The 72,089-nt window shown below is 38.4% G+C and overlaps 2 protein-coding genes across 5 annotated transcripts; one reads left to right on the top strand and one right to left on the bottom strand.

The window, feature by feature from the left end:
- Window positions 1–33,394: 33,394 nt before the first annotated feature.
- FBXO15 (F-box protein 15) lies at window positions 33,395–59,056 on the bottom strand. 4 transcript variants are annotated; one of them, XR_001519691.3, is made up of 11 exons: window positions 58,833–59,056; window positions 55,332–55,448; window positions 53,318–53,422; window positions 49,498–49,740; window positions 49,027–49,236; window positions 47,189–47,318; window positions 44,834–44,916; window positions 43,545–43,690; window positions 37,878–38,002; window positions 37,281–37,431; window positions 34,490–34,592 (listed from the first exon to the last, which is right to left on the bottom strand). XR_001519691.3 is itself a non-coding variant. In XM_015619351.3 (10 exons), the coding sequence occupies exons 1-10, from the start codon at window positions 58,850–58,852 to the stop codon at window positions 34,323–34,325; spliced, it is 1,449 nt and encodes a 482-aa protein (XP_015474837.1). In that variant the 5' UTR covers window positions 58,853–59,050; the 3' UTR covers window positions 33,395–34,322. The 4 variants fall into 4 exon arrangements, 3 of the variants coding, with proteins under 3 accessions (XP_015474837.1, XP_015474838.1, XP_033368083.1); XM_015619351.3 differs by lacking the exon at window positions 37,281–37,431 and having other exon boundaries at window positions 33,395–34,592; window positions 58,833–59,050; XM_015619352.3 differs by lacking the exon at window positions 37,281–37,431 and having other exon boundaries at window positions 33,395–34,592; window positions 55,332–55,445; window positions 58,833–59,050.
- A 1,157-nt stretch (window positions 59,057–60,213) lies between these two features.
- Window positions 60,214–66,196, top strand: TIMM21 (translocase of inner mitochondrial membrane 21). Its single transcript, XM_015619355.3, has 6 exons — window positions 60,214–60,728; window positions 61,956–62,018; window positions 62,118–62,215; window positions 63,484–63,557; window positions 65,335–65,440; window positions 65,531–66,196. The coding sequence occupies exons 1-6, from the start codon at window positions 60,440–60,442 to the stop codon at window positions 65,621–65,623; spliced, it is 723 nt and encodes a 240-aa protein (XP_015474841.1). The 5' UTR covers window positions 60,214–60,439; the 3' UTR covers window positions 65,624–66,196.
- The last annotated feature ends 5,893 nt before the right edge of the window (window positions 66,197–72,089 follow it).

Raw genomic sequence — 72,089 nt, 5'->3', positions numbered from 1 at the left:
AGCATTCTGCTGAAGCTCTGTGATGTACCAGGGAAGCTCCTGGAGGAGACAACCTGCCCTACAGAGCAGCACCACCCTATGGTAGCCACCTCCTGCGTCCTCAGCTGAACTTGGCCAATTTCTAGTTGCTTCAAGACTTCCACTATTTCCTTAAGTCATTTAAGTTATTTCCTTCCTTCAAAGCCAGATGTCTCCTCCAAAAATGACCAATATCTATCCTCTCATTAAACAGCCCTAGGAAGAAATGGGACAGATCCTGATCCAACAGAGAAGTCACCAAGTGGCATTTTGGTTATAGGAGGACAAATAAATAAATCAGGAGGGTTCCTTCCCTTTATACTCTTGTCTCTTTAAGAAACTGCCACTAACCAGTTTCTTCTCTGCACGGTAACACAGGCCCCACAATTTTTGGGTTTTTCAGTCCAGTAATAACCAATGGAAAGGGAAGGCCAAACAACTTGCAGGAGGTTCAGAACAGCACCACAAGTGAAGGGACATAAACAGGCCACAGGCACACAACAGGTGTACTTGTCATAGCCACTGAGAGTAATTATTACATAAAATTACTCAAGCAAAAAATTGACTTCTTATAAAGAGAAATTTTTCACTCCCCTTGGTGACAGTCAGTGCTGTATTAAGTTATAACAGCCCTCAAGAGATGGCAAATGTATAGATGCACTTTTAATCACTGCAAAATGCTGATGGTTCTTTCCCAAATCCTATTGGAAGGCATTTTTCATATATTGACTCTAACAGTCACTCTTTCAATTATCTTAGACACAAACTGTTATTATATATCAATGTTAATATAATTATGTTAGCTATGAAAAGGGGCTTATTTTAGAAACTGCTTCCTGCAAAATACTTCAAATTGAACTTGAATAAGCACTTCTCAGCAGAAAAGTGCTCTACTGGGACTCTAAACGCAACTCTGAATTCAATTCCTCTCATAATAAACCGATGTTCTTTGCTCCCTGACTTTGCTCAGCTCAATTGCAGACATTCCAGTTATTGTCACTCCTCCACCTTTCTCAAACCCTACCAAAGACCATTCAAAATATCAATATTGGGCAGAACTTGTTACAGAAAAACTGCCAGCATTTTGCAGTTGTCAATGCAATAGAAAATAAGCTGCAGCCTTACTTCAAAAGAGTTTATTTTCTAGGTAAATCCTTTGTTTGATAAGTCTTGTTGAAGAGTTTCTCCATGATTCAAAGTAGAGGCTCTCTCTGAGCTGCCCTCAGGATTCCCTGGGAAGCTGGAAAGCCAGGCTAGGTGCCAATAAATGTGCTCAGTGGGACTTAAGTGGTCCCACTTAATTGCTCCTTGAGTTTTTTTGCTCAAAAATGACAAAATCAAGCTTATGTGGCTCTGATAGGAAATCAAACCCTAGAAGTCCTCAAAGCCAGAAGCATATTAATCAAAATTATTTGTGATTAGTTGGAGAATTTGCTTTATGTGGCTTAAGATAATACACTATGAGAGAAGGGGGCCTTCTGCTGTGAGTGAGCAGAATAATAAAAGATATCTGAAGGGTTCTACCAGCATTCTGAGGGGCGAGATCCTTCCCCTTTGCTCAGCACTGACTGGAACCTCTCCAGCAAGACCTTATCTCTCCTGCACTCCACAGTAGCACTAGTTACTGACTGCCACAGAAGACTTTTACAAAGTCTGAAGTATTCATTATGACAGTAACATTTTGAAAAGTGTTAAAAAGTAGTCAGAATAAAGGAAGTCTCCCTTTATTTGCAAGTATTATTTAATTCTGTTCTTAAATATTGAGTTCCTGCTGCTCTCTCAACAGCAGAAAACAAGCAGGCAGTCTGCAAGAGCAAGAGTCAATTTGAATAAACATGGGTTGGTATCAAGCAAATCTATTTACTAACAACTGATTCTTTCTAGAAAGTGAAAATTTGGTACTTCCAGAAATCACATTAGATTTTTTTTCCTAGTAATAAATTCATATTTACACCTAACTCCACCAGCAAATGCTTATATAATAAGAAAATATGTCAATCAATTTTATTAGATATGGAAAGCATTTAATTTTATGCTGGATGCAAATGTAAAGATTTTGAAACAGTGAGTTTGAATATTTATTCAAAGAATAGTAGAAAGAAGCTGTGAATACATAATTAAATCAAAGCAACAGTATGCTATCCTACAAGTCTGGAAATTAACTTCTCTCCCACCAAACATCATCATTTGTTTAAAAAAATGAAAAAAAAACCAAAACACGGGAGTTAATGTATTTTTAAAAATAACAAACAAAGAAAACCAATAACATATTCTGTCTTTTTAATTTATACACTCAGCTCGGCTTTGTAGCTGTACAGTAGTGCATGAATATAAATAAACTTTTTCCATTTCACCCAGGTACTTGTAGAAAGGTTGTCAAAAGAAGTGAGAATGTCACACACATCTGAAGATACAGACTACAGATAAGAGAATCAGGAAAACCCAACCTTCTAGAGACTTGAATTCCTAAAACATTTTCCCAATTTCATAGCAGATAAAGCAAAAATGTGAGTTTATGTCAATCAGTTTTAGAACCACATAAGATAAGGACACTAATTCAAACTTGACGTGCTACAGTAAAAGAAAATTAATTCCATTAGAAGGCAATAAAAAAGTCAGTTATGAGCTAGAGATTCAACTCATCTGTGCTGAGACTGAGTCATATACTTGTGCAACCACTGTGTGCAGGTGTTGTTTTACTGCTGTGTTGCTATGCAAGAGTAATAAACACATCTGCTGGGAACCCTTAATTATAGATGACAAACTATAAATCACCAGCTTGTTGCAACATCAGAAGGCTCAAGATGTGATCCATCATGTCTACATCCCAATAAATAAATTAACCCTTCTGCTTTGTTTAGCAGACAAAATAAATTTATTATATTTATTTATGAGCACAATACTACTGCAAGAAACAATTAGGGCCATGCTTATCTTGAGTATTGCTTTCATTCCCTTTTCTATTGCCTGTACTTGTTTGCACTGATACTCTTTGATACCCCATCCTATGTAAGCCTAAAACAATGTAAGGTACAAGACAGTGGAGAAGCAAGACTGTATCTTAAGGCACATGGATATTTGTTCTCATTAAGAGCAGCCCTACTCATTAATTTCCATTAACTAAAAAAAAAAACCCAATATAATCCTGGCAAATAAATAAACTTGCCCTGAGAAAGCACTAAGTGCATATATATATGTGTGTGTGTAAGTATCTGTACATACTCACAAATGTATCTTGTCCAAATTACTACTACTGTAATTTAGGCAAGTGGTTTTTCAGATGGTCGCTCTTAGCCTGAAGCATATTTGGAAATTTATCTGCTTTAATGAACAATGACAATCTCTCCTCAATACCAATAAGAAGAAAATCAGTTTGACAGGTGGAGGAGAGAAATATTGACAGCTGAAATCAATTTAAATCCTGGAGTACTGGATAAGGACTTTTCACAATTATTATATTTTACTACTCCCTAAGTGCCCCCATGTTGTTTTACAATATAATGTTAATAAAAGTGAGGCATGCAGGCAGGAACTTTTTAATGGAAGGAGAAACTGGCTGTGCTAGGGGAACACTCTGTCAGGAGGAACAGCAGGTGAACACCTAAGTATTTTCTGTGTCATAGGTTATTGTAACCACAGCAGGACTAAATTACTCTTCAGAAACACAACTCCTTGACCATCATGACTGTGATCCCCAACATGAAGCTATGTACTATTTGATTATACAAACATAGACCTTTATAGTCCATCTGAGCAGAAAAAGCCCAAATTCTAAAGTAGACCTATGCAAATTAAATAGGCAACCAAAAAATGCTTTGTTTGTTCTTATAAGAAACACATTTTGTTGGGAAAATTTTTAATTGTAACAAATAGTGTTTAAGTCTCATGAGAGCCTTCAGCTTTGAGAGGCAGTGCTTAGTCCTTAGTATTAATATGTGCAAGTGGCTATCTTAGCCTTTAAGACTGTGGGCCTGAGAAATGCTGCCAAGAAGGTATATCTTGGCCAGACCACACCACTGGGATGTATCCAAAGAGAAAAACTTATTTTGGAAGCCTGAGACCAAAAAAGAGCAATTTGAGGAATGCTATGTTTCCCAAACAACCACCAGAGACCCTCAAAAAAACCCCTACTCTGATGTAAATAAGCTTTGAGTGGTGCTTCAAATAGGAAAAAAAAATAAAATTTGCAGAATGTTTGGCATGTATGAACAAGTTTGGGGAAAACACTCTGTTAGGTAGCTGCTCTTTGTGTGTTAGGGGCAAATACTCCCCTCACACACAGGGCTGAAAATAAAAGTGATGCTACTTTCTAATAGTGAAATTACAATGTTAGAGAGCATTGCTTCCAGTTCTCAGTGACTGTATGAAGAGTATGCTTTATTTCTCCTTTTTCAGAAGATTTTAATTGCCAGTTACATGTACCATCATTCCCAACAGCACAGAGTTGTGGGTTCATGATAAATCAAAAGTCCTGCAAATAGAAGTATAGATATAGTCTGGTATTCCAGCATTCTGACCAAAAAACTCCTGCTGCTTGACATGATAATACAGGTATTACATATCTGAACAAAGCTGCTACAGCATGAGACCACTGTGAAAAGCAAACAGCAATAACACAGCAGCTGCTTAAAAAAAAAAAAAAAAGGCAGCTTTATAGTCTATAAAATCATGTACATTCTCTCAAAAGACCTAAAACTGCTAGAGGTAGCAGAGGATTCTCACTGAAAATGATCAGTAAGATTATGCAACTTGGGAAATAATTCCTCCATAAGGCTTGAGGAAGGGGTTTTGGTTTCTCCTATATCTAACGAAGAAATAAGCTCCTGATTTAAGTGAGTTTATAATCACACACTAATTAAATTATAAGGTACAAATTAAGCTTTACTGCTTAGTAGATTAGATATTTCCAATACAAGACCCAGGTCACTGCTGGCTTAAATGCAAAGTCAATGAAAGAAGAAAAAACAAAAAAAAGGAAAAAAACCAACCAAACAAAAAAAAGAAACAAAAAAAAACCCCAAAATCAATTAAAACAGCAATATCACTTACCCTTCATCCCAGTCCCTCAGAGTCCACTGGCTAAGCCAAAGACTAAATACCCACAGTGCTACACCCAGCTGCACCTGGCCCATGTTCCCAGTTAAGGTTTGCCCCATGGTGTAACAGGCAGCAGCTGCCCCTCTCTGTTCATTACACACACCCTGCCGGTTTTGAGATGAGTGCTACAGAAGAGACAAACACCATTGTGCTGATCCTTGTGCTGAGGCCAAGGAGATTGGAATGGATACAGGGCCTAATGCAAGTGCAAAAGGCATCAACAGCTCATCCACTGTATTAAACTCATGTAAACATTCAATGTACTAAAAGCTGTTTTAACTTTCCTCAAATTCTTTGCACAATTGATCCACAATCATCTGAGTGCTCACTGAAGCTTAGCATTCTACTTTTTTCCATTGATTGTAAATGGCCTGTTTGGTTCTCTAATATCTGTTACAGTGAACATCATGCTCTGTAGAAAAGGCTGTTTGTTGGCAGAGTCTAGCTATCCTAGAAACTGTAATACAGTCACACAGGGTATGCTGTGTGGCTCTGTGTTTTTCTTTCAAGCCCTGGAGGAATATATAAATGAAGAGTTTAAACTGAGCCCATGCCAGGCATCTGTGAGACAGCAGGAGAGCTTGAAAACCAATATGAAACAAGAATGATGAACTTACTACAGTTAAATACCAAACTTGGAAATAATTGTAAAATCAGCTAGAAAACCTGATAAAGAAGCCATGAACGTAAAGGCCAAATAGACAACTTCTCCTGCAAACAGTGGTAAGGCCAGAGGCAGAGAGTGGTCACTGTGTAGAAATATATGTCTGCCACCATCACCAATGCTTGTGCTTCATTTACTAGTTTCAAACACTTTAGCAAATTCCTTTTTCCCTAGAAGGCAAGAAAAATAGTAGGTGCAATAGTAGGTAATAGTAAGCTAGTAATTCACCTCCTGATGAGGAGCATATCTAGGTAGATAAAAGCCAAAAAGTCCACTGAATTTGTATTTAATTGCAATTAATTTCCAAGGTAAAAAACAGGGCTGTGTAATTTCATTAGTGGTAATCAGGAGAAGAAACAAAGTAGATATCAGATCTGTCTGAACTAAAATATTTTTTTGAAACATTTAAACCATGTCCAAAAGAGAAAAATAGTGTTTTTTTTTAAAAAAAAAAACCCTCTGTAAACTACAGCAACAGTTTCAACATGAGTTTTAATAACCCTTCCAATGACATTTCTTCCTCCAAATCAATAAGCAAGTAAGCAGCTGTGTAGCCTTTGGTGTAAGGTTTTTACTTGTTTCAAACAAAAAAAGATTCAGTAACCATTAATTCTTCTCAAATAAGAGGTTTCAGGAAACATTTATTTGTAGATAAGCCTAAGCAAAGAGAGGACAAAACTCATTGCAATCAATGGTGTTCTTGGAACTATTTGAACTCAAACTAATTGAGTTAAAATTTGCATGTAACTTCAAATAAATTGACATAGCACCCTAGAACGACACTAATAACAAGGAAATAAAAAAAAAACAAACATGGTCTAAAAAATTGATTCAGGGGGTCTGGGGTAGTTAGAAAGTGCATTGTAACCTTGTATCTTCTGTACCAACTGCAGTGATCTGCAGGATAATGAATCCAAGTGAAAAATCATTCACGTTTTTCTTTTCAACTGCAAATGCAGTTGTCTTGAGCTCATGCAAAAACATTTTCAAAAAAACCCCAATAAAGTGGAATATATGTTAGTCATTCTTATTTCAAGCAGAACAACATGAAATTCTGAGTTTAAGATTAAAAACACAGTGCTTTAAACAATCTATCCATATTTCTCATGTTTCCTTCCTCCATCTCTCACAGCTTGTTTTTTAAGACTGAGATGATCCTACATTCAGAGAAGACAGAAAACTTATAAATAAATGTTAACCTGTAAGTGAGGCTATCTACAACTGCTTTCAAAAGATACTAAGTGTTTTTCTCTGCTTTTTGCAAGGAAGATTTCTATTTCATTGTTTATTCCTAATGATACAGAGGGCCTGCATCTGGCAGTATAAAGATGCCAGACTGAATCCACACCTTCCTGGAACCACTGAGCACAAAGGTTTAGGTTCCCAGCCAGCCCTTCAGTGAAGAACATGCATGTAACTCCACAAAATGAGTACTGCATTAAAACTTTAGCAAATAGCCTGTGTGCTTAGGCATGGTGGGCACATGCTGTAAAATCAGATCACCAGATTACTACTATCATTTAAAAGTAGTAAACTCTTTCTTTATATATGCATATAAACATCTTCACAGGGCAAAGACAAAAAAAAACCACTTCAGTAGTAATATATTTATGGGACTATTTTGGCAACTTTGGAAGATTTCAATTCCAAAGAAATTCAGGTTCCTGTTTACTTTCCTAAATTAAAGTATTTTTGCAATTCTTTTTGTCTTACAGAAGCAGAGTTAAATTCACTAACTGAACAAAGTATTAATTCTTCTTGAAACTGCAGACACTTGGTACACTTGTATTTTCAACCTTGCTCTACTTGCATATGGCACACAATTATCTACTACAATGAGAATGACAGAACACAAACACAATATTCTACTGTGTGCAAACACTGAATAATACATTGTTTTACTGTTCATCCACTGTAATGATGTTTTTGAGGATGTCTATACTTACCTCTTTTCATCCATTCAGTGGTGTATGTATTGGTATCAGAGAACTTACAGGGGGGGCTTTAAATATCAGAGGAAATTGAGTCAGTGACTTTCTCCTCAGAGAAGTCCTGAAATCAGAGTTGTTGGGAAGTATTGCTTGAGAGACTCAAAAGAAATCTGCAACAGAAGGCACAGTGATAGTAGATCCTCTACAGACAGCTCCCTGACAACAAAACGAGCTATTAAATAGATAGAAACCAAATTCAGCTTTAGAAGTCCTACAGTGAAAATGGTTAGCGGGAGGGAGAATATTCTGTCAGATAATCATTACAGGCTTCTCTAGCCTTCTGCTCTCCCTAAAGCTCACTCTTTTAGCCACTGTCAAGGGAGAAAAATAGGAGAAAAAAAGACTTCTCAAAGACAGCCTGCTGAAAAAGACTTGGGCTATAGTCAAACAATTCACTCCATGACCACGACCCTAATGTCTTTAAACACACATCATCTCATTTTCATTTTCTTATTACCAGAAATTATTACTTTTGGAATAAATGCTGTGCAGGAATACAAATTCTGCCTTTGGCTGATGCATTCTAAGGCATTAGACTTGTGCCTTAGACATCATGGCATAGCCTTATTAAAATGGTAACTTAGCTCAAAGAGTTCATTTAACTGGTATTATAGTAAAAGCTGAATAAACAACCAATGTTAGTACAGGGTACATCAGTACTGCATGATAAAACATTGTGATGCACAAACAAGACACTACTAATAAAATCAGGAAGTCTAGATATCAGATAAAGGGGTCTTGCCTTAAGCTGTTTAATAAAATACAAAACCCACACTACATTTTTTAGGTTAGCTTTAGTTTACATGAGCTGATGGGAAAAAAACCCAAACAAATTAAACAGGAAATTAATAAAATCAAGCAGCAGAAATGCATTTTATGAAGGTCTGAGAGAAATTAGGAGAAAGTAAGTATTTACAGGCTCAAAGTATTAAAGGCTCTAAAATAAAAATTTGTGGACTCTATGATCAGGCCAAACTGAGACTAAAATTCAGTCCAGTTTGTCTGGTGTGCAGGTAAGTCCTGCACATCCTATTGCATTTTATTGGTGACAACAGCTGAGAGTCTAAAACTTTAAAAGTGGCAATTCTGCAGTCCTTTACCACCTCAGAAGGCAGTTCTGCCATACTGTCAGAGAATCTTCTGAGCTATCTGTGTGCCTGCTTACATATCCCTTTCACTCCAATGGTTCTCCTGCATTTGAGCAGTGCTTGAGAACTCTAAACACAGTAGAAATGCTGCCACCACAGTGACTACTTTACAAGGGCTGCAGGAGGTAACAATTTAGGATACGCGAGGCCATCAATTGATTGTTTTACATTTAGCTCCAGTAGGCCATTGTAGCTACACGCTGAGTCACAGCAGTTACTTTCTAGGCAAGTACTTTCTTAAATGAACATTCATATACTTTCAAAAGTAGTAATCTCTTTTTTTAATAATCTTGTAAAAGAAAAAGTGGTTTCTTCTTTCAAAAACTACTTCCAACTGTGAGGATGTGTCATGAATTATAAATTCACTAGGGTAGCTATAGCACACAAACCAGCCCATATATATTCTTTCCTTTCTTGTTTGAAAATTCATTACGAGCTTCTCTGTAGGTGCCTTCCAACTTAGTACCTGCTCTCCTGACTCCCATAACTAAAACAAATTCACAAGACAGATATTTTGTGCCATAAAAATAACTTCACCTGCATGTAAGTGGAAGTAGAGCCTTCTCTTTGCAGCTCTGTAAGGGCTCATTGCAGTGGGCCAGGATTTCTCAAATTCCTTTTAATTTATCTAAAGTGTTCCATTCCAATGATAAAAAACTTAGTAGATCAATATAGAGCAAGTGTTCATCCAAAAAACCTCACACCCCATAAGCTATTATTTTGACAATTTTTTTAATCCTGCCTAGATAATTTTGGAAATTTCTCCCCAAAACAACAACCGACCTCTCATGAAAGCCTGTGAGAATTTTGCATGTTGTGACTTAAGAATGGATATAAATAGTACATTTCCATCACCTCTACATCTGCAGTATCCTGGCATGCCCAGCTTGTCACTCAGAATACCTTCACTTCTAATTAATTTTACTCTGACACAAAGCAAGCCAAGCCAACAGAAACTCAACTAGTCAAGTTCACAGAAGAAAAATACATGCATTTCTAAACAGCCACCATATTGCTGGGCGTGTAGGATATCTCTGAGTTTTAGAAATTTCAAATGAACTTTTATCACATGGGCTTCCACCTAATACAGAAAATAACAGAATACAGATGTTTCACAGAATTAAACCAGGGAATTTTGTCAGAGAGAGATTACAGAAGTCCTGTCATGTCCTAATGCTGAAAAATGTGGATCTTCTCCTTTTGTTAGCCATTCAGATGCTGGGAGGGGCTTCCTCTGGCAATTGGAGGTGCGATTAAAAGAGAGTGCACAAACAGGAGCAGGCAACCAGAGGAGTGGCACATCTTTGAGGGTGTGGCACAGCAGTTTGCACAGGCATGGTTGCAGTCATCCTCCTGCTACTGGGTATTTATTTTATGTTGGGGTTTTGCTTGTTTCTTTCTTTTTAGTTGGTTGTGGCATTTTTTCAGCAATGGTCTCCAAATGATCAAAAGCCATACCTAGTTAAAGTACCAACCCAAACAGAACCCCCAGTGAAGGATGCCTCTGTCCAGACCTCTTCCTCTAAGAGTGTTTGAGCCTGTCAGTAGCAGCATGGGATGATGCAAAAGATGCCTGCCTGCCTGCAGTCCAAACAGCTGAATGATCTCCTCTGTCTGGTGGCTGAGCTTAAGGAGGAAGTAGGAAGACTAAGAAATATTAGGGAAAGTGAAAGGGAAATAGACTGGTGTTCCACCCTTCCATCCCTGAGAGAAACCCATCAAGAGTCAGAGGACACCCATGCCTCCCACCATCAGGGAGAAGGAGGACCTAGAAGATGAAGGGGAGTGGAAATGGGTCCCTCCTCAGGGAGGTAATAAAAATTCCTCCTGATACCCATCACCTACCCATATGCCACTTCAGAATAGGTATAAAGCCCTGGATCCAGAGGGTCAGCCAAATGACATTGAAGAAAATAAGCTGCCTGGATAGCCTCCCACTTACACTTCATCTGTCAGACAGATTACTATCTCTAGCATTAAAAAGAAAAGGGTAAACAAGGGCCCCATATGTCAACTGGACCCATCCCACAGGGAGGGATATTACCAAGAGACTCCCTGGGCTGATTCAGCTTTCTGATTGTTACCCACTGCTGATACTCCAGGCTGGCAGTGATGAGATTGAAAAGAGGAGCATTGGAGCAATTAAAAGGGACTTCAGGGCTCTGGGTCAAGTGGTTCATGGTGCAGAAGCACAAGTGGTATTTTGCTCAGTCTCTTCAGTAGCAGGGAGAAATTATGAAAGAACAAGAAAACCCCCCATTATCATCAAGTGGTTTAAGGGCTAGTGCCATTGGCAGAATTTTGAGTTCTTTGATGATGGGGCAACTTTTATGGCACCTGGCCTGGTGGAGTCAGATGGGCTCCATCTATCAAGGGCAAAAGGATTCTAGTCCATGAATTGGTGGGACTCATTGAGAGGGCTTTAAACTAGGTTCAGAGCGGGAAGGATATGCAACTAGGCTCTCCAGAAACAAGCCTAAGGGTGCTAAGCCTGAGTTAGGGGTGAAATCAGTAACCCAGCTGAGGTGCACGTATACCCAATTCATGCAGCATGGGTAACAAACAAGAGAAACTGGAAGCCATGGTAAAACAGCAAAGCTATGATGTAGTCACCATCATGGAAGCATGGTGAGATGACTCACATAGCTGGAGCACTGCACTGGATGGCTACAAGCTCTTCAGAAGAGAAAGGAGAGAGAGGAGAGGTGGAGGGGTGACCCTGTATATTAAGGATGCTCCCAATGCCATGGAAATTGAAATTTATTATGATAAGGTTGAGTGCCTATGGGTAAGAATCAGGTGGAAGGCCAACAAGGCAACAACTCCCTGGTGGGAGTCTGTTGTAGACCACCCAACCAGGATGAAGAGGTGGATGACTTACTCTATAAGCAGCTGGAGGATGTTTCAAGATCACCTTGTTCCTGTAAGTGAATTTAACCTGCCAAATATTTGCTGGGAACTCAACACAGTGGAGAAGAGGTGGTCAGGAGGTTCTTAAGAGTGTCTGGAGGAGAGCTTCTCGTCACAGCTGGTGAGCAAGCCTACCACGGGAGGGACTATGCCAGACCTGCTGTTTGCAAAAAGAGATGGGCTGGTGATGGGACATGTGGTGGTTGGAGGCTATTTGGGGCACAGTGATCATGAAATTATACAGTTTTCAATATTTGGTGAAATGAGGAGAGGTAAAACTTACACACTGGACTTCCAATGGGCGGACTTCTGGCCTATTCAAGAGACTTATTCGGAGAGTACCTTGGGAAGCAGCCTTAAAAACAAAGGAATCCAGGAAGGATGGGCATGCTTCAAAACAAAAATCTTGAAGGCACAGGAACAGACTGTTCCTATGTGCCTAAAGATAAACCAACAAAGAAAACAACTGGCCTGGATGGGCAAGAAGCTTTTGAAGGAACTAAGGAAAAGAAAGAGGGTATATCACCTTTGGAAGGACGGTCAGGTATCTCAGGAAATGCTTAAGGCAGCTGCTAGGTTATGTAGGAAAAAAATAGAGATGCAAAAACCCCCAGTTAGAACTCAATCTGGTCGCTTCTGTGAAGGATAATATTTTTATAAATACATTCATGGCAAAAAGAAGGGCAATGACAACATCCATTCTCTATTAGATGCAGGGGGGAATTTAGTGACCAAAGATGCGGAATATGAACAGGTACTTCAAACCTTTACCTCCCTTTTCAACAGAAAGACAGGTTGTCCTCAGGACAACTGTCCTCCTGGGTTGGTAGGTGGTATCAGAGAGCAGAATGATCCCCCTGTTGTCCAGGGGGAGGCAGTCAGAGAACTGCTGAGACACTTGGATGTTCATAAATCAATGGGAGCAGATGGGCTACATCCCAGAGTGATGAGGGAATTGGGAGATAAGCTTGCAAAGCATGTCTCCATCATTTACCATCAATCCTGGCTCACCGGTGAGGTCCCAGGTGACTGGAAGCTGGCCAGTGTGATGCCCATCCCCAAGAAGAGCTGGAAGGAGTATCCAGGAAACTACACACTTGTCAGCCTGACCTCAGTGCCCAGCTCAGGGAACAGATCACCTTGAATGCCACCACATGGCACCTACAGGATGGCCAGGTGTCACGATCCAGTTATTCAAGTCCTTAGAAATGGCTCTTCCCCAATTAAGTTGCAAACAAGACCATGTGCCCGTAACAATTGTATAGATTTTATTTGATAGTAAATACGAGAGAGAGAGGTAGGAGAGAAAAAGTAAGAGAAAAGACATGGGGGAAGACAGAGTGACAAAGACTTAAATAATAAGAAAAATTTCACCACTCTGTGGATCCCAACAATGTTCCATTGATCCTCTCCAGCTGGTCGTCTTGATGGTGAAGGTCCCCCGAAAAGCATAGAATCCAATGGGTTAATATATGCTCAGGCCAGGTAGGAAAACTCAGGCACCTTCCAGGGGTGGGGAGGGGGTCTTTGCCATTCTCTCTTACAACAGACTCTGGGTTTGTCACACCACACGCAGTTCAGTGGTGCAAGGCTTCAGGAATGATTCCAGGAAGTGCTTTGGGAGGCCTTTGCTTTGGGAGGATCATGGTACTTCCTCAGCTGCCTCTCACGTGAATGTCTGCAGGTATTTCCTTCCCAGGGTTGGGGGTTTCACAGCTGGGCTAGTTTCTGCAAGGGAGGATGGGTCACTGCCTCTAACCAGAGGTTACACCCAAAACCCTGTTTTAGGGAGGAGTCTGTGTAAACCTGGCTTCTGTGGGCTGTGGTCTCCCCCACCCTAAACCCAGACAGGAGAGAGCTTCTACTGCATTTGGCTCTCTTGCAGATGCATTCCTTTCCCTTAGCCTTGTTCATTTCTCCCCAGGCCTGAGATGAATAGCAGGTTTCTCTTTATTTAATCTCAGCAGTTTGACTTACAGACCAAAGTTCTTCAAGGAGGTTTCTGTGGTTGTAGCTTCTTTATAGAGTTTTTTCTGTAATGAGCAAAATTTTATATCAATGTTTAAGGTATGAACTATTTCAGTCCCTGACACTAGGGGATTAGACCCAGCCAGCACGGGTTTAGGAGGGGCAGGTTGTGCTTGAATCAATCTGATCTCCTTTTATGACCAGGTGGATGTGAGAAAGGCTGTGGATGTTGTCCTTTTGGACTTCAGCAAAGCCTTTGATACTGTCTCCCACAGTAAACTCCTAGAGAAGCTGTCAGCCCATGGCTTGGACAGGAGCACTCTTTGCTGGGTTCAGAACTGGCTGGATGGCCAGGCCCAGAGAGTGGTGGTGAATGGTGCTGCATTCAACTGGCAGCCAGTCACCAGTGGTGTCCCTCAGGGGTCTGTGCTGTTCAATATCTTCATTGATGATATCATCAATCAATGACAGGATTGAGTCCACCATCAGTAAATTTGCAAATTCCAACAAGCTGGGAGTGTGTGTTGAACTGTTGGAAGGTAGTAGGGTTCTGCAAAGGGACCTGGACAGGCTGGATAGATGGGGAGAGTCCAATAAGATGACATTTAACAAGTCCAAGTGGCAAGTCCAGCATTTTGGCCACAAAAACCCCCTGCAATGTTATAGGCTGGGGACCGTGCCCATGTGAAAAGGGACCTGGGGCTGCTGGTGACAGCTGGCTGAACATGAGCCAGCAGTGTGCCCTGGTGGCCAAGAAGGCCACTGGCATCCTGGCCTGTATCAGGAATAGTGTGGCCAGCAGGAGCAGGGAGGTCATTCTTCCCCTGTGCTGGTCACTGGTGAGGCCACACCTGGAGTGCTGTGTCCAGTTCTGGGCCCTCAGTTTGGGAAGGACTTTGAGATGCTTGAGCACGTCCAGAGGAGACAACGAGGCTGGTGAGGGACTTGGGAACACGAGACCTGTGAGGAACAGCTGAGGGAGCTGGGGTTGTTTAGGCTGGAGAAAAGGAGACTCAGATGTGACCTTATCACTCTCTACAACTTCCTGAAAGGTGGGTGTACTCAGGTGGGGGGGTTGGTCTTTTCTTCCAGGCAACAGCTGACAGAATGAGAGGACAGTCTTACCCTGTGCCAGGGGAAATTTTGATTAGACATCAAGAAAAAATTCCTCACTGAAAGAGTGATTGGGCACTGGAATCATCTACCCAGAGATGTGGTGGAGTTACCATCCCTGGATATGTTTAGAACAAGACTGGACATGACACTCACTGCCATGGATTAGTTAATGAGGTGATAGGTCATAGGTTGGATTTGATGATCTCAAACCTCTTTTGCAACCTAGTTCATTCTGTGATCACCAAGAAAAGACAAAGCTTATCATTCTCCCATTATAAAGTATGACAAATTGCAATCAAAGTAACAAATAGTTAAATGGCAGCTATAGTATATTGCTTTGAGCAAAACTTTATGTAAAACAGGAAGTCTGTAAGAAAGCCTAGCTCTGCTAATGTTCTCATTTAAAAATCAAAGTTCTTTCTCAGAGTAAAGTTATTATTTTCTTGGGAATACTTGGTGTTTATTTCCCACCCCAACTTTGTTAATGAACTATGTCTAATAAGGCCAAAGTAAGAAACTGTAGCATCTATATTATCAGCTGTGACTGAACTCTGCTGTTTATAGAGCCTGATTCAGTAGGAATGTTGCAAATATTATGGCACTGCACAGCCTGGTTGCAATATTGCTTTTCTTAAAATTCCCAGGTAAGTCTTATTTGTGAGATCAGCTCTTCTGTAAATTGCAAAATCATCCTTCAAGTGAGATCAAATATGTTGTATTAGCAACCAAATAAAAAAGCAAGAATGTGGAAGCAGCAACTCTCCCCACAAGGGACACTTTGAAATGTGCTATAACCACAGATTAGAAGTAATAAACACCAAATTAGAAAGGGCAGCAATCTTCTTTTCTATTGCAGTGTTTTAATTGGGAAGGAGAGGAGGGAAGGAGGGGGTATTGGGAAACAGGAATGGTTTCAACATTTAAAGTTCTATAAAGCTCAGAAATACAAGTGATATAAGTGGGCTTATACCTAAAAAGTTTACTTGAAATTTCAGGAGGTATTTTTGTGTTGCCTTGGTGATCCACCAAGTCAATACCAGGCTAAAAAAGCACAATTTTTCTATTTGTGAGTGAGAATAGGAGTTTATTTTTCCCCAAGCGAGCCAGGGAATACAAGGACCAAGACCCTTGTTTCACTTACAGTGTACCTCCCACCCCTTTTCTACCCAACAGTAAAAATCACAAAATGGACAATTGTAATTGTAGCAAAAGGTCCTCAAAACTCTTGATCATTAAAATGCCGCTATGCCATAAGAAAAGAAGATTCAATATCATGCTTCAAATTTTAAAGTCTTCCAAGAGAGATTCAGGAACTATAGATAAACCTGACAACCGCAATACTTCAGAACAACATTAGGTGGGCATGACCCACCAAAGCAGAATCAGCAAAGCTTCTGTCAAGGGGAGTCACAGCCCCCAGATTTCTATATTTTAGGAAAGAACCAAGAAGCAGATGGACCAAGAAGATCCAGCTGGTAACAGTCTACTCACACTGCTGAAGGCCCTTCACAAAAGGATTTCTAAGGAGAACAACCAACCATGAGAAGAATTTCACACGGTTTAAGTAAAGGTGGCAATAATAAATACTAATAAAATGTTAAAAGACAAAATAGCAGCCATTTGTTTGCCTACTCTAATCCTTCAGTGGAGGGAAGGACCTTGCAGTCGCATATATTCATAATCAATCTAAGAAAAAAAAAGAAAAGGATAGCCTAGGACAACCATACACAACTGGGATATGCCTCATTTTTGTCAAATGTTGTCCAGCTATTTATAAACATTTGAATTCTTAATAAGAAAGAACATACAAAAATTTGAAGAAGAGAGAACATTGTGGAGGGAGGACGCACATAAAGAAAAAAACTTCCTCCAAACATTCAGTGGAAAAGTGACTGGAAAGGAAAGGTCTGAAATCAGAATAAAAGCAGTCCTCTGGTGAAATCCTCACTGAAAAAGACATCCTTGCAGTCCTGAAACAAAAAACAGAGAAGGAACCAAGAATGGAGGATGGGAGAGCCACCAAACAAGAGACATAAAACTTGCTTCCAAACTAAAAGGAACAAAACATAAAATAAAGCTTTCCTTTAACTTCACACTTGTTAACTGAAATTGCAGTAGTCCAAATACAAAACCCTATTTTCATCCAAGAAAGCAACCAAGACAGACAGATGAAACAACTTTCAGAAGTTATACCTGAAAGATATGAGACTGTGGGAAGCTACTGTCAGGAAAGAGATATACAGAAGGATAAAGAAAAAGAGGGAAATCAAGCATGGGGAAGAGCAACACAATACAAGAATCATCACAGCACTTTTCTTCATTCCATAGGTTCATGTCAAACACTTGCTGCCATTTGTCAAAAACTGGGTCTCCAGTGAACCTCAAGTCCAGCTTAGAGCGTTCAAATACTTCCAGAAGTGACTGTACAGATGAAAATACAACACAGACAAGCAGGTGTTTGAAGCGCTCATCCGATGAATCATGCAGATCATAGCTGTAATTTCAGTCTGAAGGACAATTTAGCACATGTAACATCAGTACTTTTGTGCAGTATATGAAATTAAGAATACAGTGGTCTAGCACTTCATTTCCCTGACATACTGAGACTACTGTATTATCAGCATAATCTATATTGCCCTAAGTAATGATATACCAGTGCCATCTTAAAACATTTATACACACATTAGTGTACTTTTAGTATAAACTAAGAATTATTGAAGGAAAAGGTCATGATGCCTAAATGATGAACCTGCTCAGAAATCAAAACTTCTAGAATTAGCACAGCTTTTTTTCAGACTAAAATCCTGGTTTGTACTGGAAGATTTTGAGTCGTAAACTACAACAATTTTATTGTTTATTAAGACAAACTTTAAGCAGACCTTCACTTCTTGCTCATATTTAGGAAGACCTTTTGTTTGTTAAACATCAAAACTTCTGTCAGTCTTGGCGGTGTGAGCAAGGAAATACTATCAGAAACTGAAAGAACTTTAAAAAAAAGTAATTCTTACTAAAACCACTAAAGATACTCCATTTGAATATAAATAAGATTATAGGATTATATAATAATCCTATAATAAGATTATAGATTATATGCAGGAAACACATATCAATATTGAGATCAAATTTCTAATTCTGCAGAAATATTCTGCTGAAACAATAAGATCTGACAGGAAAGGTCAACGAGTTAATGAAATAATAGGGCCTCAGGATGGAAATAATAAATAATACACAGTTTTATACATTATTATGCAGCTTCGTACAATAAGGCACTTTGTAGAAGAATTGATCATGACACTACACAAGAAAGTCATAAGCCATCAATCTGGCATCAAAAATGAGAGACTGTGATTTATTTGGAGAATATTCAGATGAGACACATAAGTGTTCTGGGAAATGTAGTATAAAATATCCCCCAGCTAAACTATTAATACTGAGGTGAAAGTCATGGAAGTCATTCTGAAAACGTAATTGCCATAAAGAGGAAGATTGGCACAACCACTTTTAATCATTGGAGCTACTTTTAATATATTTCATATATTTGCATTCTAAAAGGCTCAGCCTTTTAGACTAAAATATGTACCTCTTATCAATGAGTATTTCCACAAGTTCACTCTTTTTCCTCAACTACTATAACACAGGAATGCCAAACAAGAATACATCTCTCACTGGCATGTCAAAACACCACTCTCGTAAATAGGTTCTAAAAGCACAAGGTATTAAACACGACAAGAATCTACCTCAATACAAAGATTTTATTCCCTGCCCATGCTAAAATACTCATTTTGATTGGAGAGAACCCAAATAGAGAGTCACAAATACAAGCACTAAGAAAATACTGCACTCATGTCATGTATATTGTACTAGACATCAACATATTTTTTTTTCTCCAAGTCAGACTCCTTAGAATCTGTTTATCTTAACAAGGCAGATCTTAATAGCTGAACAGGTTTAATTAAATTGATCTGCTTACATCAAAGTATTTTTTCAGTCTGACCACCCATATTTTTAAAATATCAAGAAGTACCTACATGACAATGGCTTTTTATTTTTGGATGAGCAAAGGAGCAATTATATTAGCCATTTATCATAAAGCAGTACCTTGCAAAAACAAAAAGGCTGGGTTGAAAAATGTTAAATGAAACTGTAATATAAAATTCTGTCCTGACATTTCAGAAAACAGCACATTTTAAGAAGTGACAACCACAACCCCCAACTACTCCTTACAAAGCTATTTATTTGAAAGATTTAGGGTAACTCAAATATTTTCTATGAAGACACCATAACATCTTGAAGGCATCAGCATCAGAAGCACAGTGTCACAGGAAAAGTCAGTTTATAATAGAGCCTGGCCACTTGATAGAGTGACTGGATGTAAGCACTGCAGTTATGACAGCCTTGAATCAGTTGCCTTCTAGAACCATGCATAACTACTTTTTTAGAAGTTAACTTCAGATCAGATTTATAAAACAATTTCCAGTCACCTCCAGCTTCATCATTCCTCTTAAAGGGGTGGTTTCTTCCCATGGATCCCAGAAGAGAGGTGCACTTCAGGAAGTGTCAAAATAATTATCTGTACTCAATGTGTGAGGTAACAGCATATTCCCTATGTTTTTAGAGGTAAACATTACTAAACACAGCTACCTAGATCAATAAAGTCTTCCAGAAAGTGGAAATAGGATATTATTAGTGTAAAATGAGAAGGCAGTTCCTCTTCCCCTCTCTAGATTTTGCCAGGTAGGGAAAAGACTACAAAGTACACTCAGAAAGATGCACTATGCAGTCACATTCTAAAACATGATGACTGCATAAGAGACTGACATTATTAGATTATCTCATTTGGAGCAGCAATTTTTGGCTGACAGATTACTATTGTCATTGAGTCATCCCCCTAACTCTGATGCAGTTTTTTGTTCTCTATGAAGACACCTTTTCCTTGCTGGCCAAAGGCAGTCGGTTTCACGCTGCAGTTTTATCTTTATTCCCTGCAGTGCTTGACAATGGGGTTTTGCAAAAATATTGTTTAAAACATCTCACGTAGTGCAGATAATTATGAGTTTGCATGAGTCTGTTGTCCATATCTATCCATTTATTCAGACACATACCAAAACCAGTAGGGTGCACTAACAAGATCCAACTGAGTGTGTAAGAATGTTATTATACCTCCCCTAGAATAAACATCTACTGCTGTGAACAATTCAAAGTCTTTAAATGCCATCAGCATGCAAGAAAAGAGAAAATTACAAATCAATGTGTACCACTGATTTAAGTGTATTTTCCAGCTGCCAAAATAAATTATTCTTATGTGCACAACAGAGAACATCTGAAACAAATCATGCCATGCAAATGCCTGATTGAGTGAAGTATACAGCATGCAATGACTCCCTAATACTAGAACACTGAGTGTGTCATTTTTTGGATACAGTGCTGCCAAACAAGTATTGTAATTTAGCAATACTACTACTAATTTCTACAATAACATTTATAATCTATTCTTCAAAACATTTTCTCTAGCACCATAATGAATTATCATGCTTCCATCTTATCAGAAATTTGCTGCTGCAATGCATATCGTGGTTTTTATTTCAGAAAATAATTTATTTCTTACTGCCTGCTAGAATCATCTTTAAGCTATCACTGGCATTGCACACTGCTTAAGGTTAATCTACTTATTGCAAGTTACATCCATTATGCCATATTATGGGGCTTCAACATAAACTGGACTGTTCTTGTCCATCATGTATAAGAAATATTGTATAATTCTGTCATATTACAGATGTGCATCATTTAACCTCATCACATACATAATAGACTGTCCCTTGACTACCTTCAGATGCTGCACATCAATATCAGAATTGGTGAAGCCTGTAGATTTATATTTTTTTTTTTTTTAAATTCTGGAAGAGAACTTTCTAATAGCTCAGAATGCTTAAAAATTTTCAGCCTTGGGGTGGCTTTTTTTTTTTTAATCAAATTATTTAACATTTCACTATTTGCTGTACAGAATAGTTAGAAGAATACCCAAGCTAACATTTTGCTTCCAGTTCCAAAACTGTATCAATACAGTCTGTTACAAAGACATTTGCCCTGTGTTGCCATAGCTATACTTTTCCTTGAGTCTGCACACAGTTCTACAAATCAACACTAAGGAACCACTTTGCCAAAGGTTGCAATGCCAAAAGCTTAATACAAATTATGAGATTTTACAAACACTATAATAAAAATAATACTTGGGATTAGTCCCTGTCCTGGTTTAGGGCACCAGGACACTCCCCCAGCACTTTACCTTATTGAGGTTTTTAAGTGAAGCAGAATATTTTCTGAATCTATCCAGCTTCATGTGGTACAGAAAAACAAGCAGTTCTAAGGAAGAACTAGACAAAAGCATTGTTATGATATCAAAGACAAATATCTAAGTCATTTGCAGAGCAGGGACAATGAAGAGTTTTAAAATCCATACAAATAGTTGGTTCACTGATGAAGATCTGCTAGCAAAATAAACATTTCAAAACAATCTCTTGCTTCAAATTAGCTTAGCAATTGTTCCAACCACAGTAATGAAACAATAAGTGAAATGCAAGCCACTTTCTATGCAATCCTTAGAAGCAAAGTCCAACTCTGACCCCACTTGAACATTTTACAGTGGAACAACCCCAACTCTTCCATCCAAAGAAAGTTTCTTTATATATCCTGTAAAAATTAATGCAGCAGGATATAGAAACACTGGTATTGACTCAGGTATAATGAAAATAAGGAGCCTGGAACAGAATTTACTGAGGAAATAGGAACTGCTAGAGGATAGCTGGATTGCTGTTGAAAAAGCCGTTTAGGGCACGGTGCTAAATGACACCAAGGTCACAGTTTCAATCCCATTCAATCTCTGTACAGGCCATTCACTTAAGAGTTGGACTTGATGATCCTTGTGAATCCCTTCCAACTCAGAATATTCTGTGAACTCGGTGAAAACATTATTCAAGACAAAAATGCAGAATCCCTGGGGTCAAAAATGAATGTGAGCTAGAACTGCATACTCAGTAACTGACTCTTCAGTGAGTGACTCTAGGGCAGTGATAACCAAGCACAGATCACCAAATAATCCTGACCTACAAACTAAAGATTGTTCATCAGTGCAACCCTATGGGGAGAGCAGTTATATAACCACATGGGGAGAGCAGATACCCAGAAAGGACATTTGCCTGACTAACTCTGGGTTTACTGCTGCAGTTTCAGGATATATTAACTGGAAAAAGGAAAATGGCAAAGAACATGAAGGCTTCGCTTTGCTCAGCTAACCCAGCAAAATTGGAGCAGCAGTTCAGCTACTTTCAGAATCCCTCTCAGCATCCATTTCCAATCATTTAACTTCACTTCTCAGGGAAAAAAAGGGTTTTTCAGAGAGACCCCACAAAATTATCCTTCTCACAATAATCTGTGAACCATTACAAGGAGACGTATTTTATCATTCATTATATTACATGACTACAGGTGCTTTAAGACAAGATCAGCGCTTCCTATGTAATGCTACAAAGATAAAGAAATTTTCCAATGAAGACAAGGATACACCTTCTCAAAAAGTCAATGAGGAAAATGTGAACACAGAAGGTAAATTATGTATTGACCGAACTTCAGACATTTCAAATGTACACTCACATGTTTAACTGTGCTTATCACTTAAGCCCTGCTGGGATCAAACCCTTTTCCACAGATATGCTTCTGTCAATATTCTCACTGAAAAAAAAACCAAGAGCAGATGGTGAATTAATTCACAAAAATCTAAATGAGACGTATGCATAAGTACTCAAAGAAATTTTGTAGAAAACACCTTTCAAGTCACTGGTTAAAATTTAGTCAAAGAAATTCAACATAGATTTCTCTCATTATCAGATAAGATATGATACCTTATAAACTTCAAGGCAGCAGAATAAGATAGCCACATAACTGAAAAGCAGGCAACACAGGCATGAACTGCTTGCATGCTAAAACCTATTTCTCCCCACAGTTAATTAAAGAAATATGAAAGTAATGAAGCTGCAGGTTTCTGCTACTTGGGGTGGAATTTCTGGATAATGATGATGATGATGCTAACTTGCTTCATCATCCTTACTATCTCTAGAAGAAGCAAAGCTGAAAGGACATGACTGAGGAGCTACTTGCCTGTGTCTGAAGGTGACATTCCCAGGGTGAAGTTGCTGATGCACCCTGCGCCATTCTTGACACACTTAAGAGTTTCTCTGCCTAAAGGAAGCACTTTCCACAGCCTTACGTTCACTTAAAATGCAAACTAGGAAAAGCACCACCTATAATATCAACAGGAGTTTTCTAAATCCAATGAATAAAATTAACCAATTTCAGGGTCAATTACAAAATTCCCTTTCAGCCAATTCATTAAACTCACTTATGTGCTCTCATTAAATTCCCCTTTATGCTAACATTCTTTAGTGATGGGAACACACACACACACTGAGGGCCAGAGAAGTCTCTTGATTGTTACCACACATGACCACAATCCTCAACCTGACCAGGTTATATACACCCTGCCAGAAACCCACCTAGAGTGGGCTTTTCCTGGGAGTAGTGGGGCTCTGAGTGGAAGCCTTTCCCTCGGGGCTGGGACACCAGACAAAGACACTTTCTGGGACTGAGTGCCCTCAACACTGTCTTGTGGAAGTAATTTTTCTGCTGGAAACCCTCCAGTGACCCTTTGGGCAAAGCAAACCCAGGCACCGCTGAGTGAGAGGGGCTTGGGGAAGGGGAGGGTGTTGTTGCTTTTGTGAACCCCCATGACAATTAAGAAGGTGCCACAGAAGTTAAATTGAACTTCTTTGCAAAAGCATCTTTTCTCTGCTCCCTATTTTATACCCTATTCTGCTAGATGAGAAGAAATCTATGATAAATAATGATGCTCTGATAAATAAATGATGCTAAGTCTCACGTGCCTGTGTGACTGCTCTTGCTGCCTCCCAAAGTTATGGAATACAATGTGAAAATGAGCATTAGTGAAAGTTTCAGGAAGGAAGTGTTGATTTGTGATTAATGTCCTTTAAAGAATAGATGAAAGTTCACCATGTCCCTGTTGCCAGATTGCAGCTACATTAATTAATACATTAATGTATCAGTTCACATATTCCTTACAAATGCTTGAATTCTCCTCTATAACCTGTCCAATTTTGCCAATAGTAAAAAGATGCTAGCCAAGTGACATACTCTGTATAAACTTTACTGTTTTACAAGTTTATATTACACTGCAATCTTCTGTCTCTCAGTTACTGTAATCTACTGGGCAGCTACCGTTATTTTCATCAAGGACATCAGGAATTGCCCCCATGACTGCTTAAGATAGTTCCATGCTTGTGGGAAGAGATCAAACAAGATTTATGGTAGTCACTATGTGGCAAGACAATTTGCCTGACACTGATGAGGCTAAAAAAGATAAGGCAGCTCCCAGCAGCAGACCTGCCAAATAATTCAGCAGATAAATGAATCCCTCTGTGATCCCCTCTATGAATACCACTAGGATTATGGTAAAACAAAGGCAGATTCTGATGTAAGTGTGGGAAGAAACAGGTAAAGAAGCAAAAGCAGTAGAAAAAAAATAAGAGAAAGGAGGTAGAGACTGAAGTACAGAACTTTTTTCTACCTTCAGCTGCAGCCCTTATCCATGTTGTTACATACAGTGAGGTGTATCTTGCAGATTCCTGCTGCAGTTTCCAAGCTGCAAAGAGTAGCATATGTTGGCTACATTTGTTGTACCAGTCCTACACTACATTCCTTGAGTCCTTAACAGTGGCCAACAACAAAGGAGACGGGTTGTTAGTAACACAATTAAATTACAGAAAGCCTTGTCGAAAAACTCCAGCAAATTACTGCTCAGTAAATTGCTCATTGCATTCTGAGAGATATGCTGGAAATAAATTCACCTCTCCATAAGGATTACAACAGATCAATGCATTCCATGGCCATCCAAAACGACTTTCTGATTCTACACAAACTCCATCACTCTTTTGGGACTTGTCCCATAACAAGTTCTTTACTCCACCTTGGTCCAAGAAAGTTCATGTCTAAGGGTCAAAGGCCTTAGATTTATCTCACCCCTTTCCATGAACCTTAGCAAGTTTCCTGTTACTACAGTAATTTGCCACCTTCATGGAAAAAAAAGAGGTACCTGAAGGAAGCCAAGGAGGGGGGAAGTATTCATTTTCCTTCAAGAGAGCAGAATTTTGGAACTTGGGCTTGTCAGATGAAGCCTTAGCATGGGAAACACTGGTAGCAACCTGGGCCTAAAAGTTACTAGGTTTTGCCTACACTATAACCCCTTAGTAATAAAAGTCTTTGCTTTCTCATTCCAGTGTCTTTACAGGAAACAGCAGGAAATTAAAGTAGCAGGCAAGCATCTGCAAGACTAAGTCATTCAATGGAAAGAGATTACAAAGATGGCCAGGCCATCTTATCTTAGACCAGCTATGTAGGTCTTACAAAGCATCCCAACAGTAGAAAAAATGAATGCTTAAATTGTAGGTGACCTTGCACAGGTGCCAGATGCTGCCTGTGACAGAAACAGAGTGAACTGTCATGGGCCATTCTCAATGAGCAAGGCTTTCTATGCATGTCAGTGTATGTTACACATCACATTGAAACAAGAAAAAGCGAATGAAAGGATTACACTGCCCTATACAAGATATGCCAGGAATGTTTAATGCTTGGTGCTTCCACAGGACTTGAAGAAAAAAATCATCAAGGGAATAAACCAAAAATTATTTGCTACAACACTGTCAAATAGGCCTCCAGAGACAGAACAAAAAAAAACAAAGACAAAAATCAGAAAGAGAAAAATTGGGGTGGGGGGTTAGGATGATAAGTAGGAGACATGTCTACATCTTGCAGCTTAAAATCACACTGGAGTCTTGAAAAAAAAAACACAAAAAACTTCCAAAATCTTAGTCCTTGGAAAAAGATTCAAACTGCATCTTTAAAGGAAGCAGGAAATTATTAACAGGTAGAAAAAGTTATGATTACCTGTTCATCAGTTTTCACAAACATACATACATATGTTTTACCTAGGTAAGAATGTCTCCACTATGAGAGTATCAATCTAACAAGAGATTTACAAAAAATAGTTTATTAATTGAGGGCAAATCAACTTCTGACACTCTTTAAAACGGAATAAATTACTTTTCTGAAGACAAATCTCAGAGAAAGCTATAGTAGCTGCTACAACATTTGGACAGCATGCAATGCTTTCAGTTGACTAAGTCATAAATTTGAGGTAGTCTGATAAGTTTCTATAGATGTTCTGGCCAAAAAAACAGTGAGAATCAAGACTGTTTTTATGTGACTATCCAAGTATTAGCTGGAAACAAGCCATTTGCTTAAACAGAATTTTCAACAGTCAAGACAAAACTATCAACACAAATCAAAAATTTAAAGCTTCTTACTGAATGTAATTCTGTCCAGTTTCACTGCAAGACAATTTATTTGAGCTCTCAGAGATGGACCATTATAAAAGACATCTACACTGGAAATCCTTACTGCTGAATTAGTAGGAATAAACATAAAGAGCTGAGCTAAAGCTCCAACCAAAACTCTAGTTTTAATAAATCCTGGAATAAATGTCCCATGTAACACAAATATGGATGTGCAGTCTGACTTGCAGATGGGGCTCTCTTTGGATTTCAAAATTTGCAGACATTTTCCTCTTTGCACTGTAATATTACAGCACACAATTTGCACAAAATTACTGCAGGTGCAAAATGAGGGACCAAGGCATAGCAGAAGAAATAAAGGAGAGCCCTGTGACAGTAAATTTAAACTCCACATGTAAGTGCACCAAGTAGCTGAAATGGAGGACCCCATGTACATTAGCAATTATGCTGTACTTGCAAACAGTGATTGTGGGGAGATGCCAGAAAAAAGTCTCTGTCTCTCAAAAGTGATAAACTTTGTGGCAGTTTTTTTCCAGATCTGCTTGCTGGCTAATGAGAATGAGGCAATGTACTTATCAGGAATGGATACATTCTGAATTCATGTTTCTTGGAAAGAATTCACTGCAGGTTGGCTCTTGACAGAACAGAGCTGTATAAAACAATGCAAACCTCTTCATATACTGTTCAACAACAAACAGGTTAACTACCTCTTCAATCCAGAAGAATACCCTAAACCAACCCACAGACAGAGGTCTCCAGCTGCATGAATGATTGTCATGGGGTAGCTTTACCTTTAAAGGAAAGCTGAGGAAAGAGGGGAAGTTAGAAGTGCTGATGGCTGATGGGGGTTCTTCCTCCTGACCAATTATCAGTCATTTCCAAGAATTGACAGCAGTTTAGGCCATTGAAAAGTGAGATCAACTTGTGGACCCTACCTTAAAGTGTAAAACCAGAGCTCTCTGAGTTCTCTTTGTTTCCTGGCGGTGAAAGGTAGCAGAGGTCCGGCCTCTCTCTCTCTGCCTGGCCATGCGGCCGGGCGGGGGCCAGGCCGGGCCTGCTGCATCTCCCGGCTGGGAGATGGGGCCTGTGGGGGGCTTGTCCTGAGCCCTGTCTGGGCCGGGCCGGTTCCTGGCTTGGCTGCAGGTTTTGCCGTGATGGAATTCACCAGAAACTGCCGAGTGAAGAAGGAAAGGGGCTCTGAGCCTGCAGCAAGCAGAGACGGTGACCACACTCTCCAGAGCAGCCATGAGGAACTTTCCATCACAGACGGCTCCAGTTCCTGCACCAGCCGAAGCCACAGAACTACTTACAACAGCCTGGGCAAGATTTTAACTCTTTCATTACCCAGATGAGACTTGCGGATTAATCTTTTTATCCAGAGAGAGAAAAGGAGAATGATCAACATGAAAAGAGACTTTATAAACTACCAGTGACAAGAAAGAAAAGAAACTTCAAGAAAGGTAGAGAATTAAGAAGATGCTTTAATTTAGCTGAAATGTCTTTCTGTTAAACTATGGAGATGGACAAAGAAGTCCTGGAAAAAAACTCCTTTAATTCATGATGAGGATGTAGGGAGGAATAAAGTGTTCAAAGTGTAAACTTGAGTTTATAGTATAGTGAAGTGCTGGGAGATTTGAAGCTTTGAGAAGCAATGAGAAAACTGTTGTCTAGTGAAGCTCACAGAAACAGATGAAGAAGACTTTTTTTACCTTTGAATACTCATCCTTAAAAATGCTATCCCTCGACTCATGACCCATACACATCTCAGAGTGATGTGAAAATGGGAGGGGTGGGCTCTGATAACAGCAGCTCTGAGCAGCTGATATCAGGGCAATGGAAAACTATAACAAAAATAGTTTTCGTGTGAGAAACTCCATAAATTAACAGGAAGAAACTTCTGTTTCCCTACAAAGAAAAGTGAAAAGACTGTAACAAGAACTGGAACTGTTTTAACCACCAAAGTTCCAAAGTTTTTGTCTCTGTTGTCATGTGAACGAGAGAATAGTAAATAGATAAGAGATGAAAAGGTTTTTCTAGAAGTTTATTCTGGTGTTCTTATTCTTGTTGTTTGTCAATAAACTTTCTTTATTCCTTTTAAGTTTTATGCCTGTTTTGCCCTTATTCTAATCCATATCTCACAGCAAGAAATAAGTAATTTTCTTAGTTATTGGTTTTAAACCACGACAATGATCCATGATCCAGTTATGATCCTTCAGAAATACTGAGGAACAAGGGCAATAATTCTTGTGCCCCACAAATTCCTATACATTTACAAAATATAGTGAAAAATGAAGGCAAAAATAACTGTCTTCTGCTCATGCTTTGAATATATAAGTTTTAAACATGAAAAGCTGAATTTCTAAAGAAGAGCATACTATCAATTACTTCTACTACTTTCTAAAGACAGTGTTATTTCCAGTTCAGTCTTTACCATGTGTTCTACTATATTTGAAAGCAGGTGCAAAACTTGAAATTAAAAAATTACTAAGTAATTCTATTACACCATTACTTGTTCATTAAATGTCTCTTCAGGATGCAGAACACTAGTCTTAGGAAGTTCTGCTTTACCTCACACACAAATATTCCATTAATTATTCTACAGTAGAATTAAATCTGAATTTTTAAGATCCTTATATACATGTGTCATTAGAACAAAGCATAGTGGACATGTGGTATAGTTACTATGATATGTTTTTTTCTCAAAAAAATTGCTTTATTTATTGTCTCATCCAGATAGCAAGCCCAGAATAAACTTTAGTTCTTAGTACTTTACTAAAAACTTTTCATTAAACATTTGATGAAAACATTTTCACTAGGTATACAAGTGTACCTGTCTTTGCCCATTTCTATCAGAAAAGGCAAAGTTGTAAATCAAGGTGTTAAAAACAAATGAGAAAACAATGAACAAAGAACCACTGAAAATCACAAATAATTAATTTTATTAATTATTTCCAGTTTTTTTCCAAATATGGAGAGTTTTCTAAGGTTTTAGGGTTTTGTTTGGGATTTTTTTTTAATCAAGTACATTTATTTTCAGATTCTTCTAAACATCAAGAGAGTTTTTCTGCCCTATTTCTAAGGATATTGTTTCTTAGGCACAGAAGAGTTATTGATGATTCTGATATGCTAAGCATTTGCATTGGCTTGAGGGCTTTGGTGGTGGTATTTTTTGTTCAATGGTTAAATACTTTCTAACCCCTGCAGATTAAACTGCTTTATAGTATTTCAGTGAATAAACAGGGCATAACAGAGCTATTTCACATTTTTCTCTACCTTGTATTTTTTGGGCAACATTTCGTCAAGACAGCTGAATTAAACTTTATGACTAATTCAGGATAGAAATAATTGTTAACACATATTCTAAGTGGCCTATATGCAAAACAGAAGTAATTCTACCGATCAACAGATGATCCGTGTCTGACTCAGAAGTGCATTTCCCTTCAAAAGATTCATCTCTCTTCCAAAGGAGATCAGCAACTTAAACCCAGAAAGAATAATTTCCATTTTAGTTTCATCCAATACATTTAAAAGCCTTACAGTTTTCAACTTCATTATAAACCTTTCTACAACTGAAGCAGTATTAACACAAAGTACTGTTACTCCTTTTTCCCTACCATTTTTAGAGGCATAGCATGAGACAAAATTTTAAGCCATTTAAGAGTCTGATAAGAATAGAATAAACAATGCTTTGACATTCAGAATGATAAATTTCTCACCATACTCAACGCCCTGTTGCCACTATTTCCCCCTCTGATTTATGATGGACACAAGAGACAGGATTTAACTTTCCATACAAATGTCCTTCCAACTCACTACACACAAACAGAAATTAAAACCCATCACTTGTTCTTATTTTAACTTCTTGAAACACTATTTTTCTGTACAGTTTCTAATGCAATTATGTTAGAGCTCACATTCAGTTATCACAACTTACTTAGACACAGCAGATCAGCTGAGCTGTAGCAATATGCAACAAAGGAAGAAGAATGCTTTTAGGTCAAATGCCTTGACCTAAATCTCCTAATTGCTGGAATACACTGAAGTCTGGTAAAAACAAGGTATGCTGCTACGTAACTGTTGCCAGGCAGTAAATCATTCAGATATACCTAATATATAAAACTTGATCACTTGCCTAGATTCTTAATCTGAAACAGAATTAATCCATTTCATCTGATTGTATCCTATTAATATATTTCTGCAAAGCACTCCATCCCTAGTGTCAGGTAGCCATGTACCTTGCTGGGGAGAGAAAGGGGAAAAAAAGAAAAAAAGGAAGATAGTCCTTGTCTCAAAATGCAAGCACATGGCAATGTGAACAGTCTCAACAAAATCAAGACCATAGCTAAGCACCAAGTAGATGAATGCAAATCAAAACATACTTCCTAAACAGGGGGAGAGGCCAGGGGAAAAGCAAAGTCAATGAAACTATCCACCAGCAATTGTTTTACCTATTAAATCACAGGTACAAAACGCACATTGGAACTGAGATGTATTATAAAAGCAATTGCAAAAAGAAGGGAAGAACAACCAAAGCAACTGAAAGGCCAGTTGGAAGAAAAATACTGCGATTACTTGCCTATGCTACAAAGACTTCAGAATATATAGCTACTATTAGCTTCCCACTATAGTAAGCCAACTGCAGAAAAGAGCAATAATTCCAGAGTGGCATTGCTAAAATTAAAGACAACGGTTCAGATGAACCAACAGTTCCAGCTTGCATCAATGGAAAATCACATTAAATGCCCAAAAATATTCATAAACTGCTCATTGAAGACATTTTCCCCTTTAGAAATACCTCCTAAAATATTTTTTTAAAAAATAAAGAACACAAAATACAGAAGCATTTAGGTACACAGCAGACATCTGGCAAAACAAGGATAAATAGCAGGATTAACATTTAGATGTAGTTCTATTAGATGACAACTCCTCTACTGTTACAATAATCTCGTGAAAGCTCTTTCACTAAATCACTCTTTCACACTGATTCCTTTTCAATGCAATTTAAACTCATTGTGTTAAATGAGCACTATTATATTTGCACTAAAATAAACATAAGAACTGTTTTTATTCTTGTCTACCATGTAAATCACCCTCTAAAAATATCACAGTTCTGCACTTAAATATACACATTTAGAAGTTGGTTGGGGTTGTTCTATTTTTAATGGGATGAGTTGGTACCTGAAGTGCATAAATACAAGTAAAATCTTTAATTTACAGGTGTTTATACTGCCTCTCACAGAAATTGTCTTACTAATTGTATAAAGGATAAAATTACAACAAACACATTGTTCTGTCTTCAGCATGTAACACAAAATTATTAAAGCAGCTGAAAGAAATCCTGAAGCATTAAAGGAAACTGGCTGTAAGGCTTATTGTCATGACCAGTGACAATGGACAACGATGAGTTTTCAACAAATTAATATGACCAGATTTCAACCAGTACCTCCATCATTCCTGTTTGTTCTAATAATTATCTTTTTATACAACAAGAATCTTTTATTGTAGAGTGGTATATGCAACTCACTCTATCACCTTTTGCTCCAGGTATATAAAAGGGAACTTAGAAGACAAGATGATTTTATCAGTTTTTGGAACTGATGCTTTCTTTCATTAAATGGGCCAGTGCAGTTCACCTAATGTAAACCCTTTCCTTTGTGGAGGTTCATTGTATGTCTTTACTTACATATAAAGAAAGGAAGATGTGAGTTGAAGAAATGGAAGACTGAGTTAAGGCATATGTAACTTACCAGGTCTGATCACACAGGTGGTAGCTACTGAATTTACTACTGTTGTGCAAGTTAAAAGCAACTGTCAGCTGAAATCAAAGGAGAGGCATAAATAGCAAATCAAGTTTACGTCCATCTGAGACCTGCTTCAGGACACATCCTTCATATCTTCAAAAAGGACACATTTATAGCCAATGAAGATACAGCACAACAACTCTGCAACAGTTAGGGCTATTTTTTAAGATCTTGGAACAGTTTGCTTGGGTTTGCTGAACACACATGCTGTTCATGAAAAGCAGAAGCAAGTCAGCAATAACCTGAGGAAACTGCTCTGCCTTGTATCACCTTTTAGGTTGACAGTGCTCCTAAAGACTTATTCTCATCCTGATAAATTCAGTTAGTAAACTTTCAGGCTACTATATTAGCCTGTCAGGGATAGGGATAGCATACTTTCTTGATTCACTTCTAACAGTGATGCCAGAATTTTCTATAATACATTAAACTGTATAACATAATCAAATACTTTAGAAATTGAAATTGCTTATTAAAGGAATTACTTTACTTTTTTAAAAAAAAACCCTAAACCCAGAATCATTGGAAATACAATAAAAATTCAGCTAGAATGAACAGTGACAGACTTTTCACCATTTTATGACTATTGGGTTCCCACTGACTTTGGTAGCTTCACAGCATGGAAAACACTTTCATATTCCAAAAGAACAACGTAGCCAGAATAATTCTACATTTTTGTTTACAAGCTTAGCAGTAAGGCAAATGACTACGAAAACTTTGTGACTGAGCTACCATTTCCTTGGTAAAGCTGGTATCTCAAAGACTTGGGCAAAAATAAAATCTAGACTGGCCACTTGGCTGCACAGATCACTTTCTGTGTCTGTCATTCTGGCATTCATCACACCCAGTCCACATGGGTAGACATGAACAACCAGCCTCTATACCACTTCAAGGGATCCCAGTTCCCATCAGCAGTCAGTAAGAAAGAAGACAAAATGCAGCTGATCATTCTTTTTAGTGTGGCTAAGGACCAAATGAAGAAACATTTCAGCTGCTTCTTTAGGTAAGGTTAACAAGGTCAACTAGAACTGTATCAGCCCTAGCTTATTGTCTTGGAAAGTTAAATTAACTCTCTGGCTGTAATATCTATCTACCTCTGCAGCACAGAAGACAAGTGCTTACATACGAACATTGTTTGCACAAACCAATTAATGTATGTAAACAAATAAAGAGAGAATTTATTTTTAAGGAAACCACTACCATAATAAAGTCAGAGCAGTCAACAATATAATTGTCCTTGATAGGTAATGACACCAGACTCACAATATAATGTATTTTTTTTTTATTTTTTTAATAGAGGAAGTAGAAAATTTTATTCTAAAGTTACTCCAAGGAACTGGAAAGATCAGGCACATATATTCAATTTTTTTATATGGATTCATATTGCTAGATAAACAATAGTATCAGACATACATTGTTTCTGAAACACCTGAATGTTACATGCATTCAGTAAGAATAGATATTAGCTAAGGTTGGCTGATAATTGGTACGCTTACCCATAAGCCAGTACATAAGGCAAGTATCTAGGCTCAAGTCAGACAAGGTCAAAGAACATGGGAAAACAGAACAAAAAAGAATTTAAAGAAATGTCATAAATTTTACACATGACTTTCTTAATAAATGCCTTGACTGACATATTTTTCAGATCTGACTTCCCATCTACCCTTTCAATTTTTTACTAAAATATATTTAAGTGAAGTTTTTCTGGAAAAAGTGTTCAACAAAACCTGTAATTTACCAACAACACTACAACAAATCTGGAGTGAACAGCACACATCTTGTTTTATTACTAAGCATAAAAGTCAATGTTGTCAAAACCAGTGTAGCATATGTAAGGTAAGGAGGCATCTTCACAGTATGGCTCTCCACAGAAACAATTCCTTAACCATAGTAACAAGTGTCTACAAAGAAAAATCCTCCTAAAAGTAATTTCAGTATAGCCAGTGAGAAACAGACTAACCATATAATGTTCAACAGAGAAGAAAACGTCTCACTTACATCAATATGTCTCTTTCATCCCTCAATTGCCAATAAGAAACAATTAAGCAATTGCACTTGTTACTGGAAAACTTGAATGAACAGACTTGGTCATTGGTGCCCATCTTAAGCATCAACAGTTTATTGTGGTTTTTGTTGCAGGAGGGTTGCTTGTTTGGCTTGGTTTTTAAAGTAAGGAAATTAGTGACCTAATTAAGTCAGTAGTTTGTTCCATACCAGCTATTTACCTTTTTGGTGCTTACATAAAGCACCAAACTGACTATAATATATTCCTTGGTTTCTTCCAACCATACAAACTCAACAGAGACTTTCCCCTCTGAATCCACATAGTCTGCAGTATAGATATGACCCATGTAGTCATAAAGGCCAGATGACTTGGCAGACAGTTCCATGTGGACCGGAGCACTAAAACACCAGAAGGGCTTTCCAGTTTCATCCAAGAGAGTCAGATCCATCACAAAGCAGTCCTACAAACACAAGCGGAAGAGATTATTTCCTTATGTCATGGCACAGTAAGAAGATCTATCCCTGATTTTAGAAGAAATATCAAGGGCTCAGAGAGTTTTGTAGGAAGGCTAAAACCTCAAAATAAAATTGATAGTGTTTCACTGACCTACTGCAAGAAATATTTACTTGCAGATTTTCTACAGAAATCAAAATTGTAACCTACAGACATCAAACACTGTGCTACAGAAAGGACCACTGCCAAACCAGATCAGACATTATTTCTTGAACATTTTTAAGCCCTTAACATCTGTTTTTCTCAATTATTAGTTACTTTACCATTCAAATAATAATGATAGTCACTTCAACATGAGAAAACAATCTAAGTTTAAACTTGGCTGCTGAACTTGTGTGAATGCAGCAATATTTGCAAAGATACTCAAGGACCACCCAAGGCAGTGCAGCCCTTTTTGAAAAGATCACAGCTTCAGTTCCCAAAAAGGAAATATTAATAATCTTGATGTAATACCTCCTCTTACAAATTCTTGAAAATATTTCTTTACAAGATTACACAACTAGCTAATTAAAAAACATTAACACCAATTCTTTGGTCTTTGCAAACATAGTTTCACATATCCCTTGGAAGCATAGGAGTTGTGTGTCATTGTTATTATCAGCTGTTCCTTATTCTCATGAGTTCTGAATCACTAAATGAATCAAATTATCTTAATTATGTTGTATCTGTGCTCCAAAAGCATAAACAAACCAACACCACGTATTCCATGCCAAAAAATTCATTTGGAATGCTTTATTTCTCTGTACCAGATAGCTGTGCTTCTGTTGCTTTAACACTGCTTTCACTATTACTTTACTTCAATCAAACAACACAAGGGCAGATGGCACAAACATGAGGCAATATGATACACACAGTTTCCCTAAGCTTTTTACTGTAGACTATGTTGAAAATACAAAACTCAAACCAAACCTAATGATGGTACAATAAATGTATATGAGCTACAGAATCACTGGAAACAAGAAAGAATTACTATTTTCTGGTATGACAACTTGCATATAAAAGGCCAATTATGAAAATAAAGTGGGGGTGATGTTGGGGGGTGGAATGGTGGGGTCTTCCCATGCATTTCTGTCCTGGTTCTGGGTGAGGATCGTGTTAATTTTTGTAGTAGCCAGCAGAGAGCATGGCTAAGACAGGGAGGTTGCTCTATACCACTTCACCTCATTTCCAGGGGCAAGGAAAGGGCTTTCTTCTCAGCTGGGCTATTGTGGCATGGTCAGGTTGCACCACACAGTGAGAGTTTGCACGTGAATCACAAGCCTCTCTTGTACATTCTGCTTAATATTGTTAATGCTACTCTCCATCTTCTTATCTCATTGCTATTTCCAGTGAACTACTCTTATCTCAACCTTGATCTTTACCTTTTGTGCCTCCAATTCCCCTCTCCAGCCCAACACAGGGGAAAGGGGAAAGCAAGCCAGTAGCATGTGATTTGGAGTGGTCAGTGAGATCAATAAATTGGAGACTAACATTCCTAAGCCATGACAATTCCCAACTATCTGTACTTGAGCAATTAATTTTTTTATTAAAAAACCCAGAAGTGCCAAAAAATATTTTGGGGTTTTTGGTTTTCCTTACAGTATTAGAAAAAACAAAAATAAATTCAAAGTAGTGGAATGTCCTATTTTTGAGGCTGATGTTATTTGACCTGCACACATTTTAAGAACTTTAAAGACTTATGGTAAAAACCACATAGAATTCAAACCACAGCTATACATGTTGACATGTTTCATTTGTCACCATAAAATGAGGGGTTTAAAAAAAAATTGCGTTATTTTTTATATTATTATAATATTCTTTATTGTATATATTATATATTTTATTATAATATATATTATTGTGTAATATATTAGATGATATATTATTATGTATTCTTTATTATATTATAATACTCTTCATTATATTATTATATATTGTCCTAGAAACAAATACTCAATATAATTTATTCTGTAAGTACCTATAAGGAGAGAGACTAAAATGGATAAACTAAAGACTACAGCCGTAGCTCTCTGTTTGCTCAGAGAGATAACTTCCTAAATTGTTATGTACCACTCAGGGTTATTTTCATGAAAAAAAAATATTCTGCCAAGCAGCTGTTAATCCTATAGAATCACAGAATGAGTTGGGTTAGAAGGAACCTTTAATAAGTCATCTAATTCCAACTCCCCTGCCTCAGCATGGAGAAAGAATTTTTTTGTGGGTTTTTTTTTTTTTTTCCCCAATGTCCAATTTACATTTCCCCTCTTTTAGATTAAAAACACTGCCCCTTGTTTTGGACATGCATGGTAAAAAAGTCTCATCAAACAGTATTCCATTCCACATTTTTACAGGACTGGCAAAAACAACAGTTTTATTCATTTTGAGGTTTTTTTCAAAAGAAGTGCCAAAATTGAAATCAAGTGTTGAACTAGATGACTTTTCAGTAGTGCTTCAATTACATTCATTAGAATTTTCATGACTTCTGAAACATTCATGCCGATAAAGTACATTTAAAAATATGTGCCTTCACCACTATTCCAAAACCTACAGAACTACTCTGAAACTTTGTTTGAAATAATTCTTTCGGAATTTTATCCAATAGAATGTGTGAGCATTCCTCTAAAAAACAAAGAGTTATTCCAGCTGACTGATGTACCTGATTGGAGCTAGGTGCTGACTGTGTGGATGTGAACTGTAGTTTCTTCCTGTGTCCACTGGCATTTTAATGCTCCACAGCAGTTCTGAACTTTCACTGCATATACAGCACAGAACTGCAGAGTATTTCCCCAGAGGTTCAAGGCTTATTGCTTCCAAAAAGAAAAACCAAATCAACAAACCAAAAACCCAAACTAAAACAAACAACCACAAAAAAACCAAAAAACAAATAACACCCTCACACAAAACCAAGAAACACTCTCACAAAAAGTACATCTGCAGTACATTTTTTTTGTGTCCAGTCTTTCCAAGCAGGGCTGGTCAGTCACAGCATCTTTGCTGAGTGCAAAGCAAAGTTTAATAGTGTAATAGCACACACATAATGAGTCTATCATGCAATCCAGACTCTATGAGAGAAAGGAAAAAAGGTTTTTCTCAAAATTAACTTATTTTTTTTGAATACTGGAATAGAGGTTTTTGTCGAGTTACAGATACCTTCTACAAATCAAAAAATTGTTTAAAAATTAACATATTTAGGATGCACAAACATAATTCTGTTGTGAGGTAAGCATTTCCAGAAACAAAAAATATTTCTGACCTTTACATTGCCTTTAAACACATCTGTTTCCCAGCATATGCCAAGTGTCCCAATAATAGGCAAGTGCTTCCTATTATCCTTTAAGTTTACAACTCTGAGCCTCAGGTATCCATTTTCAATGTCACCTGAAAATATAAACAATATACAACATTATAGCATTATAAATCAAATTCAGCACAAGTACACTGTAAATGTTCCCTGATCCTCTTTCCAAGCCTTTTTCTTCCTGCTCACCAATAAGAAACCCTGGCATACACCAACAGCTAAATATCAAGCACATTATAGTGGAATTAAGTTGCAGTATGGAGCTTTGATTCTGTGATCCATAGTAGAAACAGCAGCTAAAAAATTATTTTGTGTTTTTTAGTATAAAAATAGGAATGCCACTTAAAGAACTTACACAAGGATGAAAGGAGTAAATTTCACATTCAGCATTTCAATTTCATGCCATTAGTGCCTCCATCAGGGCCATTCCCCAGAAGTCAAGTTCAAGGCTAGCACACTAAATAAAATTATGAGATACCTCCCTCACCCTTTTTTTTTTTCAAGTTATTTAAGTATCTCTCAGCTCTGACACAAAACTCAAATAACCCAGTATAAAAGGTATACAGATAACTATTCCTCCTAAGAAAGGATATTGCATCATTTAAATTGACATCCAGTATGATTTGAATCAAGTTTTCAAATTATGGATTTTTTTCATTTTTTTAATATGAAAAAAAAAATTTCATATTAAAAAATTTTTTATTTTTTTTTCCAAAGCGTCTGGGTTTTTTTTTTGGCAGAATTACTATGATTTCTGATTTTTTTATTACTACATATAACCATATTTCTTTGGGATCTCTTTTTCTCCTCTCAGAAGAGACTGACTTTTTTTTTTAATTGGGTTTTTTTTTTCCTTTGCTATCAGAGAAGAAGAGTTAACCACTGATTCCAACAGTCTAACTGTAACTTCAGGTGCATCACAGTGAACACGATCTGACTACAAAGAAAAGTGAAAAGAAAAGCATCATATCGTGACACAAGCAGATTTCTTGGTAGGACATCCCTTAAACAAGTTTCCTTGAATAAGAGACATCCTCTCAAAAGAGCAAAACAAAAGCACTAGAGATCTCAGCACAAAAAAGGAAGTATCCAGCACTTGCATGAGACTGATGTGAAGGGAGAGAAGGAATTCCCAGGAACATAGTGCTTGTCAGGATCCATTAGCAGGTCATGGATGGTAAGGTAAAAAGTGAAGGGGCTTGCAGAGGTTAAAGATCCAAGTGAAAGAGTGAAAAAATAAGTGTTTTGCCTGTGATTCTCCTTCAATCAAGCCCAAGTAGCAGCATGAGGTTACAGACAGAAGAAACATCAAAAAAGCTGGCTGTGAGTTAAATGGCTGCAGCCTGCATGCAGTGGGAGCAAAACCTCTGCTTGAAGCAGACAGACGGAGGCAGTGATGGAGAAAGCAAGCCCACACTTTAGCACAGAGACCAAAAACTTCCCTGAACTGGTACTGTAGAGCCAAGCAACTCCCAAGATACAGCTGGACACAAACCAGTGCTGGAAAGGAATCACTCACCAGTAGGGAGTCCAAAGAGTACTTACTCTGGGAAGGAAGCAGCCCAGCACATGACAGTGAACAGCAGCTGCAGGTTTTTCAATACAGACACTGTCTGGAATAGGAGTATGAATACATGAAACAAGCATGACTATGCTCAGGAAATATTTTGTATGGTTGAAGGAAAATGCAATCCTCCAGACCATGATACCCACTGTCCTTGCACTGAAGTGCAGAATTAATCAGTAAGGAAAACGTAACCAGAATTCATTTCCAGGATACAGCTCGAAGTAGAAAAGGGCCATTTAGTTGATACCTGTCTGAATGCTTCACTTCCAAAACCTCAGTAAACCAAATTCAATGACAAAACTTCATTCAAGGTAAAAAATATCCAATTTAAATAGTTTACTGACTAACCACTGAAAGTCCACATTTAAAGATGAGCTTTTATACAAGAGACTTGAAAACATCAGTCAATAAGCATTTTTTCCAAAGGGAAGGACTATCTGGTTATCCACAATTCCAATTTGAATGGATTGAACTATTTCTCTTACTCATTCAAATCAAATGATGTTTGAATGGAACAAAAATGGATCGAAAAAAGCATTCTGCTAATAAATAATGATGCCCAGGACATTACTACCATTGCATGGCATTAATACATCATTGCTAGACAGATCAGCTGATTAAGGTGTTTTGCAGTTACTTCTACTAACTGTAGCCAGAATGGAAATAGGCAACAGATGAGGAATCTGAAGGCTAATTATTCATGGGTTGGTTAATCCAGTCCTTATATATGTTTTTTTAAATATAAGAGCTCCATTGCAGTCCTCACATTCAGGAGGAAGGAAAAGAAACTGAAGCAAGAAACTGAAGGCTAAGTACAGAAATCTCCCCTTCCTCACCCCAGTCAGATGAGAAAATGAAATTAAAGAGCAGAACAAACTATGTTAAATATATGAAGGAATCAAATTGGACAGGGCTTTCTTCAACCTGATCCAGACTTTGTTTCATTGTCCCTTTTTAATATCTCTAGTCCTTGGCTTATACAAGACACGTATAGCAGCAAAGCAGCAGAGTAAGTTACAAGGAACAAATATTTCCACATAAAGGTAATACCAACAAAGAGAACATACATCATGTAGACAAACTTCAGGGGAAAGAGACAAATAGACCAACAGTTCCAAAGCTTATTTTAGCTAAAAGTCAAGGAAATTTGTTTTGCTAACCAAGCCTTTGTTTCAGGTTGTCATCTGAATGGTATATTCAGAGGAAAAGCTGTGCTTAATACTAATTCTGGTGCCAACAACCAGCCTTAACAAACTGAAATGGTTTGAAATTAACTTAAACTTGCAAATCAATCTTCAAGGTCAAGCAAAACATTTCAAATGCCTGATATAAAATTTTACAAACAAATCTTGAAAGCTCTCTAAATACACAAAAATCAACTTTTACATTTTGCAAGCACAACACATCAGTTTACATCAACAAAAAATGACATTGAAAAGCCAAAGCTTAAACTACCATGTGGCTACAAAGCTGTGCTTAAAAAGTTGAAAAACTAGGTAAATACACGTCAAAAATATTTATTAAAAAGTTGGATTCATAGCTTCTGGGAGTCATATGAAAAGCCTGTCATAACTTCCTGAAAACAAGTAAAGTTTTCTAAATATTTTCAATTCAGTTACAAAGTATTTAGCATATTCACCCTACAGTATCTGTCAATGAGACCATATTAACAGTTCTGTTTACATGAAAGGGAGCATAAAATAAAATTCTAAACCCCATCCAAAAAGCTAGCTACTGCAATGCAAGTATTAATAACAGAAAAAAAATCTGAAGCCATATACACTCCATCTGCTGCGTTCAATGAAGTGTGACATAACTTTTTTTAATTTAGTATTAAGAATTCTGCAAAAATAATTGAAAACAGAGTAGCAAAATGAAGCCAAATATTAATAGACCCTAACAAAATGCAGACAAAAATTAAACTTGAACAAATAAATCTCTGCAGGATACAAATAGGCACTCTCTGGTAACTTAGGAATGCCTAGAGCTTCCTAATGAAAACCAATAAATAAGTAAAACAACAGTGTAATAGCTGAGAACTGATCTGTGCCTCAAGTTGTGGAAACTGCCATGGGCATGTCACATCTATAATTTAAAATAAAACTGAACTGAGTGGAGAATTTTCAGAAATAGCAAGACTTCTCAGTATGTTGCAGACTTCCATACTTCAGAGTCCTCCCAGAGGATGGGACAAGGAATACAATTAGAATGGAGCCTAAAATCTACACAAAAACCCTCAAACACAACCAGTTTGGACAAACCTGGCCACATGCGGTAACACCATGTTCACCAGAATGAGAAAAATGAACAACAAACTATAATGAAAAATGTGACAGCAGACAATCATAAGCTGCCTCACTACACCATTTTTGGAGGAAGTCAAGCATTTTCCAAAAGGAATTACTGTGCAAGCACATGGAAGGGACTAGATGATAAATGAGCTTATTGTCTGCAGAACCATGGCTTCAGCTGTCTGATGTCCTCTGAGACCAGAATCTGGTGGCTATCACACTGCTGAAGGTCACAAAACCAAAGCAATTCAGAAAACATAAAATGAGCATAAAACAGATTCTGTAACTTGCAAAGTGAGATGGCATTCACAACTTTAGCTCATGGACTTTTGCTTCAATTTGCATAAACATTAGCTTAATCCTCTGTGGAAGTAGCTTCTAAGCAGCAAGAAAGTGATACCAAGAATGGAAGCGTGCTACATAATACTTTTTCTTGTGCAACTGTACTGCTAGGAGCATAACATTTTCATTTTCAAAAACAAATGTGATATTCAGCTAAAAAACAAAAACCAACACAACCCCAAAAACCCAACCCTCTGGCGAATTTTGATAAATTTTTTTTGAGAATATAAAGAGGACTCTTGTACTGCACAACACTTCAGGTAAGATTTCTTGCTACATACATAGATTTCCAGTGAAGTTTTAGCCTTAGAAGTTTTCCTTTAATTCAAGCTTAGAGTTTTTCTGGAACCTGAAAACATGTATATTTCATGTTCAAGGACTACAAAGCTGCACACTGCACAAGGCTGCAGTCTAAATGACAGATCCAAATACAAATGAGAAAAACCAAACCAAATCACGGGGACATTCTGTAGCCCTGTAAAATCACTCACGCCTGACAACAGCGCCCTCTACTGACAGAAAAACAAAATGTTCTGAAATCCACAGCCCTCAGGCGGGCCGGTATCAAAAAAAAATACTGGGAAGCAGCAATTAATTTACTGTACTTAATTCTAAATTAAATTAATAACAGTGTTTAATTTTAATATTTTAATTTGTCTCTGCTTACAGAAAGACAGCTGTAGGAAGCTGTAGCTGTAGGAAGTTACGTTCAAGTTATGTCAAAAAAGAGATCTCCTATGTATTTTTCAAAACCCCAGTACAATTACAAATTTGGGCTGTATGAGAACAACAGGGATGGTCAATCATGTCTCATCAAAAGAAGTGCTGAGAACAGAATGAATCACCAGTTAAAACCAATGACTGAAACTGTTTACCATACAGTGAAAGGATATCAGAACAGGCAACCTTAAGCTCACTGAAATAAAAACTGTAAATCTTAAAGTTCACAGTAACTTCTATAAATTCATCTATATATTTCATCTGTCTGTGCATCCAAAGTATACTCGAGGAGAATTCTACAGAAACAAGCTTGCAAAATGTATGAGGACAAACTGTCTCCCCTTTATAAAATAAAGTGAAAAAACCATCAACCTGCAACAAGAGCTGTGCTACTGCATTAGTATTGCAGCACAGAAAGTAAAAGACCCTAACGATCTGCAGAATTTGTATCCCTGGCCTGACACTGTGTCAATGTAACAACGGGCAGACTTCTTACACAGCAGGCTCAGGACACAACACAAAGCATCATGCAGATATGGTGCACACAACAAACAGAAAAATAGCTTACTCTTAAAATTCCATTCCATGGAATTTCACCCCTTACAGTTTCACCCCTTAAAACAGAGAAACTGGATACAAAAAGGAAAGATGTAATAGCAGGGATCATTTTTAAAACAGACACTATTGTTCCGTCAACTTTACGTTTTCTGCAGAAGAGACACTTGAATGTTCCACACAGGTACATAGAGTTTCTGCCATGGAGGTCAAGATGCAGGCTGTAGTCATGCAGTCCATATTCTGAGTCAACATCATCCAGTAAAGGTTTATTAGGTGGAGGAACATATTGACTCAAAAAAAAAAAAAATAGAATTTAGCAACAGGGGAATGAATTAATAGACATATAAAATACAGCCTACACTGAGATTGTCATCTTATGGCAGTTTTGAAATCAAACCTGTCTAGTTCATTGTGCTTCTTTTACGCAAATACAGTGAGTGTAACTGAAGTTTAATACTGCTGATCAGCTGTTCAGACCAGCCAAAGGCAGAAAATACAGCAGTCAGCTTTAAAAGGTACAGCTGTTAAACTTCAAAACATGGACTTGTCTACAAAAAAGAAAACAGCATGAGCTTAACTTCAAAATCTAAAATCCCACTAGATTCTAGAGACTTCTCTGAAATAGCAAATATTGAAATAATTTTGTCCATGCCTAACTAAATAACTACGGCCCACAAATGACCTGACGAGACCACTTGCCAGAGGAAACTGAGCAACTTCTAAATAGGATTCAATTTGGTACTCAGGAAGATGGTGTTAAATCTTACATTCTGTGTGAGAAGAGCCACACTAAGTTATAGCAGGCATTTAAGACTACTGGTAGATACAACACTGTCTGACCAGAAAACTGAGTGGGAAATAAATTCCCCAAATATTGTTTTAAAGCTAAAAAATTTGTATTTTAAAACAGTTTACAATATATAAACAGGTATTCTATTGTACACTGCAATATACACTTATATAAACAGTTCATAGGAAACCCAGCTACTTTCTCAATAGGACTAAAAGATAAATGCAGGCACCTCACCAGTTTACCAGAATTTTTCCCCCCTCTTACACAGCCAAAGATTACGTCCCTACTTTGTGAAACGTCTCCCTCTTTTCTATTTCTCTTTCAGATAGGAAGAGGAAATAAAGATTGCTTGTGAAAGGAGAAAGTATGGGCAGCATATTTCTAACTTTCTCAATACAGCAAGTACTAGTACACTTGTTAACTAAATTCATCTCCTCAATAGCATAACAGTGGCAATGTTTTGTATGAAAATGCTTCTACATTATTGTATTTAGTTACTGTAACTATTGTTTCTATTAAACAAGAATAGTTAATTACTGCCTAAATATAAAGCTCTTACCAGCAGCCAATTTTAAATGTAAAACTCAAAGCTCTATTCAAAAGGTTATCTTTATTACCCACAAAGGAAAACCAAACTTACACAGTAGCAGAACCCAAAATGCTCCTCTCAAGAAGTTGATTATAATGAAGATTCGCCATAACAAAAGCAATTTCATTTTTCACCTGGAAAGTCAATTAAAGTACATCTATTTTCATCTGGAAATGCTTTTTTTCCACAGGGTTTTTTCTGAGCATTAAAAGTCATAGATAAATTCTGCTACTTATTACTTTGCCAATTACTGTAATAATGTTAGTAATGGCTTGATTTAACACTAGGACTCCTGAAACCTTTACTGTCTTTTCACAGGACTCCAGAATACATACAAAAGATTACAGCATTTCTGTATTAAAGGAAAGGAGAGTGAAAGTACCTATGCCAAGGCAAAAATAATGAGAGCAATCCAAGAATTGTATTTCCCTATCTTCTACTCAGCATTTAAAAAAAGATACCTAAACAGAACCAAACAGCACTTACTCCCAACTACTGAAACATCAAGTTTATTTCCTTATATATAAGGAACTATTTCCAAAGAGGGCTAACATCATGGAGGAATACATAATTGTTTAATCAAAACTCTGAATTTCAAAGTAAAAATCACGTCTTCACCAGATTATTTACTCCTGGGAAAACATTAAAAACATGTTTTTAAACTTCTGTATTTGCCTATATAGTCATCAATGTGAAAACTAAATAGAGATAGGGAATGGATTTAATTCAAGAACACAGAATGCTAGGATATCAGCTTTTTCCCTTTAAATGCATCTTTTAAATCCTACATGTACAAACACATAAGTCAACAGGAAAATAATTCACTGCCACAAGTCTATTTTTCTCCTGAAATGTGGGCAACTACTGTTTTCATCTCTCTGGATTACCAGAAAATTACATCCTCTATGCAAACTTTTGACTTTTTAACTACTCCTGTATTTTCATAATACAAAATTACAGCTATAAAGGATTTAACTAGGGAGATCTATCACATAATTTCTCAGTGTCTCTCTATATCCAAATACCAGGAGGTGCACATAACCTGCCCTTGGTTTCTGTTATGCAGCTATGTGCAAAAAAAACAAGATGTGTGGCATTTACAATTATTACACCCACTGATCCTTAACTACCTCATATTACTCTGCCTACACAGAAAACAAGAAATTTTCTTTTCAGAGAAGCAAGCAAGGAAAATATACTTGAGTGAGGCACTCGATTCTTAACGACATGGAACTTGGTTATGATTGAACCATTTCCAGGTGCTGAAAGCATTCTCTTTCCAAGCATGGATGGGGCCAATGCATAAGACCACAGAGCCAAAAATACAGGGACACCACTCTACAAAACTTCTGAAAATACAAGAGAAATGGCTGTTCGTTTAGGAGAGCTTTTCACAAGACTGAAACAACCTGTAACAGGTTTATGCTGGTCAGGCAGTCTCAAGTTTTCTAGGAAATGGACTTCACTCTTACCTTTAAGTAAGAGTGAAAGAAGTAGTCCTTCTGCAGTTTTAAACATTGCCTCTGGTGATTGTGCACATTTGAGACAACATGCTTGCATCTGGAAATTAGACAAAACTTGGAGGAATTGCTCACAGCCTCCCAGAGGAAAGTTCCTTGCCAGTTCTAAATAAGTGAAGTCTCTGTCAATAGGATGACTGAAGGGAGAAAAAATGGGCTGCCACCTCTGAATTCAGATCAAGAGCAGAACACCTGAGGACAAGCCTACATAGCACCCAGCCCTACATGGCTACAGGCAGACACAGAGGTCCCAGTGCGTTCTGTGCAAAGGTGCCGATTCCTTCTGTGTACAACTCTACTTCAGGTGTTCTGCACTGCCCTCTAAAGATATTCATCTCTACACCCACCCTACAGAGGCTAACTGCTTAATTTAGACTCTTAATAGGGCGTGATTTACAGCATTCCTACTGCTGGAGCAGGACATAGCTACCTGCTGATGTAGATTAAAGCTAAGTTGCTATGAGAAAACTCATCACTTTGAGTGATGTGGACAGGTAATGGCATGAATCAGAGGAAGAAGCACTTCTCAAACAATTCTATTTAAAATTGCTCTAGGATATCAAACTTGGACATGTGAAGACTGCAAAATAAATAAAATTGAACACAGTATCTAATACGGAATGATACATAACTGATCTTTTAATTAGAAGTGAATTTTTTTTAAAGTATATATACTCCTGCAAGAGCTCTTTAGGATACAATAAATCATCCACTTACTGTCCCTATATATGTTTTATGGTTACTAGTTTAAACAAGATCTTTCAAAATCCAAAGGGGAAAAAAAAGGAAGATGAAAAAAAAGCCCTCCCCAAACCCAAACTATGAGCCAAAAAAAAATATTTGCCTTCAAAACATAATAAAATATTGAAACAAAATGTTATCTTACCTTCCAAATTCCTACTAACAGTCCTGGACTCAGACTGAAGAGCTGGACAAGCTCATCAGCACCAACTGCTACACTACTTTCAGTGAGGTTAGCAAGATGGTATTCAGCCATCAAGGAAAATCGACGAGGTCTTTGAAAAGAACACACAGAACGTAGCAAAAAGACTATGTCTCATTCATGTAAAAATTCAGCCTAATTTCATTTTTAACTCTGAAGTCTGACCAGCAGCACATGATGAAAATGGTTTTGAAAGCATTTGGCATGCAGAGTCATAAATGATACATTTGAACTACAGTGTAATACCAGAATATCAACCCCTAACAAGAAAACAAACAAAAAACACTATATGATCTTATAAAACACTTAAAAAAAAAAAACTTAAATCTTAAATTCTCGCCCAATTTTTCAAAATACAGAATTACTTTACAATTTGTTTTTGATACTTTATCAATAATAGATGGAATCATTGAAAATTTATCACTGTGAAGCAAAAGTCAAAGGAAAGGGTCAACCTGTACATATAACAAGTTTGTGTTACAAGAAGCTTTCCTTTTTTAGAATTTTTTTGCTGTATTTTACCTATAATTAAAGCCATTTAGCTCTAAAACACTCTTAAATATAAGTTCACGGACACTCTTATTAACTAATGATGCATTAAGAAAAAGAGCAGAAGGTAGCATTTGCATTATTTACATTATTCAGAATGAAGAAAGAAGTCTTTCTAAAATCCTCCCAAATCCTCTCCAGACCTAGGCTCTTATTATAATCAAAACAGTTCCCAGATTTCCTTCCACATAGTATCACTGTAGTTATCACCTCAACTACACACTGAACACTGCCTGAGAAGGGACATCCACAACCTTCCCAGACTACCTGTTCCAGTGTTGCACCACCCTCAAAGTAAAAAATTTCTTCCTAATCAACATCAACCCCTTCCATCTTTAAGTCAATCCAGCCTGTCTCTGCACTACTGCCTTATGACATACTGAGACTGGTGAAACCACTGCCTTCATCTATAGTCATAATATCAAAAAGTCTGTAACTGTGAAATAAATACATCAACCACCTGCTAGCTTTCTTTTTTATTTTCTACATATGAATCATCATCTTGGTAAAACAACTACATTTCCCACATAATTTGACTGTAAGACTTGTTCAGCTAACTTTATACAAACAATTTCTCTTGATTTATTTCTTTTTTTAAGTAAGTATTTTGCTTCTGATTGAGGAACCAGGTGGTTCATAGGTGAACAATTCTCTCCTTTCAGAGCTCTATGGCTACAGGCTTTGTGTAAGAAGCATGTACACTGCACCTACTACACACATAGGCCTACATGTGTGCAAAACTTCTTGACAGCAACCAAATACCTCAAATAGACACTTTTCATTTAAATATATATTTTAGAATATAATGACAAAAGCCACTGTACACATTTAAGCTAAAAAAACAAGGGACGTGATGTGGACTGCGTGACTTTATATGCATGTACTGAAGATTGTGCACATAGATAAACAAAGCCACATAAATAATGATGAACTTTTCAAAGCTAAATTTCTCACAATAAATTCTCCCAGTCCAAGTCAAGACTTATCAGTCTGCAGATCACATGCCAATAGCTACATTAACCTATGAATTAATGCCATAGCTTGCTGGATTATGCTGTGTCTTGCTAAAAAGCTCCACCAAAGGAGAGAACAACATAGAAAGAAATATTGCAGAGAGGCTTTCTAATGAAGAGTTAACTCATTGAGATAAACGAATGTCAGACAGGTCTTACAGACACATTATTAACCAGTTGCACCCAAAAAATCCTCATAAATTCTATGTTAAAACTCACCCATTCTTGTTAGGAGGTTTGCATTGGTCAGGAAGCAATGGTGTAACTCCAAACAGTTTTAGGGTTGACAGGATGTCTAAGCATGGCCAGTCTGTATCGTACCAAAGTATGGTAACAGATGTGTCCTTAAATGATAAGTTTGACTTCTCTACTACATGTTCTTTTCCATTTTTATCCTTTAGAACAATTATCCAACTCAAGCCAGAGACTCTGTTATTTAGGAATTGAGAGGGGAGAGCGGTGTTTATAAACAAATTCCCAAAGCGATAAAACTTAAGCTATGCTTTCAACAGATTTTTTTTCAATTCTAACTAACTGCTATTTATGCTCCTCAGTTTCAGCCATTTACAGATTATCATTGCATCTTCCCATTATGAAATACATTTTATAGCTCTAATTCTACACCCCCCCAAGCCACTAATATTTTGTACATTGTTCTCAAGTAAATCTTTGTGACAAAGCATTGCTTACTTCATAGCTTCTTTGTTTTTACATGGAAGGCCTGTATAAGGATCTAGAAATTTAACGAGCCGCATTACTCTGGTTTTGAAGGCAGACACTTGTTTGATGATGTATTCTTTCTTCCAGTACCCAGGCTTTTTATCATGTAGAGCAGCACAGCCTAAAGAAACAGTTTCTGTGTGTTTAGACTTCATTTTCCTAATTGTCCATTTTGGGTACAAAGAACTGGAATAGAGTTTCAGCCAAATTCCACTGAAAATAAAAACAGAATAAAGAGGAATACATTTCAAGAATAATCACTTCATTTTTTTATATGTGCATCTCAGATACCACTAAGTACAGTGTTAGCACAAAAACAGTCTTGTCTGTCTTCCTGAAATATGGGATCCAGAAGGAAGCTCTGCGACAGTATAGTCATAGTCAGCAAAGTACGTGAAAACTGACAAAGATTAAGCAGAAAATTTTGAAAATTCCACACCAATACAATGATGCATCCCCTTCATGGAAAATCAGGTAGTGGAAAAAGTGGTTTAATGCCTCCTATTCAACAAAGATAATCTGTACACTTCAAGTTTCTCAGATCCAGGTGAAAATGGGGTGGAGGAGGACAATTAGAATCACCTTTGTTTGGTGGTACCAATGCCATGTCAATCCCTTCTGCACTCTCTTTGGAAAAGCCTAGAGAAGACATGACTTTCTGAAGTCAAAGAAATGTGGGACTGTAATGGTTCATCTCTCTCATGCTAGGAAAACTATGAGGTCGCATTTCACCTCCCCACACCCCAGTATCTCTAGGACAGTCCACGGAATATTGAGTACAGGAACCTACAAGAATTCAAACAATAATCTGTGAATACAGGTTGCCAATAAGTTTTCTAATTCTGAAGTGCTACATACACAGTGCACATAACTGCACTAAAGAAAATGAATAGCGAAGGCAACGAATTCTTAAAAGACACTTTCTACCATTTTTCAGCAAGATTACCTTTACCAGTTCTCACTTATCCTCAGGCAAACTCACACTAGCATGTATTGTACAGCATCTTGCGCTCTCCTTAAAGCATTCAAGGACTAGATCCATCCCACACTACCTCCTACCCATCAAAACCATTCTCAATTCATCAGCTGCTGAGAACAAGTCCCCACATGCTGAGAGCCAGGCTCTGGTTATTGATGCAAACATACTCAGGAATTTTGCAAAAATCCTCCAGCCTGCTGTTCTGTAGATATATACAGAATTCCCTACTGCCACTTTTTGAGATAACAGTGTCTAAAACACACAGACCAATAAGCTACCGTGACTAGTAAAAGTAGGTTCACAGTCAACATGTGTTTTCACCAAAAGCAGAGTGGGAAGGATAACATAAAGAACAATTCTATAACTGAAACAAAGTTTTAAGATACTTCTATTTTAAGACCATAAAAGGCAGCCAAGTTACCAGATAGTATAAGATATTTCTGATGGAGGGGGGAAATTATTTTTAAACTCCAAAGCAGTTTAGAATTGTCCAGTGATGAAAACAAGGAGAGATGTCCTTAACATAACATCACCAGGGAACATGAGCTGGTCTTCATCAGCCTAAAAAGTCCAGTAAAATAACCTATAGAACTCTCCTGTTAACTAGGAACCCCTTCCCAAGAAGGACATCTTTTAATGGAGAGATAATCCGCATCCTACTGTATGATGCTGAAAAGACAGAGCGTAACAGCAAGCATTTCCTGCATTTTGAAGTTGCAGAATCAGGCAATTTAGTTGACTGAAGACAGACTAATGACAAATACCTACCATCCTCATCCTCACTTTCAGTAACATATTGCATTTTCCTTTCCCAAAAGAGTGTTGTGCAAGCAAATAAATTAGTTCAAGAAACACATAATTCAGCTAGTGCAGAGAGACAGAGAAGAAGATGAAGGACTTGGAACCACAAGTGTTTAGGAGGGTATCACTGCCCCTTCATCCTCAACTTCTGAAGGATTCAGGGCAGATAAATCAAGACATCCAACAGGGAAGCACAAGTTTGCATATTTCACAGCAGAATACGTGCCCCTCTTGCCTCAAATTGTTAATGCTCATTTCAAGGCCTCTTACTGGACATTACTACAACAAGCCAAACCTTTTTACTGCTAACTCAAATGCCAGAATCAGACATCATCATCAGTCATCACTTGACCACAACAGCAAAAAGACTTTCCCCTGTGCTCTCACTTCCTCTCACACAAGCATGTTCTGCTGGTGATTAGAATCCTCAGGCTTTTGCAGGCAGACCATAGCTATGAACTTCCCACACTGCATGACAGGAAGGCTGGAATACCCCATGCTGGGGCAAGGAGGGTGCAGAAAGGGAGCAGTCAAAACATTTCCTCATCTTCAACAGTTACATTGGATACATCAATGCCAAGAACTCTTCAAGTGCAAGCATTTTATGAACAGCCCAAAGACAATCTCTGCATTAGGCAGCACAGACACACTGCAATGAAAGACTGATGGTCCTGTTGAATCGAGGACAGCACCCTGTATATCCAGGAGTGCAGAAATATCCTAAAAAAAGATACGCAGTCAAAAAAACAAGGTCAGATTTGTTATAGAAATGTAACAAATTATATTCAATTCTTCAATTGAATTAAATTCAATTAAAGGGACTTCAATTAAGACGTCTATTAATTCAGTGCAAGATTCAGGGTTCTTGAGAAGGTCCATGAAAATCCACCAGGAAGAAATGACCTGGTCCCACTGAACCAGTCAGGCTCCTTGATAAGGGAAAGTAACTCTTCTCCAAGCGACATTTGTGCACATACACTAATCTCTGTTGAGATTAGAAAATGGAAACAGACATCGCTGGGATGGAGACAGATGAATCATCTTCCCCTAGACAGCCACAGTGATTTTATCCTGCCTTACCCTCCTGAAGTGGAAAACACATACCAAGATTGGTAATTTGAGTCAACCATGCAATTTTTATCTACCCTTACCTGCTGACAGCCTCAAAACCTAAATCTGGATTACAGATCTTCCTTTTAAATTCATCAGTTCTGAAGGTATCAATGCCAAGGTAAACCAATATTAATTCACCATACAAGTTTTAGTAAATAAGGGAGAAATAGAATCATACCAGGTACAGCAACTTTATATAGAGGAAGACATTTTTCTCATTCAAACAACACTAATTCAGTAGAATCCTAGAAAGAAAAGGATGCCCAGATCCTAGTTATCACATACCAACCCAGTCTCTCCTCTTTACCCTTTCACAAAATTATCATGATATTGGTAGGAGCAATTTATGAGCTATGTATAAGCAATAAATAAAAAAATGTGTTGGTATTTATCTTCATCTCTTTTGTTCTCATTTAGAAATCACCAAATCTTCGCAAACAGAGCAACCAAACAACAGATAAAAACCACTAGTGGATTATTTGATTGAATAAATCCCTCTGCAAAAACCAGATGAAAGAATTAAATAGGACTTCAAAATTGTGAAAGTTATGACAATTCCATAAAGCTACTGGCAACACACCATTAAGGATCACTCAACTGAGAAGTTTATGCAGGTTTGTGTGAATACAAACAAATATATGCAAATTCTAGAACAAAAGCGCTAACAACAACATTTCAAAGCACTGGATTTAGTTTTTGCCCCTTAACTCCCTTAAACAGGCCCTGCACAGCCAGAATTCCATGCAACATGTACTGTGGGCTCTGCAGGGCCATTTCAGCAGTTACTGTCCATTGGTGCATGCATCAGCGCTCTGGCATCAGAGAAACTAAACTAGAAAGACTCATAATTCAGGTAAACACAACTGCGGCACAACTGAGACCTTCCCTCTTCCTTACTTGTCATTGGCCAGCTCATAGAAGCGCTTATTCACACAACCAAGAGACAACAGGGACACAGCATCCAAATAGGAAAATATCTTCAGCAGCACTTCTGATGGCATGCTACAATAGACAAAAAAAATGAATACTGTTAGATTTGCCTGCAAACTCAAGAAAAATCAACAGCAAAGAATTTTAATTTCAAACCAGACAAAAGCAGAAGAGGTGGAAACCAGCAAGTTGTAAACAGATGAATCAAAAATCACCTGAAGAGTTAAACTGTGGAGTTTGGGTTCTCATTTCACTCTCTGGTATTTGGCACTTGCCTAAAATAATTCATCACAACTTACTCAAGTGGCACAGCACAATTACATTAAAAGTTATGGGCTTGCATTTTCATTAAACTTTGTTAACATTAACTATGTTTGACATGAAACTACATCGTTTCGCTTTAGTTTCTTACTGCTAGTACCACAATTTTGACATTTATTCCATAACCACCAGCATTTGCAAAACTGCAGATACATTCACTCTCCCTTTTGACTGTGGTGCCAGGCCTCAGGATGCACCAGGACAGGAATGTCCTAGTCTAACAGCAAGATCATGCTCTACCTCATCATAATCTTGAAATTGTACACGCTCAGGGGTCTTGTGCAGTTTTGATTTACGTCAACAGAAAGATGTGAACTTCAAAGTAAGAGCCAAGTGATATCTAGAAAACACCAATGTCTCTGTGCATCTGGAAGGCTGCCTGAAATGCAGATGCCAGTCTAAGAATGACAAGCAGAACATACCCTGGAGATGAGCTAACGTGATTTTTGCATTAACAGACAGGAACCTCATACCATTCAAGCAGTACCTCATAACTGCACAGAGTTTAAAATACACACATTTTATACTCTAATTTTCTTCAGCATTGACTATGGTCACGTCAAAATCACTGCTGAAAATAAATGGTGCTGTGAAAGTCAACACCCCAGCTGTGCCTCTTGTCCTGCTACTACTAGGTTATTTGCAACACTTGTTGATTTATAGCACTACTTCAGAAGCAGAGAGCTTTAAGGGGTTGCATGATAATGCCAATACCTCAATGTTTGTATTGAACTCAGAATCTTAGTCACATTGACACAGAAGTAACATGCCAAAACTCACAGTGTTATGTGAAACAACTCATACACTGTAAACCCAAGCAGTTAGTGCACTCATTTCAGAGATAGTTTAGAAGTGATACCTTAAAAAACTGCAAATTAGCTAAAATAATATGCCTGATCCAGAATTTTCAACAGCACTTTTTGCAACCATATTCTTTCTCCTTTGAAGAAAACTCAAAGGACTTTTTTTTCTCTCACCATTACATCAGTCTGACACCACTGAACTGGCCACTCACTGCAAAAGGGAAGCTATCAAATGTATAAAACAAGGAAAACAAATTACTTTTTCAGGCAACATATTCTTAGAATTTTTTTTGTAAAAATTTTATTAATTTTCAAAAAGAAAACAACTCACAATTATATTTAAAGTTCCCTTTCACTGTCAAACAGGAAGAGAAACATTTAGCTTGCAGTAAATACGCAGCAGCCACTTATTCCTCCCCCCCCATCCCAATCCACCATTCTCAGCCTCTCTATACACTAAAATACACTTGATGACAACCAATAACCAAGAGAAACATATGAAGGTTAATTCCAAACTGGATTTCAGAATTAGTAATTAAAGTAATAAGATAACAATTTTTATTCTCAAGGAACAAAACTGACCATGACTTGCAAAGGAGTTGCTGAAGGCTTCACATGGCTTGGAAAACCTACATATTCTTTATGAACTTACAAAAGAACACAAAGGATAATCATGCCAGAAAATATTAGAAGGTGAACACGGGATCCCCAAGTAGGCCAGCATAGCAAATGTTTTCAACTGATAATATTTGACATAGAAATCTCCAATATATGAATATAATTACTGCAAGCAGTCAAAAGACAGCTTACAGGGAGATTTCCACTCTTACTCCTAACATAAAGACATACATACTCACCACTCAATGCACACATTTCGTTTCGGTCTTATGGGAGGTGTCAAATACAGACTTTGAATTCCAGCATTTACAGTTTCAGAACATTCCCCAGGCTGGGCAGCAAAGGTCCTTAACCTACTTGTAAGAAGGACAAGCTGTTAAGAGTCACATATTCAGAAAATGAAGAAATACACATATTGTGCACACCTAGACACAACATTTCAACTAAGGCAGAATACAGGGAATACATCACTTGGCAATCATTATGATTTGAACAATTACGCCCAAGTTAAAATACCTGGCATTAAGAAGATTCAACTTTAAACTCAGAGCTGTCAGTCCTGAGATTGATCTCTCACAGCAGGCAAAGGGAATAGTGTTGCTCCCCCAAATCACTTTGAATCCAGTAGAACTCTATTACCCTTAGACAGCTGCACCACTGCAGCCACCACAACCAAGCTCCACTGAGGCCCCTGTAGCAAGTCAAACTCGCCAATTAATCTTCTGTTTCACAAAATTACTCTAGATATATTTTTGAGCCACCCAACTTTACTAAGATACCAGATAAATAAAATACCTTGAAACTTCCTCAGAAACAGAGGTTCAAAAAAGGATTTGTATACTTTCAAGCATAAACGGCAAGAAAAGATATTTAATCCAAGAAATAGAGAGCAGCTAACAAGCTCTAAGAGATGTCCTGGTTCTAGACAGACAAATTTCTTGTTGGTAGAATTGCTTTGTTAAGGTTTAGGACTTGACATGCTTCAATTATTTCAGACCTGGGGGAGGTTAACAAAGCTTGTGAAGAAGGATGGTCACTGATAGTGGACACAAAGAATGCAGAATTTACAGACCACAAGGATACCTGGAATAACTCCCAAGATAAGGAAGAAACTATTAAAGCTAATGCAGCAATTGTGTTGAAATCAGCTCCAGAAGTGTGAGATTGCAATCATTCACTCAAGAAACTCATTGACACAAAAAAGAGAAAGACTGAGCATGCAAACTAATTAGCATGAGAAGCAAGTGACCAGTAGAAAACTAATTAATAAGAGAATGATGTAACTTGTACCCAATGAAAACTAATTCCTTCCTTTGCTAAAAAGTATAAAACAGTAAAAAGTTTTGATAGCTGGTATGCTGGCTTTGTAGATTTGCAACCCAGGACCCCCTCCTTTGCAGAACTGCAAATATATCAAAAACCTCAACTCTGTGTCTAGATTGGCCTCTTGCACACCATGGTGAGAAGAAGCTATTTTGGCAACATTTCCACATCACAATTTAGATAGAAAAGAAAGGAACTTTCCATATTTCTAACACAAATTCTAACAATCCAATCACTCACATTTTTTCAAGTTTTCTGACAGGAAGGACTTTGTAAACTGTAATTGCAAACAAATACTATCATTAATCCACAGAGAAATATGGAGACAGAGTTTCAATCTTAAATAGTTACACTTCATACCCATTGATGCCACCAAGCAGGCAGAGCTCCTCATTCACTGCATTACTGATGTTTTAAATTGCCAGCAGATTTCCAACACCTATTTAAACCAGCTCTGGGTTTCTAGGCAACCAATTCATATGGGGGGGAAACAGCTAATTTTGAAATGTATGGGTACCATATTTATGATTTAAGATTCATTTATGCTCAAAGAAAAGTAAAATCAAAAGAAATTAACATCTCTGGTCTACATTGTAAACTGTGCTATGTAACAAAAAAAAAAAAAATAAAATCCAAGACATTTTGCTGAGAATTGTTATAAGCTTAACAAAAAGATATGCACATTTCCACTTGGGTGTCAACCACAGATAGACCAACTAAAATAAAATTTAATTAAAGTAGTCTTAAAATAAATACAACCAAGACCAAACAAGGGTTTTACTCATGTATCATTATCCAGAACACTTAGATGATGAGGCCCTAACAAATTGCCATTAAAGGGATTTAGACACACAGGTTGTGTTCAACAGCAGCAGAGCTACCACTTATGTATGTTCCAGGGCAGCATATCCCAGGCTATTCTGCCCTGAATCCATGCTGAAAGCAGAGAATTTGGGCATACTCAACAGGGACACAACTCCACAGACTCCAGGCAAAATAATTCAATTAAGATTCTAGATTTTAAAACCTTGGACAAGCATAACCTGCATAGCCTGTATCCAGTCCTTCTTTCTCACTTTAACCATCCCCCCTCTTGTTCACTCCAGGGAGAAATATCTGAGGAAAGAAACATTTTGCCCACACATGCCTTGAAAACTTTAATGCAATAACTATTGTTTTGTAACTTTCAATTAAAAAAAACAACAAAAAAGAACTGCTGAACTTTTGCATCTTCCAAAACAAAAATATTCTTTGGTGTGAAGAAACAACCAACAAACCCAATCCATAAATTACTTTCCACTTATTGTGTGTGCTAAGATTTTAAATTAGCATTAACAAAATGCTTTTACATTGCATTGACACAGCTTGGGCAGATAAGCCTAAAATACAAGTCAATGACAGTTGTTACACCCCCTCTTTAGAGACTTCTGGAACAACTGAGATGATCTTACTGAAGAGGCACAACAACTTCAGTTGCTTTTTCATTGGCTTTCAACCTGGGGGGCTCAGTTTTGTACCATTATTTTCACTTTCACACCCTGTAATACTTGCCATGTGCCTTGGTTTTTTGATGGACAGCAAACAGTTGTCTTTAAAGTTTCAAATTTAATTTCAAATAATGTACACAAAGTAGTGAAAAAAACAAAACCTTTCTCCTCCACCTGTTAAAGCTTATCTGGGGATAAACAAAAATTACAATAATGGTTTGGCATGGGTTTGTTGGGTTTTTTCCCCTCAGCTAACAATGCCAGTCGTTTTAGAAGGTAAATATTATCCTAATCCATTTGCAGGTTAAAAAAAAGAAAAAAAAAAAAAAAGCCAAAAACAGCTGGTGGAATGAAACTGCTATGAAACCCAAGATGGTTACAAACATGTTAGCAGAAAAGTCTGCTTTCTCAGCTTTGCCTGTAAGACTGAAGACTTAAAATTTTGAAAGCGGAACTTGTACTCTTAGAATTAAGGCAATCACACCTTCCAAAGTGAAACCCTCCTATTTATTACAAAGGCCTAACCACCCTGGACGCACATAAAGCAGTCTAAGTAGCTACGTATCTCACTTCGTGGCTACTCATTACAGCACCTCCTCCTAGGTGAAGGACATAACGAAGTTTAAGCTCCCCTTCCCAGGCAGAAAGGAAGTGTTAAACCCAGGCCACCGTGCACCTAGCAACACCGGCGTTTCCCACTGCAAGATGTCCATAGGGCCGGGGGCAGGGAGAGGAGAGCACCTTGGCCAGAGCCCCCGCCGTGAAGAGTCGAGAGCTAGAAACCAAACTCGTGGAGCAGGTGAAATAGGTTTCCCAGAGGAGCAATGGGAACTGAGGGAAAACACCAGACCACCTTCCCCGTTAAAGGTGAAGAAGGCCGAGCAGGCAGCCCCGGGCCTCCAGAGCCCCGCTCGTCGCGCCCATGATTACCTGCCACGGCCCGTCGCCATGGCTCCTCTACCGCGGGACAGCGGCGGCCTCGCACCGCCGGCGGGGAGGGTTGGGATGAAACAAGCGCTGCCAGCGTCTGGGATACTCCCTGGGGCGGGGTGGGACTGCGCCAGCCCGAGGGAGGCGGTGCCCGGGAGAGCCGGCTCGGGGAAGGCGGGGCTGGAACACGCCCGTGTGGGAAGGGTGTCGTCCCGGGAAAAGCTAGTGCACGCTGGAGCGTGCGGGCGGCGCAGTGAGCTCTGAGCTCTTGGGCACTGTGCTCCCGGGTCTCAGAATCACAGAATTAATTAGGCTGGAAAATACCTCTGAGGTTACTTAATCCAGCCTATGACCAAACACCACTATTTCAATTCGACCACAGGACTAAGTGCCAATTCCAGTCTTTCCTTAGAAACACCTCCAGAGACAGTGGCTCCACCATCTCTCTAAGCACCCCATTCCAATGTCCAATCGCCTTTTCTGTGAAGAAATTCTTCCTAATTTCCAATCTAAACCTCCCTTGGTACAACTTGAGGCTATTTCCTCTTGTCGGAGGCCGACTCCCACCGGGCCACAGCCTCCTTTCTGCGATTTGTACAGTGATAAAGTCCCCCTGAGCCTCCTTTTCTCTAGGCTAAATATCCCCAGCTTCTTCAGCCACTCTTCATCAGACTTGTCCTCCAGACCCTTTACCAGCTCTGTTGCCCTTCTCTGGACCCGCTCCAGCAGTTCCATTTTCTTAAATTGAGGGCCTCAAAACTGAACACAGTACTCAAGGTGTGGACTCAACAATGCAGTATCAAATGCAGTGGGACAGTCACCTCCCTAGTCCTCCTCACAACACTGGTTTTAATACAGGCCAGGAAGCCATTGGCTTTGGCCACATGGCACACACTGGCTCATGTGCAGCCGCCGTCGATCAGCAGTCCCAGGTCCTTTTCCACCAGCATCTTCCCAGCCACTCTGCCCCCAGCGCTGCATGGGGTGGTTGTGGGCAGGATCCAACACTTGGCCTTGGTGAACTTCATGCCGTCCATCCCGGCCCATCGATTTAGCCTGTACAGATCCCTCTAGCCGTCTCCATCCGTGGAAATGTCAACTGCATGGCTTTAACACATATATGTGTGCAAGACCAAGAAAAACACATATGAAAACGCAGCTTTAAAAGGGTGACCGCAGGCGCCGCGAGCACTCTCCTCTCCCCTCCCCCAGAGACGAGCCGGGGGTCCCCGCCCGCGGCGGGCGGGCTGTAGCGGTGGCGGCGGCGGCGGCGCTGGGCATGGTGGGCGCTGTAGTGACCTGCCTGGGAGCCGCTCCCGGCGGCGGGCGAGAGAGGGAGCCCGCTCAAACTACCGCTCCCAGGACCTGCTGCCGGCGCTCGATGCTCCGCCGTCCCAAACATTTCCGCCGGGGCAGCGGCAAGCGGCGGCCTAACCCTGGACCTTTACCGGTCCAGGTGGGCTTCTGAGCTGGGGCAGCGGCCGCTCGGAGCAGCAGGCTGCCCGGGCACTTCCCCGAGGGTTCCCCGGGGGAGCGGTGGCGAGCGGCACAAACTCTCCGTTCGGCTCGCCTGCCCCGGCCGTGCCCCTGTGAGGGCGGCAGGAGCCATGGCCGGGGTGCTGCCCCGGGCACTGCCCGCCTCCCTCGGGCGGGGCTGCCTGGGCCGCTGGCTGCTCGCCACTCGCGGGTGGGCGCTCCTGGGCACCGGCACCGCCACCGGGTCCTGCTCCTGCCTCAGGTGGCGGCACCAGCCCCCGCTGCTGCTCAGGGCCGCCCGTCAGAACATCGGGACGCAGGCGGGAGGGCTGAAAGCTGCAAAACCTGGCGGTGATAGCAAAGATGTGTCCGTGCAAAGGGCGCTGAACGAGGAAACGCTGGTATCGGCGGCACAGAAAGGTAAGGCAGAGGATGCTGTGGCTGCTCCGAAGGGCTGGAGACGGTTCCTATTGCAGCTAAAGTCTTGGAGTGGTTTGTGGTTTGTAGTTCCAAACAACGAGCGTCTAGGGAAAAAGTCAGCACACCAAGCGGGTTTCTTTTCGCATCGTATTGTTTGGAGCGGCTGTTATATTTCTGTGTATGCATTGCACAATCAGAACAAATTTATGGGAATTCTTCTAAGCAGCCTGTTGATTTAAGTAATTGTCAGGCACAAGATGTAATAGCCTCTCATTTTCTTTTTCAGAAGGAAAACCTACCACAGTGCAGCCTGTCTGTAGGCCTTTTGAAATAAGTTCACCTCCAACAAAATTGTCAAAGCTCTACATGTGATGGTAATTTCTTTATGGATTACCTTCACTTCAGTTGGTCTCATTCACTTCAGTGAAAAGTGATTGCTACATGATTAGCCTCAAAAAATCTAAGTACTCTGAAATTACTTATAAAACTTGCAACTCATGAGAAGACTGCAGGATAAATGGTTATTAACATTTCCTCCATAATCCGTACTCCACTGAAAATGCACACTTCATCACTAAAAGATAATAGTCTCTTTCCAAGTACTCAAATATTTTGAAACAGAGAATCTCATATAACTTATTTTTCAGTGTACACTGACACTTGTACTTTAGATCAAAATTGAAAGATAAAAACTAATCAGACAAACAGCAGTTAATTATGATAATAAATAAAATATGTATTTTGGTCTAATATTCCCCTTTTATTGTTCTGTTGATTGCTAATTCATAAAATCAGTTATTTTCAGTATGCACAAGTTATGAGCTTTCACTTTTTTATTTTTACTTCTTTGCATAAGGATTGCAGTGATTGTGGATTTAGGTGGTAGCAAGAATGCTACAGTGCTAAATACCTCATTAGCTCCTAAAAGAACCTAGCTCTCATGTGCTGAAAAAGGAGCAGTAATTGCTGCTTTGGATCTTGAAAACATCTGGCAAACAGAAAATAATAAGGCTTAACACAGAGATGTGAACGTGCCCTGTACAATATAAGAGATGTTCCATGGTCCCTTTTACAGGAATGAGGAGTTATGGAAACTTCCTGGAATTTTTTCTTCTGCTAAAATGTTATTTGAGCAACAGGCTAACAGAAGAGCATTTATGTTAGAAAGTCATGCAAGTGTTATTATCCAAGGCTGTAACTTATGTGTTGTTTTCTGTTTAATTTCAGTGAAAGAAGCTGGAAGAGACTTTACCTACTTTATTGTGGTGCTTGTTGGAATTGGTGTTACAGGTTATTTTTAAAAATTACATTCTTTATCAGAAGACACTTTTCATTAATTCCATCTGGTTTGATAAGTTTTCATTCCATGTGCTGTTGTTTCTGTTACAGGTGGTTTGTTCTATGTCATTTTTAAAGAGCTATTCTCTTCTTCTAGTCCAAATAAGATCTATGGAGATGCCTTGGAGAAATGCAGATCTCACCCCGAGGTTGGTTTTTGAACTTTAGTCATAAATTTGTGTTTCTCAGTATTTACTGTCTCTCTTAAGTCAAAATTTTGCACAAGAAATCTCACAAGCTGTGTGAAGATCCATGTGCTGCTTGAGCAGTCCTGCCAGTGCTTTTAGCCAGCATGGGGTGGGTCACCTCCAGAGCAAAGCCTTCATTTAGGACAAGTCAGTGCAAGCATTGAGCTTGTGTGAACTAGCCTGCTAGAAGCCAAGTGAGTGTGCCACAGCACAAAAACTGATGGAAATACAGTCTGCCCTTCAGAGAATGTGCTTGTGTCACCATAGAGAAAGTCTGAAGGGTTTACCTGAGTGTGTACTAAATGTAGCACTTGAATCCTGTGGGTCAGAGGGGCAACTGGTCCCACTAAGTTCTGTAGATCTAACCTGCTGCCTTTTCTCTGCACACTTACTCTATTGTGACACTTTACTGTAGTTCTGTCATACTGTGAAGCACTGCATTGGTACCCAGGAACTTAAATTCTTCATTTGAAGCACAATTAGCATTCCTTTGCCTAACAGGAAAACAGGCAGAGAGCAGTCATGGGATCACACAGTTGTCATAGCTAGGTGTAAACAAAAAATCTATGTGAAACTAGATTTTATGGAACAGTACTTCAGATAAAACATCCTTCAAACAAGGTTGTCGCAGATGCCTTTGAGAATAATCTAGACATGAAGTGACAAGTTGTTACTCAAATGAAAATGAAGACTGCTTTGGAAAAAGTTTGTAGAATTACAGATTCTTTCCAGTATTTGCACAGTAAAACTTAACCTCCTCTTCGAACCAAATTTAAAGTAAGTTTAAGACTAAATTGATCTACTCTGACTTAATAGATCTGAAAAAAAAAATACTTAATTTATTATTCAGTAGTGTTTTTTAGATAATACGAAGGGGAGTGCATTTGCATTTTAAACTTTGAAACATGTTCTCTTGGAGATGTGAGCAAATATTTTGTGCTTTTTTTTCTTTTTACACAAAATGTCAGTTTCCATGTCTTCATCTCAGAGAACAGTAAAAATGAAAGATATCAATAGGATTTATTTTAAACGTTTAATAAAGGATTGTAAATACAGAGGAGTTTTTCTTAAACTGTTTTCTTTCATAAACACTTGATTCATGACATGTTAGATTCTCCAGGAGCATTTTGTTAAAAGAAGATGCATTCACAGCAGAGGTGTGAGCTGATACTGGAATATCTGTTTGTATGTGATTCCTTCTGACAGCTCAAACCTCTTTTCTCTTGTAGATAATTGCTGTTTTTGGTGACTCTATCAAAGGTTATGGAGAGGCAACAAGAAGAGGCAGACGACAGCATGTCAGGTACCTGTTGGTGTTTGCCCCATAAGACATCTGGTTTTGCACAGCAAAGATATTTTTGGATCACAAGTTAGTTCTAGAGTGATGAACTGAATGTGACTTATCCTGTCACTTTTGAATGAACACAGAAGTTTTTTGCAGGACCTCTTGTGTGCCATATATCTCTTATACAGTGTACATACAATATAAAATGCGAGTTCTGAGTGCCTCAAAGCAAGTAATATTCATCATGGTAGACATATAGCTCTCCAAAAAATAGTATGAGTCTGAAAAGAGTAATACAAAGCCTAGGCTTGCATGGGGGGAGCAGTAATCTGACAGAAGTTTACAGTTTGAGACTGTATGGAGCTGGTATGCAGAATGCTTTTTGGTACTTGAGGCAACATCTCTACTGAGTATTTAACAGAACATTTATCACCTAAACCTTTCATGAGTGTGTCTATTTCCTTTTGAAAGAAACAACAGAACTATTTCTTACAAAACGTAAGTCCTCCCTGCTTTGCCTTTATTGGGTTATTTGACAGGAACATATTCAGTGAGGTTTCATATGGAATGAAACATAAGCCCAGGCACAGGTTGAACCAAGAAATGGAGATTTTTTATTTTGTCTGAGGAAAACGGCTTTTACTGAAGCTTTATCTCTTCACCAGACTCTTTGAAAAAATGTTTAAAGTGAAGCTGCTAAATGAAATAGATGTACACAAACATTTTGAGCACCTGTCTGTAAATAAGTAAATGTACTATGAAACAGTTTTTCTAGTATTTAATTTCCATCATTTTGAATGCCTTGTATTTCAAATTAGTTTTTTGAGCTAAGAACTCTGTAAGATTGTAGGCTTTGCATCTGCAGTATAAGAATGATCTTAAATGTCTCAAAATCTTCAGGGGTGTTTTTGTGTATGAGCACCTTGAATATAAATTTATTGCAGTAAGACTATTCATGTTTATTCTCTCTACCCCATCGTGTCACTTTCAACTGTGTTGGAAGTTTATTTCACAGTGTGTACCTGGGCATGACTGATGGAAGTAAGAGATTGGTGCTAAACAGCAGTTAATAATTTCAGCAGGAAACATAAACTGGCACCAGAACTCTCATGGGATTATTGGTTTCCCAAAGTGGTCACTTTGAAAGTTATGTGCTATTTATTTAATACTTGAGCATAACTCAACTCCAGTCTAAATACCAGCATTTAGGTTGGAGATCTCATATCAGTGCCAAAATTACACAATTTCAGCAGAACAAAATTATTGCCAAAGTAAGTAAAACACATAGTAAACTGGTTGTTTTGATGTGGTTTAACCAACCTGATAATTAATTTGAAAAAACATGCTGTGTGTGTTTTGGTTTGATAACTTAGTTTAAATGCCTAAAAAAACTCTGGAAGAACAACTTGGTGACGTGGGGTCATCTTCTAGATGTCAGGCTCCAAATCTGGGGTTTCTTTAGAATAAGTACAAGGAAGTTGCATGGTCTTCAGCATTGGATTGATTTTCAGTTTTGAGGGGAGGACTGGGGTGAGGACATTTAAGCATTTCATTTCTTAATCCTCAGCAGCTAATTAGCTCTTCTAACTCCGCTAGTCCTTAGGCACTCACAGTAAAGCTTGAGAGGAGCAGTAGAGAAGGAACCCAAGGTAGCATAAGGACACCACCGGAATACACTTTCTTACAAAATAAGTAAGCAACTCCTCTAAGTAAGTTTAAATTTGAAGTTTTAAATAGCATATAATCTGTATTCTTGCCGGGTGGTTGGGTTTTTGTTTTGTGTTGCTGTTTTTAGTCACATTGAATACGTAAAGGATGGACTGAAACATCTGCGTTTGAAGTTCTATATTGAGGGCACTGAATCGGGGAAACAGGGAACAGTCCATGTGGAAGTCAAAGAGGTACGTACAATTACTTGGTACACCTGACAAGCTTAGTCTTGAATTTAAATTACAAAAGAGAAAAAACCACTCTGAAATTTTTCTTTCCAGAATCTTGAAACAGGAAGATTTGAGGTTCGCTACATTTTTGTGGATGTTGAGACCTATCCGAGAAGAACCATTGTCATAGAGGACAACAGATAGCCAACGATGAAAGCTGCTGCCTTATCTCACATTGGATAATGTTGTTGCAGACAGTCTACACAAGAATTGCGTGGTGTTGCCAATTGTGTCTTGCAGCTTCAGGGCTGTGTTACCAGAAGTAGCCTCTCAGGGCCTCCACTAAGGACTTTTGATAATAACAGATACAGGATTTAAAGTGAAACCAATGAAATATAGCAGAACTATCATGGCAGATATTCTTGACATGGGAAAATAATGCCTCCTAATAAACAGTTTAATCATGGGCAATACTTCTGCACACCCAAAGCCCAGATTTTCCAAGGTCTTGGGTTTGGATGGGGAATTTTTTGTCTTTCTTGGTTTGGATTTCGCACTACCATTGCATAAAGAAAGGGGTAGTTTAACTGTAGACAGAACTCTACTGTTTTCATTTTGGATACATTTGTAGGTAAGAAGGTAAAATAAGAATGTTAGTTATGCAGAAGAGATCTAGGCATGTAAAGGTAGGAATGGTGGAGGTACACACCCATGACAAACAACTGAAGATAAAGACTTGAATATTGGTGTCTTCTAAATAAATTACCAGCAAACTCACTGCCATCTGCTCATTCCAGTGTTTGCCATGCTGCTCTGCATGGTTGTCACAAGGTGGGGATTGGCCTTTTCTCCCAGGCAGCTACTGACAACAAGAGGACATGGCCTCAAGCTGTGTCAGGGGGGATTTGGGTTGGACATACCTTCAAAATGTTTTGAAAACCACAATATTCCATTTAAACTTCTCTCTTTCCACCTTGTCTGCATCTACATGTTATAAACACACATGAGGTGTTCGTCAGGGTATGTCTCTTGTCCGTAAAGTGCTCAGCATTATTTTCTTTTGCTGTTTGCATCACCTTGCTAGCTAAGCAGATTTACCAGGGTGCTTCTGTATATTTCATGAGTGGAGAACACAGCTGTGAAGGACATCACTTCTCCTGTGTTGTGAAAAAGCTGAGAATATGCTTGATAAAACAAAGACAAAAAAGTAGCAGAAGAAATCCACCTTTATCTGACCTTAGATATATTAGTGTTCTTAATTTGAACAAATGACAAATACAAGGCTCAAATGCTTTCCAATCTCACTGGAGGAAAGCATTTTGAATCCTTTTTTCTCTGTACACCTCTTCGGTGAAGAAAAAAAAAAACTTCATTGCTTGATTTATCAACTTTGCAGTAGCTAGATGCCTATCACCTAGCAAGATTATTTGAGTCCCTTGAAACTTCAGGAGTCTTAAAGCTTTATAGGGATATAGGTTGTCTGCAGAAAAAAAAAAAAGCTAAACATATTTTGCCAACAGAAGTCTTATGGGAGCTGATTACTTCTTTCCATATTCTTCCTGAGGCTGAAGTTCTCATGGTCTTTATGGACCAGGCTGGCACCCATGCTTAGAAAATTTTCATTGATTCTGTTTCATGCAAACACATATATGGAGGCACCTTAATCAAAATTAGGTGAAGATTAGTTGAACAACATCTGGAATAGAGAACATTGGTCTCTTGTGGAGTATTACTTTTTGTACAGTAGTTTGCACTGGAGGGGAACATCTGCGTTTACTGAGTTTAAATATAATGTTTTAGAATACCCCTTTTGTAATTCTGAAGAGTGTTAGCCTCAGTTTTCCTTATGAAGCTGCCCCTGCTTCATTGGGTCATTGCACTGCCAGTAAGTCATGCAGAGATCCTTCTCCATGGCAAGGAGCTCAGTGTTCCATCCTCTCATTGCAGGATGTTAGGCTGGGGAGACTGCAAAATAACTGAAAGGTTCACCTTTGGTTGTCGGTAAACGCAAGCAGCAACCATTTCACTGTTTGCTTTTTAAAGCTTTTGCTTTTTCTCTTGGGAAAAGACAAAATTACAGCATGTTGGCAGTTACTTTCTGAAGTAAAAGTACCATGTTATTGTTACTAAAACATTGGGGAAAAAATCACTGATAGCAAGTCAGAGCCAAAGGAATAACATTTCTGGAGGAATTAAACACATTTTCCAAAGTTCAGTTTTGATTGTTGCAGAATTAATAAATATATATATTCTCAAAACCCCTCTCTCCTTTAGGAAATGAAACTACATCATTCACCAGGGAAAGGTTGTTTTTCCAGAAGCACTGTGTGGCAGGCTAAACATGTTCAAAACATGTTTTAGGTAGGTGTACAACTTGGTCTTAACTTTCCCATCTCTACATTCATTTAGTGGATGCCAAAACCTGTGGATGCAGCATAGGCAGCCATTATCCTTAGAGGTGGTTTGTGGGAATAATGTTCCTGTGTCATCTCTATGAGCTATGTTTGATTCTAGGTCCTGTGTATACTTGCTATATAGTGACAAAAAGAAATATCCCTCCAGGAAATGAACTCTGCAGAAACTTTAAAATATATAAAAAAAAATAATTAAAATAAAATTAGTCTTTCAGTAATCTTCAATAAACAGAAGCTCTTGCAAAGAAAATGTAGTTGTAGACTGGGAAGCAAAGGTGTTGTTGTGCATGTCTGAGTTTAAAAATAATCATGATACCTAAATATTTCCTGCACTGAATTCAAGTTTCAACAACTGATTTAGACAATAGAGTCATCTTAGAAATGGTTGCAAATAAATGCATGTCTGATACAAGAAACTTCAACGAATTCAACAAGCAGAGAAGACAGGAATGTAAGACAATTACTGTATCACATGCCAGCTGCAGAGATGTAAACCCAAAGAAAATGTGCTGGGAGTTTCCACAAGTAATTTCAGTTCACTTTGCTCTCAGTCTCATTCACTATCACAACAGATGCTATCCACCCTAATACTTACAGGATTATTCCAATATGTATATTGTCAGCAACCTAATGTGTTGCAGATTATGCTCAAAAAACACTGAGGATATACTTAGAGTCCAAGCCCACTTTTAGGATTAACTGCAGCTTGTAAACTGACAGAAATACATAAGGCAAGCACAGAGGCTGGGGAGAAAATTTAAAGGAAAAAAGGTTTGAAGGGGCAAGCTTAAAGGTGACAGTAAGGGTTCATAACTGGTCTCTGTATATGAGGTTGTGAAGTCTGCTTGAAGATCTGGAATACAGCTGGCACTGGTAAAACAAAAACTTGAAAGCAAAAAGATCTCCCTCTTTTTTTTTGAGCAGGGAAAAGAGGCTTGGTCCCTAGTGAGACATTCACTTGCTCCAAATAGGGAATAATAGAACTCCGGTAGAAATTTTCCTTAGGCATCTGGGAATGTATATCGTTACGATATACAGTGGTTCCAAACAGTACTATAAATAATTGAACAGTAGAAGTATTTGATAGTAAATTCTCAGGGTGTTTTATTCTGTATGTGTTATGTAAAATAATCCATAGGAATTATAGAGAAATGTGAATTAATACCATCCTGTATTCAAATTCAGTATATTTATATATTTATATATATAATATATATAGATATTATATAATAGTAAATAGTTAAAAGTTGAAAATATAGTAAAAATATTTTGCAATTTAAAGGAAATGAAACAAAAACACAAAAGCATTTTGTAATTCTTCTGGTTGTCCTGTGAGGAATGTGGTGTATTTGATTCACTTTATCTCGTACAGGTCATTGTGAAATATTTGTTACTCACCAAATAAGAATATTAAGCACACATACCCATTTCAGTAAAACAGATAAGTGTGGAAAGCCTCTGTTTGCCTCTCAGGTTTCAGTGTCAAACTACTGCATTTCATTTGGATATCTGTGTAAAAAAATCCTATCAGTTCTGGAAGAAGCATAGTATGGGAGGGATGCCCTCACCTGCTCCAGCCCACAGCCATCCCGAGCAGATCAACCTTGGCCAGCACCCAGAGCTGCTCCCCCCACAGCAGGATGGGGACCAGCAGAAATGAGAAATCTTGGGGGTTGTAAGCAAGACAAGGAGCTCACTTGCCAGTTAGTGTTGCAGGTGACCTAAACTTCAAAATGAGTTCAATTTATTGCCTTTTTCTGGCCAGAGCAGCAGTGTGGGCAGTGTGCCGCAGTGGTGAGCACCCAGCAGGGCTGGCAGCAGTGGTGTCTCTACTTCCAGATCACGTACAGGCGTCTGCCTCCACATCCTAAAACCTCCTGGTAGTGTGATGGGAAACCTTTTCAGGATAATCGTGTTTATCCAACCTCTATTTAATTACAATTCTCCTTTATCAGAATCACAATTATCTCCTCTAGCATGAGTTGCTGTCTTGTATTACTCCCCACAATTAACTCTATTAACCTTTTACCCAAGTACATTTTTACCTTTTATGGGAACTGGGTTGTTTTTCAATTTCAATCCTAATTCTTCTTTTTTTTCATTAAAAACATAACAATCTCAGCCATAACAGCATTTTGTTATACATGTACTAAATCATGGCTATATTCCCTGTGATGTGATTTGCTTCATTAGTGCTACAACCTCCATAGAGGAGCTGGAAGTGAATTGCTATTTTGTACACTGTCTGGGACCATGCATTATCCTGTGTTTTAATAAAATAGAGACAAAATTTTGCAAAATGCCACCAGTTGCTTTTTGGTGTGATACCTGGTGAGGTACAGATGCCCTGCCCTCCTCTGTGTGGCTGAAAAGCCACCACATTCAGCGGTCTGACACTGATGTAGGGATAATAGTGGTGGAGAGAAATAACTGAGATATCTTAAGATTTAAAACAGCAACTTACTAGCAACTGCCTTGAGCATAAAAGCCTCATAGTAAGTCACAACTATTTTTCCCTGAAAACATCCATGAAAAATGTCCTGCTGTGCTATTTTTTTTTGTATTTTCCACACTTATTTTCCTTTAATTTATCTTTTAACACATTTTGGTGGTGGAGTCCTTCCAGCCTCTGCATATATTTCTCTTTTCCTTCAAAATACTGTGCTTAACTTCTATGTCTGCATGTCTCTCCTTTACCTGTATTTAATTTAGCAGAATAAAAGCTAACCTCCCTCAGCTTCTCATTTTAAGATGTTTTCTAGACCCTTCACCAGATTCATTGTCCTTTATACATATATAGACCTACGCATAAAACCACTATAAATATATAATGTGGAGCATATATGTTACAGAATATAGATTATGTAGACAAAATAATACCTATCTACATATATGTATGTATTTATACTCCTGACTTCATCTTGAACGCTTTTCAGGTTACAACAAAATAAACCAGGTTCTAGGGCCATTCCAAAACAGACACCTCCCATTACTGACCGAGTCATGTTGCAGAGCTGGTCTCCACGGATGTTCCTGAGAGCACTGTGAGCCTCGTAAGCCACACGGAACAAACAAGTCTTGAATTCTGGGTGGTGGGTCTGATTGACATCTGAATTTTTAACTGATATCCAGTACCCCATCCGAACTTTTGGTGGCTGACAGGTACAAAAGCTCCAGAAAATGCTCAGTGGCAAATACTTCAAGGTGAATTATGAAGAAATCAGATAAGCAAAAGGATGTGACTTGTGCTAAGATTAGAGCCAGTCAATTCTAATCTCTTCTGTATTGAGTGAATCACGATGACAGTTCCTTCTTGATAAGCCATCCTGCATTATAATGGTGAAGGCCAGTAAAGTAGTCCTGCTTTGCTGGTGGTTGTCAGCCTTTGGGATGGAATTAGAAGTGGAAGTATGTGAACATGGCTTCTGTGCTTTTGTAAAAAACATGCATTTTTCATGTGGGTAGTATTAATCCTAAGGCAACCATCAATGTCACAGTCAGCCCCATTCACCCACAGCCTGTAGCCATCATGCTGTACTACTCACACAAGGGATGTGACACAGAGACTTCCTTTTCATGGAGGACAAGCTCTGTGCTTCCTAAACAAAATGCTCCTGCGTAATGTCTCCAAAATAACTATCCACCACAACGTAAATATCAATGCATACACAAATTCAAGGGAAAACTTACGAAAGTCTTATGAAAGTCTAAAAAATGAAACATCAAGAAAACAGTATGTATTGCTGTTTTCCATGGACTGAAATCAATGTTTTGAGATTAGCACACTTCTATGAACATTACCGGTTAATGCTCAAACCAGTGAGCAATCTTGCTGTGTGAAAGCATTAAATACTCTGCTATATGCCCACTTGGATGTGGTTACATTGCTGTCCCTTGTCACAGAGTTCAGGACCAGCACATAAATATCCCTGCTGAGGTCATTGTGATAACTTTTATAAAGGGTTCTGCTGCTGTGCCAGCTGGTGTCCTGCTCGTGGGAGTCTCCAGCTTTCAAATGGCAGACATCTGATGGCTTTCTAAAAATACATTCTTCTCAGTCTTGGAGCCCCGGGGATGATTCTTGTCTCTAATTCATCTCTTCTCAGGGAATAAGAAGCTGTTTGCTGGAGGCCAACTTCAGGCTGGTCTTTTAGACCTCTGCATACCACACATGTCCCTCAGGCCATTCTTTCTTTAGCAACTCCATGCAGATCTCACTGGGATTTTAAAGACAAGAAATAACATGGGTATTTTTG

This window comes from Parus major, chromosome 2 (genome assembly GCF_001522545.3).
Source record: "Parus major isolate Abel chromosome 2, Parus_major1.1, whole genome shotgun sequence".
Lineage (NCBI taxonomy): Eukaryota > Metazoa > Chordata > Aves > Passeriformes > Paridae > Parus > Parus major.
This window is presented reverse-complemented; position numbering and strand designations above follow the sequence as displayed.

What these genes read in the sequence shown, in the direction of transcription:
- FBXO15 (XM_015619351.3), bottom strand. Translation starts at nt 58,852, where the DNA reads ATGGCGACGGGCCGTGGCAG. An exon ending in TATGAGCTGGCCAATGACAA is followed by an intron (nt 49,741 to 53,317) that starts GTAAGGAAGAGG and finishes TTTTATTTTCAG; the next exon opens with TGGAATTTGGCTGAAACTCT. An exon ending in ATTTTGGGTTCTGCTACTGT is followed by an intron (nt 43,691 to 44,833) that starts GTAAGTTTGGTT and finishes TTTTTTTTTGAG; the next exon opens with TCAATATGTTCCTCCACCTA.
- TIMM21 (XM_015619355.3), top strand. Translation starts at nt 60,440, where the DNA reads ATGGCCGGGGTGCTGCCCCGGGCACTGCCCGCCTCCCTCGGGCGGGGC. An exon ending in GGTATCGGCGGCACAGAAAG is followed by an intron (nt 60,729 to 61,955) that starts GTAAGGCAGAGG and finishes GTTTAATTTCAG; the next exon opens with TGAAAGAAGCTGGAAGAGAC. An exon ending in TCCATGTGGAAGTCAAAGAG is followed by an intron (nt 65,441 to 65,530) that starts GTACGTACAATT and finishes TTTTCTTTCCAG; the next exon opens with AATCTTGAAACAGGAAGATT.